Source organism: Pagrus major, chromosome 7 (assembly GCF_040436345.1).
Source record: "Pagrus major chromosome 7, Pma_NU_1.0".
NCBI lineage: Eukaryota > Metazoa > Chordata > Actinopteri > Spariformes > Sparidae > Pagrus > Pagrus major.
In genome coordinates this window covers 23,005,403-23,074,583 of record NC_133221.1, presented here as the reverse complement: position 1 = coordinate 23,074,583, position 69,181 = coordinate 23,005,403, and the positions used below count along the sequence as shown (strand labels likewise).

General features: G+C 40.9%; 2 protein-coding genes and 1 non-coding gene across 6 annotated transcripts; all 3 read left to right on the top strand.

Moving 5' to 3' along the window:
- The first annotated feature begins 9,599 nt into the window (after positions 1-9,599).
- Positions 9,600-53,554, top strand: prkar2aa (protein kinase, cAMP-dependent, regulatory, type II, alpha A). 2 transcript variants are annotated; one of them, XM_073470972.1, is made up of 11 exons: positions 9,600-10,268; positions 11,174-11,457; positions 38,491-38,526; positions 42,571-42,707; positions 43,812-43,918; positions 46,918-47,059; positions 47,570-47,671; positions 48,677-48,751; positions 48,885-48,950; positions 49,502-49,640; positions 52,116-53,554. In XM_073470972.1, exons 2-11 carry the CDS (start codon positions 11,211-11,213, stop codon positions 52,238-52,240), a joined length of 1,176 nt encoding a protein of 391 aa, XP_073327073.1. In that variant the 5' UTR covers positions 9,600-10,268; positions 11,174-11,210; the 3' UTR covers positions 52,241-53,554. The 2 variants fall into 2 exon arrangements, with proteins under 2 accessions (XP_073327073.1, XP_073327074.1); XM_073470973.1 differs by having other exon boundaries at positions 9,601-10,268; positions 11,178-11,457.
- Positions 53,555-54,265: 711 nt separating this feature from the next.
- On the top strand, positions 54,266-64,756 carry LOC140999195 (hyaluronidase-3-like). Of its 3 annotated transcripts, none has more exons than XM_073469479.1 (7): positions 54,321-54,343; positions 61,939-62,319; positions 62,958-63,393; positions 63,509-63,656; positions 63,776-63,902; positions 64,003-64,092; positions 64,171-64,745. In XM_073469479.1, the coding sequence occupies exons 2-7, from the start codon at positions 61,966-61,968 to the stop codon at positions 64,450-64,452; spliced, it is 1,437 nt and encodes a 478-aa protein (XP_073325580.1). In that variant the 5' UTR covers positions 54,321-54,343; positions 61,939-61,965; the 3' UTR covers positions 64,453-64,745. The 3 variants fall into 3 exon arrangements, with proteins under 3 accessions (XP_073325581.1, XP_073325580.1, XP_073325579.1); XM_073469478.1 differs by lacking the exon at positions 54,321-54,343 and adding an exon at positions 57,133-57,203 and having other exon boundaries at positions 64,171-64,756; XM_073469480.1 differs by lacking the exons at positions 61,939-62,319; positions 62,958-63,393; positions 63,509-63,656; ... (1 more) ...; positions 64,003-64,092; positions 64,171-64,745 and adding an exon at positions 59,091-61,722 and having other exon boundaries at positions 54,266-54,343.
- LOC141000462 (U5 spliceosomal RNA) lies at positions 55,768-55,883 on the top strand. The gene has a single exon (XR_012179536.1). It is a non-coding gene; the product is annotated as a U5 spliceosomal RNA (small nuclear RNA).
- Positions 64,757-69,181: the final 4,425 nt, after the last annotated feature.

The window sequence follows — 69,181 nt, the reverse complement described above, 5'->3', positions numbered from 1 at the left end:
ACTGCTTCACTGCCTTCAGTGGACACAGCGGATACTATACACATTTTCAGTGAGACAGTGTTGTTAGAAGCAGTTTCCATTCCTGGTTTCAGATTTGGTGGCTCAGGAGAAACTGTCATCTTCTCAGAAAGCACCCTCTCCTCAAAATCTCCTCCGCCTCCTCCTACGTTGATGTGACAAATGCAGCTCTCATAGAGTCACTCTGAAACTTCTACTGGAGACACATGTGATTCTGCATATATAAAACAAATACTCTCTTCTCCTGACTTCCTCCAAATGTCCCTTGACTAGTTTCAAGTCTTAATTATATATATATATATATATATATATATATATATATATAAATATATATATATATATATATATATATATATATATATATATATATATATATAATTATATAATTATATTCATCTAGTATCCAACATTTACTGACAGAGAGACCAAACAATACAGTCATTTTCCATTTAAAGTCCTTTGCCTCTTTTATTGAGCCTATCTGAAAAATTAAGCAAATGAAGCTTCTCGCTCTGCCGGTGGGAATTAAGAGGGAAATGTCAAAAGGTCTCTCCTCAGTGTGACCTTTGAGCTTTTGGGTCACAGTTGACTTCACTGTTAGGTCTCTCTCTGGAGCCGTAACTTCATTAAACCTTAGACTGCAGACAGGGGGCCCAGCTGGGGAACGTGAGAGAACACAGCGCTCTGTAACTGTGGACAAAAGAGTAGATCATCTGTTCACATCTGCCATTCAGTGCACACTTTCCACCCAAACACACCTTAAAGTTATATGGCTGCACGTATTTCTAGCATGGGTGGCCACAGCAGGAATCCAAGCCCCTATCTCATAACAATGCCCTAGTCCTGTTTTTTAAACAGGAAGTCCTGTAGAATAGAATCCAGACGAGACAAAGGAGGAAAAGTCCATCCGGAAAAAAAAAAATCCATATGTTGTCATGTTTAGAATCATCATTGTGGAAGTGTTTGCAGCTGTGTTCAGGAGTGTGTGCAGACCAAACTGTAGCAATAACGTCACATCAGCGCATATTCTTGTCAGCGGTTAATTATAAGCTATAGACAGACGCACACTGAGCTCATGCACCTTTTTATATCGTCAGGCGGAATGTAATAAGCAGGTGTCGCCACACGCGTGGAGCTTTTTCCACCTGTTCGTCGAGCATGAGAAAGTTTCAGCAGCGCGAGTTGCACATGTCCGTCCACCCCCGGCATCAATCACATTTCTGATGTTTGTGGCAGTTCAGACATCCAGTTCATGTCTCTGTGTGTTGACTTCAGACAACATTAGTGTCCTGTAGGAAATACATCCAGTGTGCAAAAGACTCCACTGTCACCATGGCAATTTTATTCATTATCACCCAGAGTTCAAAGGGACTCATGCAGAGAGAGTAGGGGAAGCGAGGAACTCATGTGTAACCACGGCAGCAGGCCAGCGGCGCGGCCTGTTTTACATGTGTAGTCACCACAGTGATCACAACGAGACTTGTGGAATGGGATGAATGTGTGGTCTCTCTCTCTAACTTTCTATTTCCTCACTCTCCCTATCTCATCCCGTGTCACCCTGTTTCACCACCTTTTTTTTCGTAGTTGCTGTGGCGACCAGCACTCTTTGTTCTGTCCATCACAGAGCCCCTTGTTCTGTTACAGATTCAAACATCTTGTACTGTCAGCTGCACATACAGTACTGCCCCTAGGGGTCAACTATCAGAACAGCAACAGGCTAAAGTACAGTACATTTGTTAGGATTTATTCTGCCCGTACAGCGGCCTCTTTTTGAGCCACCGACACATCAGTTAACCTGCTGCTGACTCTGCTGAGCATAAATTTGTATCTTAACCACTAAATGGCTTCAAAAAGCTGACATCTCTGAGTCTGTGTGCAAGACTGTGACCTAAAATTGCTCTCTGCTGACAATTTCCAGCTCTCATGTGTTCTGTTTCTATTTTTATCGTCTCTGTTTGCAAACTGTTCCCTGATCTTGGCTCTGAGTGAACCTGCTGGGTTGCAGAGGAAAATGAGATATGAATCAACTGAGATCAACAGGGAAAGTGAAGCAAGTGCAAGATTATTTAGCACATTTCTTCACAAAATCCAATTTAAAATGCTTTGCAAAAAGTGTGTTAAATAAGAAAGAAATCACAAGACATTAAAGACATAGAAACACACTTGAAAACCTGGGGGAATATAAAGAATGGCACTGGATGTAGGATGTAAGCATATCCTCCTCTCTGTTCAGAAGACATTTTGTCAGCCCAAATATCAGGTTACATTGAGATGTAATGTGTTCATCAGTCCCAGTGGGGGTCAGACCCTTAACCTCAACCGGAGCTCCAGGGGTTTATATCACGAGCACTTGAAACACAAAAGACTCCTGATTGGGCTGCAGCAGCCACAGCACACACAAAGGCTGCACAGTCCCAGTTGTATTCAGACTCCTAATAGCACCCCTGCTACCTAACAGTAATATTCAAAAGCTCTACCTGTCAGACTACACAAGTGCATATTACTGCCACCGTTAGCTTACGGAGGTGGAGATGGAGAAGCGAGAGGAAAAGACAGGAGAGAAGCTGTCAGTAACCATGGCAGCACATTTTCAGCCAGTGAAAGTGTGTAATTGTTAATGGTGCGAGATGTGAAGCAGACGTTGCCGCGCTTTCAAAGCTGGTTGTCCATTTTGCTGCTCCGAGGATTCCCTTTTGTGCGAGCGTCGAGATAAGAGAGCAAACAATTACCGTCATCAGTTCACAGTGAATATGAATAATAAGAGCTGCACACACTCACCGAATTCAAATCAGGCTTTGCTGCCGTTTGTACTGACAATGCACACTGTAATTTCTTGGAGATTTTAAGGCCAAAATGTTTCCTTTTTTACCAGGACTGTGCATCCATACCTTGTCTTGATTTTAAAAAAAAGTGGTGGATGAAAGAGTGAAATGAAGGAGTAATCCACCACTTTTTCACTAGATTTCAATCCTACTCACCTGTATTAAAGGTGTGTAATCCCTGACACAATGCTCACATCTTGTAAAGCCAATACAAGCATGAATCGTATGCAGGTTTGCCATACTGAGAGATAGCCATGTGCAGATGCATTGCTCTGTTAATATGTAATAATCCACTCGACTGTTAATATCCTTTTTATTTAGGACAGAAGTTCTAAGTAAGGGAGAGAAAAATATAAGCAAGGCAGGAAACCGCTGAATCTAATTGGGCTGCGGTTTTTCTAACAAAGCGAAATTCAGTTGGCCTAGCGGTTTGTCAATGGGGCCGTTGTTGTTTTTTTTATCTCGACTTTATGACTGTTTCTAAGAAAAGAGCTGTTGTACATGATGGAGGACTAATAGGCACAGGGCCAGTCTTTCTGTAACTTTATGAGATTAAAGTGTGCCGGAGAGATTCAGTACAGAGTTTGCATGAATGAGTCAGTAAAGAACAGCAAAAATTGAAGAGGTTTTCTCCAAAATGCTGCGAATGCATGAAAAAACACATCGTATCTTAGGTTCATCATCATATCTGTAAAATGCAAAAGACGCATTGAGTTGCACACAATCATTTGGTCCGTGAAATGTCAAAAAAAATAAAAAAGAAAGAAAATGCTTTCCAAAGTGACATCTTCTAATTGCTTCTTTTGACCAAAACCCAAATACTCACTTCCCAATTAACTTTCTTTCCATCGACTAATCGATCGATCCGCTTATCATTGCAGCTCTAATGAAAATGTCTCAATGATGTTGCATTTTGGACAAAACCCCGATTCAAATCTTGCTGCTTTTATCAACAATGTTGGTTGATTTATTTCTAATGGCCGTACTGCTTGATAACTGAACATAATTGTAATACACTGTTTAATAGCATAGCATTGCTAACAACACTTGACGAAAAAACACACAAATCAATACTGCGATGTATTTTACATATCTTTTATTTATCTTGTCTAGAGTATTTATAGGAATTAATTTTATGTATAGGCTACTATATATTGATTATACATCATGACAAGGCACTTTTTATACCATAAACCAGCCATATTGTGTCATTTTTACTGTTGATGCTCAGCTACATGAAGCTCCATTACACTTTTTGAGAAGGAAACTGGTCAAGGTTGTTTGTATGTACAGTCAGCAATCCCAAAAACATGTGACAATGTTTCTGATATGGTTTTGCATAGAGAGTATTTTACTACTGTCTGTTTAGTCAGCATTGTGTTGAAGAAGTCTTGTTGCAGTTTGTCACAGAAGTATGAATGTTTAAAACATCTGATATTAAAATGTTTTTTGTGTGGTAACAGGACCTAAACAACCAGGGTGTTATTGCTACAAGTTTGGGAAAATCTTGTACACTTGTGTCCCAAATTTGCTTTTCAGGAACTCATTCCCACTTTAATCATGTCTCTTACTAGCTTCTCTTCTTACAAAATTGTTAAAATTACATGGACATGAGGGAGAGATTTAATGTAGCTCTCTCCAAGACATTTTTTTTCACAGTACATTTGAGGACTAAATTGCAGGTATCAGGTTTTTTAGCATGTTCCTGGGAAAAATACGCCTTGGATTCATTTGACTAAGAATTTTAGAGATTTCTATTGAAAAAAATATATTGTACTTTTATTTTTGGATTGTCTAGTGTTGTTTGTGCCTTATTATTATGACGAATGTGTATCTGAGTGTGTGTGTGTTTTGATATAGATGAAGTGTGCCGAGCTGCAGATCTGTTACTGTGGTTGTCACATCTGTTTCTGGTTCAGTAATTGTGTTTGTCTGCTTGACTTTCTCCAGCCTGTCTCTTTCTATTCATGTCTGTCTGTTCGAGTTTCTGTCCAGTCGAGGGTTAAGCAGACCTGGGTCAAAAACAGTTTTTAAATCTTTAAGTACAGGCTGAGATGTAGCTTAGAAATACCTCCCAGCTTCTTTAAACACATGTTTTGTTTTAGCCTGCCTGAAGACACCCACAGTATCGAGAGACATGATACTTTACATTAAAGATGAGGCTTTTTCCCTGCTCGGAGTGCTATATGGCCTAATAACTGTAACATTTGGAACTTATTTGTTTTCGGCCAAAAACAGAGAGTTCAGTTCATCACACGATAACACAAGGATTTGTAATAGGACAAGAACCAGATGTTCTCCAAGAATGTTCTGTATTGAATGATTTCATTTGTCTTTATTTGTACACGTTGAGATACTGGGGGTCTGTTGTAAAAATTACATTTGAAATTTTGAGTCGATGCAGAAGCATTGAATGAAAATAAACAAGTTGTCTATCAACATGATGATTCTTTGGACCAACCAACAAAAAGCTGTATACGTAGTTTTTCTTTGTTTTTTCTGTTTGAAGTATGAAACTATTCAACTTACATCATTAAACAATGAAGAAGGATTTTGAGTGAGCTGCAGCTGAAAACTCAGCTATCTGATGTAGAAACTAAGATGAAGTGTGAATTGTGAGGAAAAGTCATCCCATCGAGACTTACGGTGTAAGATGGTTAGAAATAACGAAGGTCAGTTGGAGTGTTTATAGGCAGCACCTCATGGACCACATGACTAAGTTGAGGCATCACATTCTTGAGTCTTCCTTGTAAACTAATGTGTTGTTTGTTTCAGCAGTTCACTGTATACTGTCTGGCACTTTAGCTCAATCGCCCTGTGCTGATACTCAACCATCAGGCAACAAAAAGGAGACGTTGAAACCTTAATTTATCCCAAATTTATATATTAAACAGACTTTTCACTGATGCATCGTAGTCAAATCATAGTAAGTTGAGTATCTGCTTTGGACAATTGAATTAAAGTGTGTTTGTGACAAACCATTGTACATAAGATGTATATAAAATGTAATAATGGAATTACTTCTGAATCACTGAAAGTCAAACTACTTGTTACTAGAATGTTCATAATGTCCATAATCTCTTACAGAATAAACTATAAGACTGTTTAACTGCACAGCCTGACTGGAATACTTTCACAGCTCATGAACACACATGAAAACAAGCTCTTTGCAACATCCGGCCTGATATTGTTGTATCCACCTTAATGTTCAGCAAATAATTTAAATCATTAGGCAATGTGAGGGGGAATGAGGATAGATGTGATCCCCCTTGTTGATCGGCCATCCCTCCTCCCAATCCCCACGAAGCAGAGCGAGTGAAGGGGCAGAGGTGTCAATTAGTTGAATATAGTCTGCCTGACTCATTGATGCTTTATTTGCCTGACATTTGTGCAAGTTAGAATCCATCCTAAATCCCTCTAAGTGCTGTATTGTAGGCCACATGGATGTGTTTCAGTTTCTTGAAGACGTTTCACCTCTCATCCAAGAGGCTTTTTCAGTTCTAACTAACTGAAGGGGAGTTGCAGTTGCACTTTTTCCTCTCAGTTCCGCCCTTCTGCCGCTTTCATCTTGGAGTTTGTCCCAATCACTTTTTAGCATAATTTGTTAAAAATGTTTTGAATGATATCTTGCACCAAGAAATTGTGACACATGAAAATGGCTGACTGACATGCACTGGTACTTTCTATGTAATATTGGCATTGTTCTATTGACATGGTGATGGAATTGTGGATCTGATTATTGTTCTTGGTTGTTTAACATTATTGTGTTTTTTTATGTATTTAGTAGGCTATAGGCTGGTGTGCAACTAATTCCCACCTTAATAATCTACTCAAACCTCACACTGACTACTAAACTATATATTGCCTCAAATCGAATATGTTGAAGACCTTATGTCCCCACCACTTTTCAAATAAAGTGACACCCTTGCTATATAGTATTGTATATACAGTATACTTTAAAATTGGGCATGCTTGTGCACTTTGCCAGCCTGGTTTCTGTGGTGTTTTATGCATAAAACTGAAGAATGCAGTTGAGCTGGACAGCACACACCAACCAGTAGGTGGTGTAATTGCATCATAAAATTCCTTCAGGACAGCCTGAATTGTATGAATGTAGTGTTTGTAGATGAGTGCTCACATACGGTGGGCATGAATGAAACAAGGACCCAGCTACTGATTAAAAATGCAGAGATTTCTAGTTCTTCTCACAGGGTTTTTTATTTGGTTTTGGGACTAAGGACGTTAAATAGTTCTGACTTTATTCTTGTCCAAACAGTGAGGTCCAGTTATCAAAATATTACTCTACTCTCTTACCACCAACACATTTTGAGGCCTGGATGTAGTTTTGAAAGCACTGATCTTGTGGTGTTTTCCTCCATCATTGATCTCAGTCTGAACGTCGTTTTTTGATCAAAACTTTCAGTTGTATCTGGAGGAATTAAACAGTTGTATCATTTCAGATGACTTCCTGAGTCATTGCTGTTTTTTGACTGCACAGATGAGGCAGTAACGTTGAAATGCAGCAAGCTTCACAAGCCAGGTGACCCACATCACCGCAAGCATATGTTACAGTATTCATCATCACTCTGTTTTCTCTCAGTAAATCTCTCTTCTCTCATCCTCCTCCTCCTTGTTCATCCTCGTGTCAACACCTGATAACACCTGAAGAGAAAACTGGCTGTGCGACAGAAGTCCAAGACGGAGATGTTTGAGGGTTTTAGATACTAAAACTCACGCAATATACAGTATATAATTATAATGTATTTTCACTCTATCTCTGTCTCCCTCGCTTTCTTTTTTCTCTGCCCCATTTTCTCTCCACTCTCTCTGAAAATGTAGGCTAGCCACTCTCCTTGAGACAATTTTGGAGTTTGCTGGAACCACATTAGCAGCAGCAACTCCCAAAGGATGGCACTTCTAGGAAAGCCAAGACCACAGTCTCAACTGTAAATGTGAATATTCATCTGTCACTTTCAGTCAAGATTGTACTGCCACTTGTTCATGTTTCTGTGGGTCCAGAGGGAAATTATCCTTCCACAGAAAAAAAGCACTCCCACGGGGGGGCCCACACTGACATGAGTGTTATTGCAGGCCAAGTCGCATACATCACATACAGCGGTGATTATTATGAACAGTAAAGTTCACAAGGTAATTGTTATCATATTGTTATGTTTTTTAAAGAGTGTGTTATTTCTAAAGTTTATTCTCCCAGCAGAGGGAGCCTGGAGGCCTGTTTTTCTTCTGTGTTTGTTGGAAACAAAGATCTAAGCCAATCAGTAACCGGTTTGAGGAATTAAATCCGGGCTCCCTGTGGCCATGGCAACGGCTTTACCTCTATGACAGCTGAGGAATGGAAATGCAAGAGAGGAGATGCTACATGGACTGTGCCGGTGCTTAGCAAACCTGTCAGAAAAGGTACCTATAGATGCAACCTTAGTAACCCCTCTTCACTTCGACTGCATCATTTCGGCAGGGGGGAAACTGACTGTGGACCTGGATCCAAACAAAGTTAACAAGAACAGGAAGAGGGGAGGGGAAACAAGAATCATTAGTAGTGATGTGCTGACGCGGTGTGTACAAAAATAGAAAGAAAAACAGACTGTTGAATTCACTCAGATGAAATGTGATTTTAAAGGTTGCATGAAGATTTGATATATAAACTCAAAGGGTAAGAGCAGAGCGTGCTGTCTTGTCTGAACAAAGGGGGGAAAATGTGATGGATGGATGGCAAGTTAGGGCGTGGAGTGAGTGTGTGATGATTGCAAGGAATGGAACTGAGACAGAAAAAAATCTTAGGTGTTTAGTCTTTTTACATTTAAAGTGTAACTCCACCAGTTTTACACAAATGCACTATTGCATACAGCTGCATGGCGGATAATGTAGGCACCTGGTTTTGAAAAGGAAGTAGAATGGGTGGAATAATAGGCCGATATCTCTGGTTCTTCTGTATCAGTTTTGATCATCTGTTCATAAACTGCCCATAACCAGTCCAACAGACATTGTGGGTAATCGCTCCTACATTACCCACAATGCAACTTAGCCAATGAGTAGCATCACTGTAAACAGTTTATGAGATATATATATATACAGCTTCCTCTGGAGCCACAAAAGGCTTTATACTACTTTTTTTCACATATGCAGTAGTACTCCTCAAGACCTGTAAACACACTTTAATGTGTACAATTGGTGGAGTCACCCTTTAATACCATAGAGGTGTTTTCAGCTCCTTGTTCTCATTCTCTTCAAGATGCCTGATCGCTATGTGTTATAAGTCCGTAATTAAGTAAGTATGTAATAAAACAATAACACAACATTGAGGTGAAGTGATGGGCTCCTATGGTTAAAGTGCAAAGTTTATCATTTTCCTTTAACATGTCAGTTATACATGACTGTTTTCTGTATCGCATCACAGGTGCATTTTCGAGGAGAGATCCCACTAATTGAAACACAAATGCAAATACTCTGAACACATTTTAGAAAATATATTAGAAAACACAAACTCTCACAGCTGTTATAGATCAGTGCATGTGTGCATGTCTTTCTTTTTACTGATCCCATGTTTCTAGATATCTCTACCAAGGCCACTTCTGTGGGTGTGGTCCTATTTAGGGTTTGCAAATATGGTTCAGCCTATACTTGCATTGCCAAATCCGATTGGCTGGAGTATTATAAACCTATTTTCTGATTGGCCGTTCTTTCTGTCAATCAATGTCAAACGCGCTCTGCTCACCGACTAACCACGCCTCCTCACGCTTGCTTGATCTAGAGGTCCATTCGTGCGTGTAAAGCTGTGGAGTGCCTCGCCGGGAGGGTGGATGCGTGTCTTCTGTTCATTTTTGCAGGCTTCTCCCGTTGTAATTCGCCATCATACTACAGGAATAGCGTTAAATAAGGGGTTTCCCTCAGTACTTCGAGTTGTACTTAACGGCAGTGTGGCGCAACGCTGTAAGCGCTGAGCTTAGGATCTGTCACCTTGGTTGCAGCAGCTGCATTACTTGTGTCTTGAGGAGAGTGGAGTCGCTAGGCAGTTGCCAAAAGAAACGGGCAGTTGCTAACAAGTAGTTAGCAAGTCAGACAGTTAGCCTGCCAGCTAGCCACCTCTCCCTCCTGCCACAGCAAGTCCCACCCTCAGCAAGTGCGTGGACGTCGTAAGAAGCTGCAGCGGTGAAGTCGAGTGCTTTTCCCTCTCAACTTAGCCAGCATCGCTGTACAGCTGGCTGGCAAGCTAAAATAGCCCTCCAGACGTTAGCTAGGTGACGCCAACGTACGATTGTTGGCTTTAACGGTGGACAAGTGTCTTCTGTGGAGGGATACGGTCGCTACACTGGCAAAGAGACTGGCTAAAAAGAAGAGGCGAAATAAGAGCGAACAAGGAAGACACCGAGAAGGAGGGGACTGGCTAGTATAGCCGGGGAGACTGAATTTCACGTAAGTGACACACAGTTGGTAACATTAAGTTAGCTTACCAAACGGCTTACCGGTCCTGTACAACTTGCTGTGCTTGCATGGCAACGTTTATCCAGACAGCCACTTAGCTTTATCTGTGGCTTAACGCTAGCTCCTACAGCCTGTGCGCCATACTATAGCGTAAGCTAACGGTAAAGGCTTCCTTGAAGGTGGCACACTAGCTAGCAAGAGAGCTAATGCCTGATGGGTTGAAAGTGAGACTGCACTTGAATCGCAGCCTGTGCACGTTTGCTGCACCCAGTCCTTATGAGCTAAGTTAAACAACTTCAGTTAAGTAGTCAGCCCGTCAATTTGTACATTGAACAGTACACGAAACCGGCTGTCATGAGTATTGGCTAATTAGCTGCTTTGCTAGCTAGTTCAAGCCGGCCACCCACCCAAGTTAACAGTTCAGTTTCTGACGATGGCAAGCAGTAGTGTTCCTGAAACCCAGTGAATGTAACTGGTTATCTGTTCCCCCCAAATGTTGGGCTCATATCTGTGTGGTGCAGCTGCGGGAACTGTGTGTTCCCTGGCTCAACCCTAGATTAAGTGGCCTCTCAGTGACAATGTCACAGCAACACTTCATGTACGACATTACACTGCCTTGCTTATAAATGGCAGTGCAGTATCTGTTCAGCTGTCAAACCTGGTGGTAATTTCTTCAGTTAACCTGGCTGTCTCAGTATATTTCAGTTGCCATGCAGAGCTGTCATCAGTCACTTAACATTCTCAGGCTGCACACAGCCTACTGGCATAGTAAAAGTCAAAGTCAGCTGTTCAAAGCAACAATTAGGCAGTCCTTAGCCACATCACTGCCTGGTACTCATACACAAATATGACTCTGTACCCACACGAATTCTGACTTATTTTCTTTCCTTCTGTAGATAGATAGCAAAAGCCGCCACTGAGCCACGCACAGCCATGAGTATTGAGATACCGGTGGGCTTGACAGAACTGCTGCAGGGCTACACTGTGGAGGTGCTGCGACAAAGGCCGTCAGACCTGGTGGATTTTGCAGTACAGTACTTCACCCGTTTGCGGGACACCAGAAGTCAGGATGGAGCTGGTGCCTGTGGCAAGACGGGGAAAGGAGTGATGTTCGATGGGGAGCCGATGCAAACAGAGTCTAATGGAGAGGATGATGAAGATGATGATTCTGACTTTGAGCGTAAGTCCATATTTTATTGTTATGATTGTCAGCCGATGCATTGGACATGTCTGTGTGAGTGAGGATGAAAGAGTGTGTATGTTTGAGGCGGTTGGACGGTGAAAGAGGGAAAGTGAAGGTGAGGATTGGAGCCTTGTCACTGATGTAGTCAGTAGAGACAGATTACAAGTGTGTAAGGCCTGCTATATTTACATACACACATTTGCATCCAGAAAATCCCATTGAGCAGACAGTTCAGCTAGGCAGCCCTCATCTGCCACTCATCTAATCTAGGTCTTCTCCATTCTCATTATCTATCTGGCTGTAAGGATCTAAAATAGTGCTTGAAGTTTCAAGGCCTAAAAGGTGTCATTTTGTTAAATTTAGCTTTCCAATCAAATTGTTTTAGAAACAGTGGAAATATATTCAACCATGAGGTGAAATGACTACGCAGACATTCAGGAAAAGCTTTCCTCTTTGAATAGGAAAACTGAAATAGGATGGCACACACAACTTGACAATCAAAGTAAAATTGGAAAAAAATATCATGATAAAATGTGTATGTCTTAGCAACAGTAGATATACATTTTTAAGTGTAAGAGTTTATGAACTGTATAACCTTTGCTTTCTACCTTTACTTATCATGGTTCTGCAAAAGCGATGCCACGCCGTTTTCAAAGCACTCCCCTGTCTTCAACACGACTGGCAGAAGATGTAAGCTGCTCCATAGCTTTGCTCTGTACTGAGCTGCAGAGAGCAGCGTGGCCTAGATCACATCAGTGTGCTGTGGAGCCAGGGGCTGTTACCTTGTGAATGGGGGTTCTGTGTTTTCTCAATGAGTTTATCCATTGTGATGATCTGCTGTGGATGATCTGTGAAACTATCTTGCGTCCATCTTCTAGAATTAACTGAGCAAGTCTGATTTTTAAAACTAATGATATAATTTCGTAATGCTTTTTGCTTGTGGAAATGTCAAATTAACACAGTCTGATCACAGTATGATTATGGGTCAGACACTTTGTCTGTCCATCAGTATCATTGGCAGATGCTTAAGCGTTGTTGGAGCGTCACATCTAGGTGTGCTTCAGCATTGTGAAATTTGGAATCCATCAGAAATGTTTCCTGCAACTTGGATACAATTTTTATTTAAAAGTTTAGTTCAAGTTTTACTCTGTTCATTTGTAGGTTAACCATATTTATCATGCCCCATATGCACATGCTCATCCCTGCTGAAAGCAATATTGGCCAACCTTGTAGATTGGTACAAGCTGGCTCAGGGTAAAAGAGGGATTACAGTTTCTGTTTCTATGCTCACACAAGTGGGGTTTGGCTGCTGTCAAACAGCTGTGACCTCAGCTGAGAGAGCATTGTGTGTGTGTGCATGCACATGTTGTGTCTGTGAGTGTATGTGTATGTGCACACTTGTGAAGGCAAACAGTGTTATGTCTTGATTTCACGCCCGTTCAAATTCCAGCCTGGTGACGGCATGAAGCGATTCTTCCTAGTACATTCTGATTAGCGATCCGTTGTTGAGCATTTTCCACACCTCATCCAAGGTAGCAATAAAAGACAGGGAACTGAAATTGTTGTGCTCCAGGGAGAAGCTGGCTGTATGCTGTGGGTCACACACATGACTTCCATGAAAGTAGGATAAACAGCCAGGCTTGTGTACGCAGCCTCCAGGGGACATTATTATTGAGGGGAACAAAAAAGGCCTGTATAATGAAAGGCATCATGTGCTCTTGCCTGACCACTGTTGTAGCCTTATAGGTATAAAGAGTACCATAGTGTTACTAGTTCAACAGCACATGCTCCAGAACTGTTTGGTCTTGTGAAGAAAACACCAAAATAACTTTTTAAACTCGGGATTGCAAAACAGGGATGGATATTATTAGTTAGTTCCATAAGTGACGCACACACAGCCTGGTGTTCTTAGTTTCAACCCCTCAGCACTGAAGAGTCCACAGACATTACAGTCACAGTACTTGGACCAAGTTGAACCTCTGTTCAACTGAGCATATCATTCCAGTTTTATGGGGTGTTCTGGTGTCCCAGGGTCTCAAGACACTGACCGTGTTATCACAACTTCCCTGATTTGAGTCCGACTGGGGGCCTGTGTTAGATGTTATCATATCTCTGCTCTCAGCTCTATATTGTTCACAAGCCTGTAAAAAAAAAAAAAAAGTTTTAGTTTGAAATAGAAAATATTGTGTTGTCAAAATTCTTGTGCCAAGATTGGATGAAATAATAATAATAATAATAATGATAATAATAATTCAGCATTCAGCGAAAGTCCCCCCCCCCAGCACAAAGCACATTAAAACATAATATCACGTAGGCCAATGACTCATTTCTGGTTTTGACCCCTTGATTAAGAAATATGATATGGCCATTGTGAATATAATATTGAGCTGAGAGGCTCTGTCTCTGCATGGGAGAAGTCGTTTATTGGACTAATGATCAAGATTGAATATGGTTATATAGTTCGGAGAGCTTCAAGGTGAAATGCCAGTTGTGTAACATGAACATGATCTGTTATATGTATATTATGAGCTGTATCTGTTGTAAATTCCTGACACTCTTGTTATCGTCTTTTATTAGGCTACTTACAGTTAAAGTGATTCACCAGTGTGCTCTTAACCTTTTATTTGTGCTGCAGGAAATGGCTGTGTATGAGTGTTCCGGCTTAACGCCTAAAATGCAAATGAGTTAGATAGCCACCAATGTATTCCCATGGACAAAACAGTGTACTCCTAAAACATGACGTCCTGTTTTACGTGCCTTGTTTTCCAAACTCTTAGTGCCTAAGTCCACAGTAGGATCAGTAGACAGGTCTAAGCTGCTTAACAAAGGGAGATATTGTTTTGAATACAAACTGTTGTACCTCCATTATGTCTAGTGATGTTGGGCCAAAGATTTTTAAGTAACCCTTTGTGTCGAGGCTGAGCTTCAGTTATGAAGTGGTATACATTTGAATCAGAGCTGCTGTATTTTGCATAACAGTTGACTGAGAGGCTGAAGCATAGGCTCTGCTAGAAAGAATAAGTGTAGTTTGACTAAAACTGATTGCTCTGAACATCAGGATCACCTGTGGTCTTTTTTTTTTTCAACACTTCAGTTAGAAAGGGCTGTGGTAGATGAACGAAAGAACAGGCGTTATGCAAAAAAGTTGCAATCCAAATATGTGTCCTAATATGTGCATGCTTATTTCCCTCCTTCAAGCTGGCTGGGCTAGTGTCTGGCTGTTCACACAGAGAAACAGGAGGGGATGAATGGATGCCTCTGTGACTGAAATGAGTGGGGCTTTTCATTAAAAGATGGATGGAGGCACAGATGAGTTCCAGGGATGATAATAGAAGTGAATTTAAATGTGTTTTTATAGGGAAGACAGCAGGGATAACGCAGAGGCTATATGAAAAAGTGATTGAGGGAGGAGAAAGGATGAGAGTCTTTCAGAAAAAAAATCTGCTCTCGCTAACTCGGAACAGAACATAACAAAGCTTGGTAGCTAGATGACGAGTCACCTGGATACATAACAGACTTTAAGCTCAGCTCTTATTCATCCCTGACAGTGCGGTTTTTACCGCAGGTGAATGGGAAATTTCTGCTAACTTTCAAAGATTTACCTCCAAAATGATGTAATCTGTTTGGGGGAATATTTCTCCTTCCTGAAAAGCAACCAACTAGTATTTTCAAAATCCTACCTATGTGTGTTGTGTTGATCATTTATAAGCACTGGTATTTTGAAAGCAGAGGTCTCGGGAAGACACATAACACCAACAGAAGCCTGCAAAGTGTTTCCTTTTCATTGCAGCAGCACTCTTGGAGCAGCAAGTGCAAATTTTCCGAGATCTGTGTTCATTTTGGAGTGTAGTTCAACTGTTGGTTTTTAAACATTCATGTAAATTATGACAGATGGCCCATTGCTTGGTGAACTGTAACCTTGAAAATGATGGTCATGATACAAGGAAAACTTACTACGCAGAGTGTCTGTCTGCAAGTTATGGAGAAGATTGAAGGCCTTGCATAGTCTGAAATACAGTACGATAAAGGGTTCTACACTTTAAATTCAGTTTATGTCTATCTTCTGTTGAGAAATCAAATGTGCATCAGTTTTCATTCATCTTTTCAGTGCCCTTCTTTCAAGTAAATTGAAGAAAATGTTTTGTGTACCCTTGGTCTTAACTGTCTCTGTATGTGGGTTTACATACTAAAGAAGACATACAGGAAACATGTATTTCTATTTCCATAACGCTTTACTGAAATATTTATGTGACCAAATCGGCAGTGGTGACATTAACATCAAATCCATCCACCGTGTGTGTTGATCGACGGTGTGAACACGTCCATGTATATAGACCACAGTGTGTCTGTGGAGCAGATAAATATTCTTGTACGTTTGGTTGTTGTTAAGCCAGGGGTCAGTGTGGCTCGGGGCATGATCACACACAATGTGGTGAAATCCTGCCTGTCTGATATCCCTCACTCTATAATCTCCTCGTTGTCACCCTGACTCCCTCTCTCTGCCCCTCCCTTCACCCCCTGCTGTTCTGCCGCTCTCTCTCTGTTGTAGTTAATGATTAGGCTGTGTGTTTTGTAGATAAAGTAACTCTTGACTGTCATAACATACATTAGGGTTGCTGTGGTAATAACATTTTCCCACTGGCTAATAAACTCGTGACAACAAAAGTGTTACCATTACACTGGTTTTTTTTTTCTTCTTTTTTTTTTTTACAAGAAAGATGCTCACCATCTGTAAAAATGTACCACTAATGCAAACAGAACATTTACTACTGCTGCAGTTTCACATTGCGACAGGCTTTACACCTCCAACTTCTCAGTGAGATAACCAACTACTTTTCTCTCATTAACGTTTCAGGTTCCCTATTAGTATTGGGTTAAATAAAGAAACCAAAACATTGCCAAATAGGTGCTTTTGTTTGTCACTTTGACAAGAAATACTCCACCATCATGTCAGTTACCTCTCCTTACACTCGTTACCTGGAAAGTGACTCCTGCTACTCTGTGCTGCCACTATCCTGCTGGTTCTCCTACATGGAGCAGACGCATGCAGTTTATTATTGTAGTGTCCATCATCCAACTTAGTATTGATCGAACACCATTTAACAGCAGTAATGCTAACTACCATGTCAAGCCTAACATACATAGAAAGGCTTTGCTGTGTACTATTCTCTTTCCTGATCTGTTCTCATTGTATCCTATTTTCGTCTGATTCACACATATGTTCTTTGGCTTCTACTTTGGACAGTTTTTAACTAATCTTGCTTTGTGACATTTTCCTTTCAGTTGTGTGTGTGATAAATAGACATTACACTGAGCTCCTATAGGTGCTCGTAATTAGTGCAATAAGCAATGTCCGTGTTCATTATCCTGCAGGGTGTTGGCGTGTTTGTGTGTGTTTGTGTGTGTTCACGGTTGAGCGATTAAAAGGGAGAGAGAGAGAGAGTGCATGCGTGCACAGATGCCCCCTGACTGAGTGTGTACATTTGTATATCTGTATATATGTGTGTGTGTGTGTGTGTGTGTGTGTGTGCGCGCGCGCATGCGCGCGCATGTGGCAGGTCTCAGCGCAGTGTTGTGCAACAGGTGACCTGATTAGCAGGCTGCAGTGTGTGTCCAGTGTGCTTTTAGCCTGCAGGCAAATCTAATGCAGCCTAGCATCCCAACAGAGACCTGCTGCACTGGCTGACTGACAGCGTTAAGTGGAAAAGCCCTCAGATGGCTCATGCTACTCAGTCTGGCTTTCTGACTGTTTTTTAATACGGTACCTGTCTGTCTCCCTGACTTATCCCTTCAGGTCTTGTCTTTCTTTCTCTCTGTGTGTATTTATTTTTTGTAAACACTCATTTTGGCTCTTTGCCCAGTTAACTGTCTTACATGTGTGCCTGTTTGCTGAACATACTCGGTCTTGCTCTGTGTGTGTTTCTTTTCCTTACATTTTTCCCTCCATTTCATGTACCTGTATGTCTGTTTTTATCTACCTGTTGATCACCCTTTCTATTTAATTGTCTTATTTTTCTGTCCGTTTTTGCGTCATTCCTTTGAAAGCCAGTCTGCTGGTTTGTCAACTTCCCTGCCTACCTGCTGTCATCCTACATTGCCTTTCTTATCTTGTTGAGTCTCTTTCTTCGAAATTCTCTGTAGCTGTATCTCTCTGCCTCTCTGTGTACCTCTTTCTCCACCTCCCTTTTGGTCTTGTTCTGTATTTTTATACATCTCCTTCTTTCTGTCAGCATATTTTGGTACATGACTCTTTGGATTTTTTTTGGTATCCCTTTCTGTGTCTTTATTAGTTTATTATGATAGGGAGCATGTTAGAAAACATTAACAGTAATTGTTGCAGACACACTATGTTGTGCAGCCTAGATACTGGAGATGAGGCAAAAACAACCTAAAACAGTGCAGTGTCAATCAATTCTTTATCAATTCTTAGGCCACAGTTCACGTCACAGAGAAACACTTTCAAATTAGGAGGAAATAAAGCATTGAAAGTCTGTGTCAACTTGTAGCTGTCATTATCTAATCTCCATGTAAGGCGACGTGTCTGCGCATCCACTAAGACATTTTTGTGGTTGACAAAAGGACATAAACAGGGCAGTGTATTTGTTCGTTCTATTAGAATGCAATAGTGGCAATCTGGTCTTCTTTTGCAAGAGCATAGAGAGACCAAACTGGAAGAATGGAAAAACAAAAATATGCACAGATATGTGAGCCAATGAAAGAATAAAAAAGGATAAATCCTGTGACTGTGGTACAACCTGGACTGCTTGCATTTACCATTACACATAATTTAAACTTTGGTACCTCCTAATTCTCTGTTCACAAGCCATCTTTTGTAGCACTGCAGAAAAATGAGGAAATAGAGGGGGTTGGCAGGCCTTTAGCCTGTGGCTGTACATCCTCATCCGCTGCCCCTGCTTAGAGTTCACATGGCCCTCTTCCTCCAACACACACTGTCTCTATAAAACGTCATGTTTTGCCCCACTGACCCATCCAGTCCACCTAAAGCCTTAGCTGATGTACCACATATTGAACTAGATGGAGGTCTGAATGAAGTAAACATAACCCACAATGTTTATGTAAATGTGTTAACCTCCTTCTCCGAGTCATCTAGATTAGCAAGGGTGTGTTGCGCGTCCTTTCTCACTTTTTGTTATTGTGTATTTACAAGCCATTACAAGTACCTCTCACCTCAGACTGCATTGCTAGTTGGAAACAACAGCGACACGGGATAAAAGCCACATGTCCCATTGATGGAGGCAAAATAATAAATCCGATGAATAAAGCATTACCGGTCATATGTGGGAGTGAAATTGTTTTGAGAAAAATGTGAGGGATAATAGTGTGAAAGATCTGAGGAGAACCCTACCTTAGACTACATTAAGATGGAAAACTTTAACGTGTGTGTGTGTGTGTGTGTGTGTGTGTGTGTGTGTGTGTGTGTGTGTGTGTGTGTGTGTGCGCGCGCGCGCGCGTGTGTGCGCACGCGTGTTAGAACAAGAGGCAGCAAAGCGATTCGCATCAAAGCCCTGTACAAGTGGGTGATGTTTGAAGAGAAACACTCAGTGGCCATGGACCTAAACTGACCCGAGATCCACTATGTACAGAGAGAGGAGGGAGTGAAAGTAAGAGAGGGGCATTTATGGGTGGGGGTTGGGGGTAGGAGGGTGTAGGAATGGTCACAGTGGAAGTTGTTCTTTTAGAGAGAGAGGGTGTTAAAACATTTTTTAATCAATCTTAAAATCCAGTATTTTAAACTGGATTTCAACATATCAGTCATTACCCATTTGAACTTTTGTTGGAGTCTTAGTATAAATTCAGATACAACAAAGACTTTTGTCAGTTTTTCAGTATTTTCACTCCGTTGCCAATTTAATTACTGCATTACGTACAGGAGATAAGATTACAAAGATGCAAATTCCTTCAGTTGGCCAGATAGCAGCTGTAAAACTAACATTGGGCTGAAATAGTACTGTTGCAACACTGCTACTGGAAGTAATGCCCATGTATTGATGCTTCTCTCAGGAGAGAAGTGGGAGTACAGAGGGGGTGAAGAGAAGGGCATGGGATAGAAACAAAGTTAGGGAGGGCGATGAAGAGAGAACAAATGAGAAGAAACTCAAAACAGAACAAGACTGAGGAGGAGGAGGAGGAGGAGGATAAACTGGGCTGAGAGTGGTCAAATTACAGAGGATGTGGGAATCGGGCCTCCAGCGATCAATGTTGTGACTGGCTCCGCATTCGGCTTCGAGATTTTAGGATCTTCAGTTATTCCTGAGAATTAAACAGATTCCTATTTTTTGTGGCATTCTATATATTGTAAGTAATTTATGTTGTGTTTTCATAGTCTCAACAGTATTCCAGTATTAACCCAGTTAGGATGCTGCTTTAGCCCAAGTAAGGAAATATTCTGCGTTTGAGGTTTCACAACATTTAGTCACACATTCGGCAGTCTGTTTTACAATGTATGCCAAAGATGTACCCTTGCGAAAGAACACATCACTCTATACAGTATATCTTCCATTGTTTTGTCATTTACAAGCGTGTGTTGCCACTATCTCATTCTTGGCAAACATGCTTCCTGTGTGGCCGTTTTCCAAGTGCTGTGTCTTTCCTCCGGGCAACCATCTTTGAGCTCCATCTCCCAGTTGAATTTACTCTTGTATATATGTGTTTACAAAGGAGGCTTGGAGCTGTGTTTTTGAATAATGTGAATGGAGTATAGAAAGGATAGTAGAAAAATGATGGCAGCACAGGGGTAAAAATACTGGAGGGAAACTGAGATGTTGTAATGTGGAGATGGTGGCCTTATTTATCACGCTATGCTCAGGAGCATGAAAATGAATGGGATAGTTCTATAAGAAAAACATGTACACAGCGTACAAATAAGCCTATTTAGGATAAGATAAATGGTTGCATCATTGCAGTTATGCAAATATAGTCAGTGATTTGATTCAAACATTTATCAGCACTATATCAGGCCACCAGATCTTTTTAAATTAAACAATGCTTGGTTACTCAACATGGTAGCTGTAAGTAGATAAACTTGCCACCTGCAGATCTTGTTTGTCAGTGTTTCCTAACCTAGCAATGTGAGATAAGAGTGAATTGGCTACGGTTTTAGGACTACTAGGTTACCTAGCATTGCTTTTTTATCATTTTCTACACTTGCACAAGAAAAGCTTGTGAAAACAGGTTCAATTTGTCCTCTGCTGTGGAGTTGGCTGCAACAGTCTTAATCATGGTCAGACTGACAGAATGAGAAAACACATGCCATGAATTTATCTCTGTCACACTCCTGGTTGCTTTTTTTTTTCCAAATTCAGCGTTTAGATCTCTACCGCTCTGAAGCACCGTCCACCACATCTTTGTGTCTAATCCATCGGTCTGTCGTTATATGTCAGCCATCACTCGCTCATCCTGTTTGCTCTGAACCTACTCTCTTGTCCTCTCAATCCCCCTGTCTCTCTCGCTCTGCATGTGTTGGTCTCGTTGTACAGGCACAATCTCATTAGACAAGATGGCTTAGAGAGAGAAAGGGTTATAAGGGCGGTTTAGCTGAACCGTATTTGGCACAGTAAGAAAGAGAGAATTAACAGGGGGGACAAGTGTAGAGAAAGACGGAGAACATGAATGAGACGAGACTGAATGAGAGGGCAAGTAGCAGGTTAGAGCCAGCATTAAAATGCCAGCCAAATACAGTTAATTTCTGACTTGGACTGCCTGGTTTGTCTACCCTTTTTAGCCACCTTGGCAGACAGGATGTAGATATCACTAAGAGGTACCCCAGAAAATACGTTTGTCTTGTTACTGTGAAAAGTGGCTGTTTTTGGAATCCTTCTTACCTGCCTCGATACCAGCCAGTCACTCCAGCCAACTGGACTTAACCATGTCCTTAAGTGTCTGTAGAGCAAAACATGACCATGCATTGGATTTCTGTGCGAAAAGAAATGTGATTTATCAATTCCAATTTAGCGCTGTAGTTTCTAGAAATGCAGCCTTGTGAAGCAGATTGAATCACAGCTCTTCAGATTATGAGTCAGGATGGAGAGACGGATTGCATCAAGGTGACAATGGCCTAGTTCTGGTGTAGTACATAATGATTTACCTTTTAAAAAGAGGTGTTTCAAATTTGTCAGATCATCTGCGCAGATGTTTGTCTTGGGGTTATAATAAGGGCATTTTATTATATGGACTCCATTAAAAGAAGGTACAAAAATGTTCAATTTAGTGTCAGTTATTGCCCTTACAATATGTGGAAATGTGTGTCTCCTAATATATTACATGGGCAATGGTGATTTATTTTTTGCACTCTTTTGTCACCTGTTCAGAGTAACCTTAGACCAGGGTTATGAATGTACTTTGACTGTGCTAGGTGAACAAAAGTGTTCCCTAGCCTCCAGCTCGTGCGAGTTTTAGAAAAGGGATGATGGTTTGGTTTTCTGCCAAATTGGCTGTTAGAGCAGACAGCTGAACAGACAAAGAGCAGCGTGTCGCTCACACCCTGCCTCAGATATCATTCTGACTTGTCAACTGAACAGTCGAGCACACATGTGAAAATGGGGTATGTTTTATAAATTCTGCACCGATGCTGTAAGTTCTTTGTTGCGTTTACACAACACCAAACTAGTATACATGGTTAAGGCCACATGGAAGATCGAATATGGCCTATTTATTTTCATCAAAAGTTGTTGAAATTTGTTCCAAAGTTTTTCAGATATCTTGTTAATACACACAGACGTAACATAATTGGAAATGTGACCTCCTTGTTGGAGGAAATGAGAGGTTCCACTCCTTCTCCTATGTTATATAATGTGGACCCTCACTGGGCTAGAGATGGCACGTAAAATGGTCTTGTCTTCCAGTAGCAGTTTTTGATGAATCCCAACACCCCCCCAAAACAAAACAAAAAAGATGTATTTACAATACTGTGTAGATTCTGGGTTTAACATGGTGGTACTAAAGTGGCACAGCCATGGTCACTATAGAAACCACTGACATTGAAACTGCTCTCAGCCAATCTCAGCTGGAAGTGACTGATGGGCAGTGGCCTCGCTTCATCATGATTCAGATAAAGAAACTTGGGAGGTCACCAGTAGTTCACAGTCCTCAGTTCTTTAACTAGTACCTTTTATCAGTGTATTTGCATAGCCTTGATATGACAGACTTTTATACCGCTGTCTTTGTGTTGCAGTTCTGATAATGTGTGTTTGTGTAACCCTCTTATTATTTATCTTCTAAGGGCAGCTGCACTGTCAGTGAGGGATAAAGTTGTCATTGAAAGCGAGAGAGGGATAAAAAAATAGCAAGAGAGACAGAGCACAAACTGTTACTCTTTGCCCCAGCTGTTTAGGTTGTTTATGTATAATTGTATATTTTATAAACCACATTTCTTCCTGTGCTAGCCTGTGTTACTAAAGACCTAATTGGCATGACATTGCATGACAAGTTTGGCCTGCTCACCAGACTCAAGTACCTGGTCAAATGTTACTGTTTTGTCTTTTTTATGGCTGCAGTCTGATTTAAGGTAAGCATACAAGTGTGCATTCGTAGTTTCCATGGCACGGGAAGTAGTACCCATGTAGATCTAAGTCAAATTGTATTGCATTGAATGACCTAACTCTAAACATAGGCTTGAGAATGTGGAGGTTTGGAGCTCTTTTGTGACTGTAAATGGTCACGTAATGGGAGACCAGATTGTCCTTGTTTACGTTACACCCCAGTGGTTTGATGAGAGTATGTTGCGCTCTCCTACCCGCAGGCTGGCCACTAATGTTATTCTGCAGTTTGACATTTTACAACCGCACAGGACCTCTGGCTGATATTGTACTGTACTTGTGTGTTAATGCCATTCAGTTTCTAACCCGCGCGTTAGTAAACTTTTTAACCCAGGGAGCCAAAATGAATAAATTGAGTGTCATCCTCAGGATATGAAAACATGTCACTGTTCTTGTCATGTGGAGACTTGATGCTTTAAACCCAGATGTTGTTGCCTGAGTTGTTGTAATTGTAAATGTCTTAGAGCTTGCCTTCCCAGGCTGCTGGCCTACTACTGGTCCATGTAATGTCTCCAGGATCTCATCTCTTAAACTGTGTGTCAAGACGCCAAATAATTACAGCCCATCTCTTGTGGGTTCTCCTTATGGCAAAAGAGGCAATATGTTTTCATGAGAAAAGCTCCAAGGGGTATAGTGAAATTATTTGTTGGGGTTGACACTGTAAATGTTGCAGAAAACCTGCAGCATCTAGTTTCGTAAAGTCATTGTCAGATATGGTCAGAAAACAGATTCCTTTCTCCCACATTCTGCAATGTCACATTCTACAGGTCACAGGTAACACTCCTCAGGTTCTGCAGGTTTACGATTATGCAGGCTGTTACTGATAACGTGGTGGACTTTGTGAGCAGAAGTTGAGTAAAAATGTGCTTGCAACACATGCCAACCTCATGTAGTAATGCTTTAATGCATTCAGAGTATTTTTTTAAGTTTTTAAACTGTATCTTAATATTATATTATTATATTATATTACATTATATTACATTAATATTTTCATTCATATTCCTAAGCAGTGGCACAAGTTCACATTACACTGCACTATTTTGATATAAGCACAAAGCAAAAATCATTAATGACCAGTTCCTGCTAGTTCTCTGAACAACTGTCTCTTCCAATCTGCTCACTGGTTCCCCTTGAGAAAAGAAGTCTGGGAAAGGCAACCCATAAACAATCTACAGTCAGTTATTTAGGTTGGTCTCTTCAAAAGTCTTAGGTCATCGCTGCTACTGTTGCACGTTGCATCAGTTTTAAACAAATTACTTGTTGCATTTACCGGAGTTTTCTGAGAGCTGGTATACAGTTTTACAGTTTTCCTCCTTATCAACACCAAAGTCATACTTACATGTTAGCTGTCGTAAATGATGGGCGATTTTATTTTATTTCATTTATTTTCTCACATTATTGAATATCAAGCACAGGAAACAGTCTGAAATTCTACATTGCTTCAGTATTACGTCATATGGCTGTGTTATCATTGGATGAGAAAATGCCCTAGTCTCTCAATAAGCTTCTGAACCAATGAATTGTGACCTTACTTGGGTCAGTCTCAGAGCAGCATGTCCCCTTTAGGAAAGTGGAACGGTCAGCTCAGGAATTAACAGGCTAAGTAACCACTAGTGAATTAAGTTGACATTGAAAGCTTTTTTGTGTCGCTTTCATGCAGCATAGCTTGTCTCTATACCCTCTCTTATATGTTTGGTGTGTCCAGTAATTGAAAAATATCACACTCATACTATTTATAAAACAGTCATTTCTGCTTTTTTCACTGCAACTTCTGCTGGCCTGTGTGGGGAATGCATAGTATTAACACTACCAGGGTCATGGGGGGATTTCCATGGACACTAAATAAGTACTTTCTCATGGCGCACTAAGATACTTTGACAAAGCCTGTGCTTAATGGCGTACATGTGCGTGTGTGTAGTTCCATTACTGCTGCTATCAAAGCATAAAACAGTAGCTGCTGGGCTGATAATGTGTGGGCTGTACAACCTGTGGAATTTCTGTTTGGAAATTGTTATAACGTAACTTTTTTTACTTTTATTAATCCTGCTTGGTCAGATTTGTTTGTGTTAGTATACTATTATTATTATTGTGTGTTTGGGACACACAGACCATGTACTAAGCAGTGTGTTAAGAAAGGTATGGCCACAAACAAACGTAAGCAGCACAGGCATTCTGTAAATTAATCAGTTGATGATACCAGAAAAGTTGATTGTGGTTTCTTTCCTTAGTTAAGTAAATAGCCATTAAGCTACTGCAACATCCTCTTTTCATTGAGCCTCAGTTAAATTCTGTTTTTTTATTGTAAAATAAAACAAAACAAAACACTGTTTTGTACAGGGGTTGCCAGTACTGCTAGTACCACTGGGAATCAACACCTGAATCAACAGCTCTATGCAGCTGACGCACTTAAAAAAATGTTGTTCTGTGTAACTAAATAGCAAGTTATTAACACATTATCCAGAGCAAATTAATAAGTTTAATTTTTCAGTCATCTGCTACCTAGCAACTTATGTATTTATTGATGGGTTACAGGGGGAGTTTGGTTACTTCAGATGCTTTGATCATAGTATTACTTATACGTGATAATTGGCACATAGTCTCTGCTGAGGCTGTCACCCTCAGCTTGTGACATGCTAAAGATTAGACCTTGATAAACCAAGGAAAGGTCATCAGGTCAAGTCAGGCTTAATGGGGTTAAGAGGCATCAACCAACCTGGAGCTGCTGGGAAAGGGTTAACAGCAATGCAGCTATGAGCAGGACATGGCTACTTCCTTTTAAGGGCTTAAGTCCTCTGAAGTGAGCAATAGACTGAGAGAGAGAGAGAGAGAGAGAGAGGAAAGAGAGGGGGAGATACTGGGAAAGGGACAGACTCGGATATGGGGCAAGGGAAGACAGAGAATGTGAGAGAGATGGAGACCAAGAGGGAAATGGATAGAGTTGGATAATAGAAAAGGTAAAGAGAGTGAGAAGGGAGCTGCATGATGGGAAACAGGGAAGAGCGTGAGAATAATGGTGGAAGCTTGATGACTTAGGAAGCGAGCGGTAAAGGCTGTGAGAGAGGAGCAAGAATGAAACGGAAAAGCTTACAACAAACAAGAAAGCAAACACAACAGTTAAAAAAAAAAAAATAGAGGAAAGGGAGAAATGTGAAAAGTGAGCTGCTGCAAGAGAATGAGTGAGAGAAAAATTTACAACTGTTTTTGTGTTGGAAAAACTTTGTTTGACAGGGAAATGCAGCATGGTGAAAAGGAGAGAAAGAAAAGACAAAAAATTGTTCGGGTGAAAAATTTGACAAAAAAGTGCTCTATTAGAGAGAAGACGTATTTAAGTAATCAAATGGACCCCTGCTCTATATCTGTTACAGAGGAAACCCCAAGCGTGTATTTTTTGTGATTGAGGTATATGTGAAGTGCAGATATTATTTGTGTGTAAATATTTGTATATTTATATATCCTCTTCTCCGGTGTTGCTGATATCTTGTAACCTCGTATCTTTGTTTGTTTTTAACTTCTGTGTAGTAAATTCAACATTCAAACAAGTTCTCTCAGCCATAAATCACAGAGCTGAGAAACCGTAAATTGGTACAAGCTTGCAAATGTATAACTCATGTATGCTCTCAGCATGTTTATGCGCCAAATATCATGCTTGGATTCTGCTTACGGGTTCAGCCATACATGTTTACGTTTGTGTGTCACAGAAAGAGTGAAAGAACTTCTATTAATTTAAGTGATAAAATATGACCGGGAATGTAAGGTCCACACTAACTTAATAACATGTTAACCTGTTTTACTACTTGACGCTATCAGTTCACCCTGTTAACCGTCAATAAACCAGAAAAAGGTGTTCCTATGGGAGATGTACTGTAATAAACTGTGAAATATCTGCATGTGTCAGAAAGCATCTTTGCTGATAACACAGCCTAATCAGATTGTCCCAAGGCCATACAGTCCACCAAAAGCCAAATGTTAAAACTGAGTTCATTCACAAGGGCTGAAGTCCTGGCCTCTAGAATTTCTCTTAATGGATGCGTAACTGACGGCTTTCTAAATCAGTTGCTTTTCCCAATCATTGCCCTTCACAGTAAAACACAGGACACATCCGTCCTGTCTGTTTTCACTGCAACTCTGCATCAGGATATAAGAATTATTACTTCAAAAGAAGCATTAAAACTATATTTGACTTAATGATGGTTACAAGTGTGCCGAACCGTGCTACGAATCACAGAACAACTACGTTATGCAAGAGAGCATGAGCACAAATACAGTCCCACAAGTTTCCTTTCCCATTTGCAGGTAAAGTTTCGAAGCCCCAAAAATGGTATTAGGTACAGTCCTAACCTCGACTCACTCAGTACTTTATTGCCTCTACTTTAACCAGAATTCTCATACTCATTTTAGCCTCTTGGTTCTTGAAATGTTGTTTCTTTAAATCCATCAAATTTCCAAACAGTCCAGATTTCTGATTTATGGGTCTTTTTATGAGTCATTCGTCACCGTACATACAGAACCTTTTGCTCATTTTACTTGTCATCCTCCAGCTACAGAACAACACAGGTTTCAAACCTACAGTATTTGGAAAATTAGTTGCTGATCAGCTTTACAACATTTGATATGAACTTGTAAACCAACTTAGTCAGTATAACCACACAGGAGCTCCACTGAACTTGGTGCCTTGCTTTTAAGCAGTCTCAAAGGTAGTTGCCATAATGTTTCATAATGGTAAGAATAATGTCAGAAACTCGCTCTCTGTAACCTCTATTCTACCGCCAGACACATTAAAATGTATTATTTCTCAACAGTCGACTCCATTCATGTCATCTATTTTTCCAGCTGACTCTCATGTGATACAAACAGCCACCGGCGTGAAAACAGCCAGTACTGATGACACACATTAACTCCATGTTTGTATGACAAAGGAGAATTCCACTGTAAAATATGATCCTATTGGTGTTATCCAAAATACAGTTTTAATATTCAGTATTTTGAATTTATGCTCAATCCATTTTGTAAGGCCCCAGTTTGCTGGAGGCAATAATTGATGTGTTTTTTCACACTTATAATTTGCCTCTGGTGTGACGCACCACAGCTGGCAGACATGACACATCAGCAGTCCTGATACCTGCATTGCACTACATATTTTACCTGAAATGACACAAAGGATGTCATTATTATGTTAATGTTTATTATCAACTGTCTGCTCCCTCTCTTTGGACACCAGCTACATCAGAGCGGTCAAAGTATGTCTCTGACTTGACATTTGTGCAGTAGTTAAATTGTCAGCAGATCCTGAAACCATAGGAAGACGTTTACGTGATGGCTCCAGAACTTAACTGTCGGGTTGATTTGCAATTCTATGTGTTGCTTATTGTACACTTCATTAATGGGAGCTATTTAAGACACTGGCAGATTAAATCTAAATGACACCCAAACTAATTTTCATTCTGGACATCAAATCTAAGTGAAAATCAGTTTAAGTTAAAAATCATGTATATTTCAGTGATAATTAGCTTATACTAAACACAATGACCCATATAACAGTGTAGTCTCTAACAGTAACTTTTAGAGGTACACTTTGAATGTTTCTGCTAAATTGCTTCACTTGTGGTGGGCTGCCACGCCTACATTTTCATTCCAAAACATAGATCAAATACATGTCAAATACATAAATACAATATATGTCAATATAATAATACTAATTTTGTCCATATTGCCCACACCCTAAATCATTTGAAATACATTTAAAATCTGTTTTGCGCTTGACAGCCGTTTTAAAGAAAGCAGTAATAGATTGTAGTGGTATTGTGTGTGTCTGTGAATCAGGCTGTGTGTGTATTAGTGTACCTCCTCTGCTGTCTGTGCCTCTGCTTTTTATTATGCGGCTCACCACATACACTGCAAGTTTGCAGCCTGCATGCATAATTGTGCAATTGTGTGCAAATTTGTATAACTTGTAATGTATTGCAGACATTATGTGCTTTTTGATTAGATTCCCACATTAGCCTGGTATTGTAGTGCAAGCTGTAGAGCCTGCAGTCAGTGCTGCTGAGCTCAGCACTTCAGCAGGCATCGACTGCTGACATATAGAGGCAGACTACATATATCTACTCTGCGGAGGAGGACGCGCAGGGATAGGATTTATGTTTGTTCCTCTCTGCACAGGTCTTGGGGAAAAATGAAATGGGGCTGGAGGCAAAAATAAGGAGAGAGACTTGGAAAGACCAGAGATATATTGATAACAGATCATGATGACTCAAAGTTGGGTGAAGATGAGATGGTGACCAGGTTGTTGGCAATACAAGCTCCTGAAGAGGATTAGCCACAGTTTCATCAATCATATCTCAGCTGTTTTCAAGGGAAATTATCAATAATGTGTTTTTTGTTCATAATGTTTATTTCACAGTCAGCCACTGTTTATTATAGTATAGGAAATGTTGCCCCGCTGCTCTGTATGAAGAAGCTGCACGTGTGCGTTTTGAAGGCATGATTCTGGAGGGATTTCTGGGTATACGTGGGTGTGCAGTAGGAGATTGGAGCTGATGTGCTTTATTGAGTCTGCTTTCAGCTTGCCAATTGTTGCACGTCTTCCACCTCCTGTGTATGTGTGTGTCTGTATGAGTTTGCACATGTACACATGTACTGTATGTATGTGTTCGGCTCTGCCTGCATTACGGTGCGCCAAAGTGCGTGATTAAGTCCCCCCTGTGAGTGCATGCCAGCAGAGGCTGACAATGACGTCTGAGGCTGCTGGTTCTGGAGGAGAGGCAACACGTGAGGGAAGCTCCCTGCTCCACATCTGACCCTGCTGTTATCAATCAGACCTTGAGAGGAGGAGAAATGGGGTGTGGGGGGGGTGATAAGCAGAGAGGAGAGAGGCAGAGAGGAAACAAAAAAAGAAAAAGAAATGGAGAGACAGAGTGGGAGGATAGAAGAGGAGGACCAGATGGCTGGGTCGTTGTTGAGGAAGAGGAATGTGGGGGAAAATAGGGAGATACTGTAGGTCAGAAGAGAAAAAGGGTAATGGGTGGAGGAAAGGTGAGAGATAATTGTATGACTGTGTTAATGTAACTTGATTAATTATTTAGTATAAAAAATGTATTCTGTGTTAATATTTTGTATAAGTACCAATAGTCATTTTTTTACGGTATTGTCACAATATTGATATGGAAGTATTTGGTAAAAAATAAAGTAGTATTATTGATATTTCATTTTGTTGTCCAGTCCTGGCATTTATGACATGCTTTTGAAGAGATTTCAAAATATCAATATATATTTTGTATCGCCATATAGCCTAAAATATATATATTTTAAGGCATAGGTATAAAATCAGAATCTTAACATTGTGCTTACTTGCGTGCTCAAACTTTAAAGTTTCTCAGTAAATAACAGCTGCCACTGTGCCCTCGACTTTGTCTGACAATCAGAGAAACATGGAAGAACAATAAATGACTGGAAAACTTGTCAGCCCTCTGTGCCTGAAATGGGCACAAATTGGCCATTTAGGTGACAAACATGTCACTGAGTCAGCCACTGAAGCATTAGGAGAGTGCCTCCACTCCTCACAGGCTTCTGGTTTAGGATATTTGCCATCTAAAATGAATTAATCTCACAAGAGTGTCGGTGTGTGTATTGAAACTTGAGAAATAGGAAGTCAAACAGCTTGATCTTCTCCATTTAATGCAACGAATGAATAGGCAGGCACCATTCATAGTCTACATGACTATTTTCAGTGATGGGCTGAAAGACCGCCAACAGCACACCCATCCTCAAACACGATCCAGCTCCTGTCACTAGTTTATTCTGCCAAATTCATCCGGTCCAATAGATTAAAGGCTCCAAATGGTGGTTGACTCACAGCCAAAGTGGCTAATGTAATGGACAGACTTGTCCTTTTTAAAGCACACATTTTCCCTGTGTTTTTGCTGTTTCTATTCAAGGAAACAGTGGTAAGAGGGAAACCAGGAGGTGTGAACAGCAACAGGTGGGCGGACAAATAACAGACCTGTCCAAACTTAGTTTACGTCACCAATTTTCCTTTAACTCCCCCAGTTAAAAGCCAGCTGTTACTTCCACAGTTTAGGTTAGGGTTCATTTAATCCTTACCAACTGTGTCGCGGGATCTGTCTTTTTTTCATTTATTTGTCTTCATCTGTTCCCCTCTGTCTCATCCATCTTATCAGTCGAACTTCTCTGGAGCCGTTTAGGGACAAAAGATTAGCAAAATGTGAAATATTGAAATTTAAAGTGAATGAGGCGGAGTGGCCACATTGAAGTTCTGCCCTCCAGCTAACTGGCTGATGTATTGACGGACCATGCAGACAGACAGTCACACATTGAGAATGGCTGTAAGGAAAATCAATGGAAAACACCAGGCAAGGACAGACATATTGCTCCCTTTTTCCCTTCTTCATTTATTCACTCAGTGGGCTCTGTCTCAATGATTATCTATCCTTCTCTTCTTTTGTAATTGTTTCTCTACAAGGTTTTCCGAATCACCAGTCATCACATGCTATAATCATCCTCTTATCCTCTTATCCTTTTTATCCGCCTCTTTCAGTATTTATACACATAACAAATCTGTAGCTAGTTTGCTGTCTGTCCATCTTTCTTTCCCCTTTTTCTTTATATCTCTCTTTTCTCTTTGTGTATCCACAGGCATGTAAACTACCTTACTACTCATCACTGCCATCATATTGGCATGTCTTTTTTTCTCCTCTATTTTTCTCACTGTTTCCTTTTTATTCCTTTAATCACACCACACAATAAATTTCTCCACGTCACCCCTTCTGGTCTGTCATTTTGTATATCCCCCTCTGGTTCTCCCTCTGTCCTCCCCTCTCTCTTTTTCTCTCCCCCTCTATCTCTCTCTTCTCTCCATCTGTTAATGTTGTTATGGCAGTGAGTGGGAGTATAGGGAGGGATGGAGAGAGATAGAAAGAGAACGTGAGAGGAGGTGGTGGTGGGGGGGGGGGGGGGGAATCTACCACTTGGATAGAGGAGAAGGGGGGTGGATGGAGGAGGGAGGGGGAAGGGGGTAGAGTTGTTATGGTGATGAGATCTTCTTTGTGTTAGGTTGCTAAGGCAACTTCAGGCGTACACTTGATACAGCCACCATCACCATCACCACCACCCCCAATCCCCCCTAGCCACATGACTGTAGGGAGAGCACTTCACACATTGCACACTCAGACTAGCACACCCACACATTGAAACACACAAATGCACGTGCACGCACACACACTTTTTTTTATTATGTCCACCTGCTCTTGACAGACAAAACTGCATTTTATGTGACTGTTGGAGACAATGTATGATTCATTTTCAAATCAACCGAACCACCGATACTGAACACGTGTTGATCAACCTTCTGCTTTTGGTTTAAAATGGACAAGAACAACAAACTCGCTAGTGTTCATCCTATTCTCCTGACTTTTTTGACACCCCACAAACTTCAGGCTTATGTGTTCAGTTGATTTACTAGTTGTATAATATTTGCTTAGGTAGAGTTTGAGAGCTCACAAACTGTAAGGTAACCTGAGTCTTGAGTCCAAACAGTAAATGTTGAACCAAAGCAAGAATATCCACACGTATAAACAAAGAGGAGCGACACGACAAATAAGTGTTCCCTTGCATGACCTGCTTTGTTTGCGTCTATTGGTAGCTCTTCAATTGTGTGTGTGTGCGCTTTCATTGGTCTTTGTACCTCTTTACTGCAGTACCTGCAGCGATCTGACCTGTTCACGAGTTTGATTTGGATCAAAACAAATCATTTGAAGCAGTTTGGAATGTGTCCTCCTGGTAGGTGGTACTGTTGCAGATGACAGAGTTTCGGAGTGAAGGGGGTTGTGCTCAAGAAAACAAAAGTAAAGGAGGGTAAAAATGAGGTCACTGAAATGATGATTCTCATTTTTTTCAGGTGGTGCTATCATAATTTCTGTGAATAGACCTTTTTAAAGGATGCTTTTGGTGGGGCATGTTTCATTCCATTAATCACAAATTGTGTATACTTTAAAAAGACTTCACTAGTGAAGGAGGAGGGTTTATGTCTAAATTCGGTCCATGGGGAATCGGCATCAGGGAGTAGATTATTGATGATCAATGAGTCAAGTGATGTTAAAGGATGTTGCTGTATGTTTTAGGACAAATGACTCATTCATTTTTCTATGTTAATATCAGCTGTTTCCATATATATCTGAATGCCTTAATTGTGCTGAACTTGAATCAAACAAGAGATAATTAGCTGCTTGCTAAAGCTAAAGCCTACCACCTTTTTTATTATTTTTTCTATCCATACTCAATGGACTGTACTTATTTTTGTAGTTATGTGTGCCAGGGACAGGGAGGTCAGAGGTCAAGGTCCAGAGTTGTTATTTAGTTATTTAGTTGTGGCACCACATAGCTCAGATGGGCATTAGGTCATGGGAGCGAAGCTGTATCAAAATAGCATATTTGATTGTTGTTTGGGAAGAAGCCTGAGATCAGTTAAAGACATAAACTGTCATTACAAATAAAAGCAGAGGTGTTTCTGTAATAACTGCTCTTGTCATTTCTTTTGTAATTGTTGTTGTTCATTCATATTGACATTACATATTCATTACATCCTGAAATAAGTAAACAACACAACGTCACCCTAGAAAATACAGTTTGAGTAGCATCTTGCAGCTGAGCATGATGGCCTGCAGTGTAAACATGATGGTAATGTACTGTGTTAAGAGTTAACATCCTAACTGCACCAGGATTGAACAAGAGGCTGGTATCTGTTAAATACTGCTATCGGAGCGTCAACTCTCATCTTGGTCATAAACTGATGAAGACAAAAAAATATATCAGGAAATACACCACAGTCTCTATTTTGTTATTTTGTTACAGTCCCCAACAGCAACTATAAAAGACTGATCTATCTCTTGAGGTTAAGGAGATAAAGTAAGAAAAAAGACTGAGATGCAAAAGAGAAGATGACGGGAGGGAGAGGAGTCATGAAGCTCTGGGAGCAATACGGGGGAGGAAGGTCTGTTCCTTTGAGACAACTGAGGGGGCGACGTATACAATAAATGACAGAGAGGAGGGAGCTAGAGAAACTGAGAATAGTGTGGAACTCATGGGAGTGCATTACTATGACTGTATTCCTTTTGTAGGAAGAAGAATTCACGATGACGAAGAATTAAATCTAAACATGTTTGATGTTAAGTGGCTTGTGACGTTATTCAAGGCATCTGTTTATTACTGTCCTCACTATGAATAATTTTTCAACGTTTTTTTTGTTATTTTTAAGAACAGTCACATTGTGATTGTAATAGCCTGAAGGATTTCTGGTACCACTGTCACAGGGTTTGGTATACCCTGCAGGTACTTGGATGGGGATTAAGTAAATGAAGAGACAAAGACTCGCAGGTCAAAGAGTTGACTCGGTTGCTACTCGTTTCCTACACCACTTTGGCTGTGGATGGTAGGTTTGTCTGCCAGTCTTGTTGGCAGGCATTCAAACATGGTTCCGAGATTGTTTCCATCCTGAAAAAAAGTCCAAGAGTCGAAAAGTAAGGATCTCAAAGATCTGCCCTGAGACATATGAATAAAAATGTTACGGCTGCATATATGGATCTTTTAAGACGATACCTGTAACGATAAGTACCTGCCTTTCATGTCTGATATCGATAAGATAACTGATAATTTAACATTTTTGTAGTGTTTATTGGTAGATCACAAACCAACTTTTAAGGTACAAACAGCCACCTACTGTATCTGAGTTTATAAATGTGCTTATTAAGTCAGTGAAAGTAATTTGGCTTCATGTTATTGGCTCTATTTATCAGCTACAATTTCACAGATACCTATAAATACCTGATAATATGAATTTCTCAGTATCAGGCTGATAATTTATTGATCTGATATATATCGTGCATCCCTAGAAAATATTTAGCGAGCGAGCAGAGCCTTTGTGAGTAGAGACGAGAGTTAAGCAAAGTGAAGGAGAAACTAATATGTAAGCAATATACTTTTTGGATTAATTGAAGTGTCTCTTGTAGCTGCACACGTAACACATTTGTCTTTGTCTCAAATATTGGTCTTGTGTCAGTCTCATATAGACTGCAATTCACTATGTACTTCCAGCACATCCGGCACCCAGTGTGGACAGGATTAGAATGGATCCTCTTCCTGTTTCCTGTTTCAACTAATGTTCATTAACGTTACCAATCCAGTCTTCTAAGACACAGAGAGATGACATGCCACTGCTGTGTAGAGCCATTCCAACACACTGACATTTATGAGCTTGTTTAACTGAGCCATGGTTTTACTTTGTTTTGATTGGTTGATGGTCAGAATGTGCTGTGGCTGGCAAGGAAATCTCTATCTGCCCAGAGTCCATTTAGCTGGTGTTTGATACTTCTTGCGTTATAACTCACTGTGACTCTGTGTTTAAACAACATTAAAGCCTCAGATGCAGGCACAATGAGAATTCACATAGGTAAAGCAGATGCCAAACGAGTCTAAATGTCCAGCATGTATGTGAGAGTTAACACATGCGTACAAATGGACTAGAAATGCAGAAGTCACTCTTACTGCATTTTTTCTTTGTGCTGTAAAAAACAAACAACAAGTTACGACACTGATGTAGATAATTTCCTAAAAAGAGACAAACTTTGTATGTAAAAATTTCCCTTGCAAATGCTATAAATGTCAGTACGGCAGTGGCTGAGACCATGCTTGATCTGTGTTGAGTGATGGTAAGAGTGATCTCCACGGAGAGTAGAGTGTTAAACTCTGTCCATCTCCCCAGGTGACCGGGGGGAAAGTGGTGTGTGTGTGTGAGTTTCCCCCAGGCTCCCGTCTTCACAGTCTAGATCTAATGGGCTCTGACAGGATGGTAATAAGGTAGCAATGGACACACACTGTGCGTCTGTGTATATGTGTGTGGCAGCAGTGAGCTGTGTCCATGCCAGCTAGTAACAGCCCAGCCTTAGAAAGCAGGTGTTTAGGACTCTGACCTCACCCTCTGTGTGCGTAATTTATAACACCCTGTTACACACATTCACAAGGTCAAGGTGCCCCTATACATGCACACAAATGCTGCGCAAGGCCAAATTGCAGACATGCACTGTGTCGACTATGCAGCCACACATAATGTGCACACACATACACAGCCCTTTTGTTTCTCCCTCATGCACACAGTTCGTACTCTCTTGACTTGCCACTTTATTAGTCCTGATGCATATTCATATCCAGCAGTGTCTTTCCAGGCTCCCACTACTCTGATGAATACTGTCTAGTGTCAAGTACACAGCGCTGAAATCATGACCAGAAATTAAACTCGATTACGGCTGCTGTTTAGACATTTCCAGGAAACATCCTCTGCCTTGCACAGGATGTTTTTCCTGTGTTTGGCTTTGATGTTGTTAGAAACATAGGTTGTAGCCAGGCTGTGCCATCATCATAATCTAGGAAATGTGGCTTAAAGATAATGCTTTATTACAGAATGAGACTCCCACCATTTTTAAAAAAAAAAAAAAAAAAAAGGCTGAAACCATGAAATGAATAAACTATTTACAGGGTCTGCTTTTAGATACATACGACCTACCACCCTCAGTATTTCACTAGCAAACTAAATCAGGTGAGGCAGAACCCCCCTTGGGTCTCCCCGGCCTCTGCGTGTAGCAGGCAACAGGCTGGTGTCTTGGCCTATAGTCCTGGGGCAAAGCTGCTGCCAGGGAAAGGAAGTGGGTTTACTCTGCATTTGTCTGGCTAAGCAGAAGAAAAATGAGTGAAAGGAATTTTTAACAGCAAAGGACTGGTTACCCACTAACCTTGAGAATAAAAATGCAATGCATGCGCAAGAAACATTTGCATTGGGTGGTGTTAATTTTACCTTTTTAATACTTAGATTTGGGTTAGGCTGTTAATCGGCTTAATATCCTGCTTGCAAACATCCCCGTATACATGGAATATTCTGTAAATTTCCATAGAACCATTACTGTCATAACAGGATGATACATTTAGCGTCTCTCACCTGTTGTATGTATGTCACATAATCTCACTCTTCTGGCCTAGTGTAAGAGGCACTTGGCATTCTCATGGGCCAACACTTAGAGAGTATTATCTCGAACAAATGTGAGTATTAATGTGATAAATACGCACACACACGTTTGCATTCAGAACAAGCTGAACAGTGTGATTAGCAATGGTCTTTTGTTAGGAAATATTACATTTTTCAATTACAGGTTCTGACCTAGATGCAAGGGCACACAGCAGGCCTCAGTAATGACAGGCTTTTAACGAAGAGGCATCATACATTCAACAGTATTTTACTTTATTTTTATATATTTGTAATAATATTAATCTCTCTGGCCAGAGATCTCCAAGGGGGTCAGAGATCAGGGTCGCCACTCAATAGCGGTAAGCCTCATGTTTTTCTTTAGGAAACACGCAGGTGCCTATTGTTGAGAGTCTTTGAATGCTCAATCTTAAAGCTGAAAGACATCAGATGTGCCATCCTGGTGGCACAGGAACGTAAACAGTGTCCCAACAGCATCTGTGCATCCAAAAAGTGCTTTGTAGCAGCTGGCTACGCTTGCACAGACAAGTCTGCTTGTTGAGTTTAAACGTAAACAACCTCTTTGTCATTTGTAATGAACAAAGAAACACAGTTATCACAAATACTGATAGGGTTACTGTCAATATTTGGGGAAAGAAACGTGTTGCTGGTTCAGACAGCCTAATTGATTATATGTAATGGGAGCTGTTGGAACATAACTGTCATTACCCTTTCAACCTTTCTGTTTCCGAATACATTATTCCATATAAATATTTTACTTGTAAACATGTAACTACGAGGGCTTTTATTAAGGTATTTGTTAATCCTCTCATATCTGTCTGGCTTCAGGCAGTCACTGTGCCGCTATTGCTGCTCAGTTTGATCACGTTTTGTTTTATTAGATTTAAATTGGAAGTCATGAAAAAATTATACTGCCATTTGTTCAGGGGAAAGTGTGTGTGTGTGTGTGTGTGAGAGAGAGACTGATGTCAATGCCTGAGGCTGTAACTGCTCACAAAAGCATTCATGTGTATAAAGAAAATATAAACTTACAATACTGAAAATACCTTTTTTTCCCTTTCTCAATTCATCTCCTCTCTCACATCTTCTCTCCCGGTTACGCTCTATCTCTCTCTATGTTTTTCTTCACGTCCGCCTGTATCTGTGAGCGTGTCCTACTTTCTATCTCTTCACCTCTTGTTGCCTTTATCTGTTTGACTGTCTGTGTCTTTCTTTATTTCTCCAATGCTGACTGTCAGTCTGACTCACTGTCTGCCTTTTCCTTTTCTAAACCCCCTTCTTTCACTTCAGTTATTGTTATGAAGAGCCTGTTTAGAGCAGATAATGTAAATTAGGTTTTGAAAGCAATCATAAAATCATATTAAATGTCATTATGAAAAAACAATGATGTTAATTTCACCTCTCTTTTTCTCTCTCTCTCTCTCTCCACAGCTCCACCACCCAGCAGATTCAACAGGAGAGTGTCAGGTAAGATGTGTGTGTGCATGTTTGTGTGTGTTTGACGTCATGTCCCTTAAGTGTAAACCACACCAGGGACAACATTGCATACATCACCGTCTAAGTGGCCCACCAGCAGCTTGTGTGTGCGTTATTGTGTGTGTCATGTGCGCTGAGGCTAAGTGGTCGACTGAGTTGTGTCTGTCTCTGTCACTGATGTCAAACACTGTTCAGGCAGTGTTTTCATAATGAGAGCATTTGCGTATGTCAAGCATGTAAAACAGTGTTAGAAGCATCACTGCGGTGTGTTTTGGGTTTTGTGTGTGTTGCTGTCTGTGGTTTGTGTATATGGTGCTCTTGTTTTCTCACGCTTGCTCTTACCCGTCTAGTGTTTACATATGAGTAATTGAATGTCGTCAGCCGTTACAGAGCACTGCACTTTGATTAGGTTCAGGGCGTGTCTGCTGATGTTTATCTTTACTGCTGTCCTACTGTCACTGTTGACCCTGCTGTCTATACCGCAGCGCCATAAAGATTTATTGTGGAGGATGTTCATTTGTGCAAGTCGTCAACTTTGTTGTACTTGTTGTTTTATAGCTGTAACATGTAGTTGTGTAGAGTTGTTATGATGTGGTTAACAAAGTAGTTTGAAGTTTCTTGTTAACAAAATGTTGTGTGATACAAGTAGGCCCTCTTTGTAGTGGTAATGTTGTAAGACATAATGATCCTTTTTGAGCCCTGAAGAGAAAGTGTGTTAATACGACAACAGAGATGGAGCGTCACTGTGATCCTCATCATGTTTCCCAAAGATCTTCCGACAAAAAGCCTGTTTCAGTTATTTTGAAAAAGATTCCCATTTGTAGTGTGTGAGTTGTACAAAGTTGTTTTCTTTTGCAGGTGTTTTGTATGTGTGGTGTTTTCTCAGAAAGAGACACTTGAACTTCTACCAGGAAAGGAAGGCTCATTAGATCCACCTCTTTATCACCATAATATTCTATTAACAAAAGAGTGGAAAATGCTTTGTGTGGTGTCCCATTTAGTTTGGTGTGTTTTAGATTTCTAAAGATTATTGGTTAAATGTGCAGGACAAGGTGTCACATTAGCCAGGTTTTCATCCAAATATGGTACAAATATTAAACGAATCTAGAAAAAATCGTCAAAAGAACATGCAAATTAATATGTTTCTATGCGCTACCATTATGTGATTATTAGGGATCGATTAATGAAAATGAACAGTTAGATAGAAATCCAACCAATGACACACTTTCAATGCAGTTACCCTTAAACATTGTAATGTCAGCCGACAAGTTCTATAATTTATATTGTCTTTTGAGAGACTTATCATTTTTAATTTTTGTGACACTAAGAGTAGTGTTCATTCAACTTTATGCTTATCCATATCCGTTTGTACATGAGGTTGCAGATATTATTAACACATTTCAATGTACCATACAATACACAGACACAGACAGCCAATTAAATGGTATTCTCAACCAAAAGCAGTACTAAAGCAGTACTTTTAAAGAGAGGCTGAGAAGTTTTATTGGCCACTCTGGATTAAAGTTTTACGCCCGTTTCACCTTTGACCACTGCACCACTGATGGGTGTGGTTGGTTGTCGTCACAAGTGTGCTTTGTTGCACAGTGATGTCACAGGGTCAAAGAGTACACCTGTACATCACTGTGGCAGGATGAGAGGTGACGCATCTGGTGGTCAGCAAAAAACAAGATCTTTTATGGTGTGTCAAGTTTATCTTTGTTTACGTAATGCAGGGCTATAATGAATTACATAAGATTGTCCAGGTGTTTCTGTTTCCTGTTCACGGTATCTATAATAGAGTGTGACGAGGGAACTATTTGCATGTTGTACAGCCTTCAGTGACCATTAAAACCAACACCAACGGTGTCATAGAAAAAATTGTCTCTTATATTGCATGAAGTTATTCAAGGTAGAGAAATCTGTGTATCCACAGAATATCAAAAATCAGACCAACTTTACTCCTGGAACGTACACACATACTTTGTTCACAGCTAATAGAATATATTTGTACTAAAAAGGACTAACTGGATTTATAGGTTAAGGGAAAGTGTTTGTTCCCAAAAAAGCAGCTGCAAATAATAACTGCAAATTGCTCCTGGAAATCATTCAAATTTGCATGATATCTTAAAACATCAGCTTATTTTTAGGAGCATCTTTTTCACTGCTCTTGTGGTGTTGTGACCCAGTAGCACAGCTGAAATCACTACGCCTTAAAGTGTTGCCAACATTACACAGGATGGTGGTTTAAACATTTCCATGTCCTGTCCAGGTCCTATCTTAAGGTTGTGTTAAGCTAAACTTGAGATGTTTCTTGAGAAGGTAATGCAGGACTGATTAATCATTGATGGACACACGTAGAGGAAAAATCTGTTTTACAATCCTTATCTTGAGACATGCACACTACATTCAGGCAGTAAGATATCATCAGTGTTACTGGGAATCAGTGTTTTCTCACATGTGAAACATGAGCCCACAATCACAACTCTTTTTTTTTTTTTTTTTTTTTGTGGCTGAAAGCAGTGTGGAAATGATGACTTAATTATATTTGCATTAGATTTGACCACACTGCCCTGTTACAAGTGAACTCAGGCTTGTAAACAAAAACATGCTTTTGGCTGCTGTTTTGATATCCTGTCATCCCGCCAGGGAGAGATAGATATTTTGGCAGCGCGGAGGAAGCAAATCTGATTCCTGTAACTTAAGCTAAGCATGATGGACCTGCCTCTCTGCCTTATCTGATTTTCAATTCACACCAGTGAAGAGCTAAATATTTACACTAACATCTGTGTTTTCATACTTTTTAAACCCTTGTGTGGGTTTTGGGGTCGTATCTTGTTGTTGGTTGAGATTATGTTCTTACTCCTAATTAACAGCATCACATTCTGCTTGGCAGAGCACTGACGCCAACATTAACTGCTTTTTACTCTGTTCATTGTATTTACCTGCCCGATCGAGCTGAAACTAAAGCAGTAAACACGTTGACACTCCACAGGTCACACGGCTCCAAACATGATTGGTATGAATGCTGAGAGATAAGACGTTACACTCATGACAGCGCACGCACACATGCGCGCACACACACACTTAGAAACCACCATGCGTTTTGTGATAAATGTCATGTGAGAAGTGGAGTGTGTCTCTGCAGAGTTGGAAGAAACACAGATACATAGTGACAATTTAAAAATGACCTTGTCAGTGTTTGTCATCCAGTGTGGGGAAACATGTTGCTGTGCATGTGTCATTTCCTCACTTCTGGGCTCCTTCAGTGGCCTGCAGTAATGATGTCCTCTCTTCCCTTCTACTGCAGGCTATCGTTTTGTGTTATACAATATCTCCCTCTCTGCTTGTGTGTGTTTGTGTAACGTCTCACCTTTCCCTGTACGCTGTGTGTGAGTGTGTGTAGAAATATTTGACCAAGATGAAGTGAATACAGTGTCTGTGTTAGCGTCTTTGTGGTTTTCTGTCCTGCTTGTGTTTGTGTTGAAATCATAACATGAGTCTCCTTTTACATCTTGTGTCCAGATGAGTCAAGATGTTATTTAACTGTCACATCTCAACATACCTTTAGGTTGTTCGCCACTATGATGGATATGTGTTGTGTAGAATCTGCAGAAATGTGATTATTTACAAAACAATAACAAAATATAATCTTGATTGTAAAATCATTACCGACTGTGATCCCACAGCCATGCCTGCATATTTTGCAAGTTACAGGGGGACAAAAAAACCTTAGTCATACAGTGACATGGAAATGAATGTCAGTCTGTCCTTCAAGAAGAACAATGAACATTTTATATTACTTGTTCCCTATCCACAAGTAAAGTGGCAGTATGTACGGAGCTGCCTGCAACCTGTTGGCTGGCTTATTTTATTCTTTTTAAAGGTTATTTGTAGTTATTGGTAGACATTACACTTTCTGAACCTGTCTATAGAATACTTTCTTACTTGATTATTTGCTCTGTTAATAATAACAGTGTAATCACACCATACATGTTAACACAGTATGTAAAATGAGTTTACATGTCTTCCCTCCAGTGTGTGCGGAGGCGTTCAACCCAGACGAGGATGACGAGGACACGGAGCCCAGAGTGGTTCACCCAAAAACAGATGAACAGCGTTGCAGACTGCAGGAGGCCTGCAGAGACATCCTACTCTTTAAAACACTAGACCAGGTAAATGAAACATAGAGGAGGAGATGTGTACACAAAACAATCAGAGAGCTAGGGTTAGAGAATCATAATGTTGATTTCAATTACTTTTTGGTTAATTTCCCAGCCCTATCATGCAATATGCATTACATGCTTTGAGGGTTCCTTTAGAGCAGCCGTTTAATGCACTACATTATACAGAAGGTGCTTCTAATTAGAGGCTGACCGATTAGTCGGTTTGAATGATTAATTGGTATGGCCCATTAACGTTTTTCAGTGTAGACTAAAAGACTAATGTTACATCAGAGGTATTTTTTCCATGAAGTAATTCTCCACTCCGAGAAAAAACTTCCATGCATTACACTGGAGATTAAAAAAAAAAAAAAAATAAGCAACTGGTCCTGGGGCAGGTCAGATGATCAATTTGTAAAAAAGGAAAGAAAAAAAACAGCTGAAGAACTGTCCACGAACATGAAGTCCAGAGAAAATGGACAAAGAAGTACTTGTTAAACATCTTTGCATGTCTGCTTTGTATCATTAATCAATACAATCTATTCTCTGCTCAGTCATAAATGTTACAGTGGTTTGAGTATGTGTTTTTGTTGCCGTATTAAAACTTCTCAGCTTAAACCCTCCTATATTTGGGCATAAGTAGATTGCCTCACCTGTTTTTTTTTCCTCCAAAAAAATCGCATGTCTGTGTGATGTCACTATAGCTGATTTATCCAAGTTTGTTTTGGCTGGGAAGATGCCTTTCAAATCAATTTGTTATTTTTTCATTGTAAACCATGCAGCACTTGGCATCTGCTATGATAAATCTATGAGATTATGATGAACTCAAACCCCAGAGACAACAGTATTGTCCTGGAATTGCATATCCTGATAAAACATGGAGAAATTGTCATGATATGAAACAAAATGTCCTCTGTTCTTTCTGCTGAGCACTTTCTCACAGTGCCCCCACTGGGATAATTCAATTTAATCTCATCTCCCTTCTGGAGCAGCTCTCACATGAGCTAGATGCCATTTTGGGCAGCTGGTTTAACTCCATAGCAAGTTTTCACTGTTGCTCCATGTTTCTTCACCTCATCTGTGTCTGACGTCCTTCTTCTAATCCCCCCCATCCAGGAGCAGTTCTCAGAGGTGCTGGACGCCATGTTTGAGTTAAGGGTTCAGCCCCAGGAGCACGTCATCGACCAGGGAGACGATGGAGACAACTTCTACGTCATAGAGAGGTAGGGACATGTAGTAATTCACTTTATACAATCATGTGTTTGACAAAGTGGTGGACATCGTTCCATCATTGCTTGTGAACAGCTGAGCTTTTCCAGGATGCCCTTTCCAAACCCCTTCATGACACGATCACCTGTTACCAATGAACCTGTTTACCTGTAGAATGATCCAAACAAGAGTTTTTGGAGCACCCAATGTGTTTGAAACATGTTGCTTGCATCAAACAGATATTTGCAAAAAACAATTAATTTAGGATGAGGTAAAACATTAAATATATTGTTTTTGTACTGTTTTCAATTGAGTATATGACAAAAAGGAATAGCAAATTATCACACTGATTTATTTATGTATTACACAGCGTCCCAACTTTTTTTGGAATCGTTGGGCTCGCAGGGTTGTTCAAAACATTTGTTTTGTCATTGTGAGGAATAGATATAAATGGAGAGAAATAAACATTCAGCAAACAATTACAGCCTCAAAAACACAATGTCGAGAACAATTCCAAAGCATATGTTTCTTAATGAAAGGACTGTTTAAATGCAATAAATAACAATGGTGTAAACGACAAAAAATCTCAAAGATTTACAACAGTGCGGCCATTTTGCTGGTCTTTCCAGTTGTGTTTAAGTTGTTTATGATTATGGTGGTTCATATGTGTGTGTCCATGTATACAGTACCTGTGAAGGCTGTGTGTAATTTTCCTACCATGTTGCTGATGTAAACTGCTGCTGTGTACACTAGCCTTCACAGGACAGCCTTTGTTGCCCAGGCTGGAATACAGCATTCGGTTGTAGGAACATTTATATGTTTCTCCTCATTATACTTGTGATGAATATGTGGTGAATAACACTTTTTGACTGCAAAACTATGATTATGCATCAAGCTGCAGGCGGTTTTCTTAATTGCTGTAATAATGTTCCCAGGTTCTTGTCATGTAAAGAGGTGAAATGAAAACATTGTAGGTTGAATTGATTGTTTTTTTCAATCATGGAGGCTACTTTGATCATCCATGAAACTGCACTGCACTATCATTTCACAGTCACTTGACTAACCTAAGTGATTACTTAGCATAGGTTTTTAACCTCTGCCACCAGTGAGAGAACAGACCTGCCAGTGTTTGGCTGGAGGCTGCTCATTGTTTATCCCACCCTGGGCTCTATTCATTCTTGGCATGGCACATATCAGTTCAGCACAGCGGTTTGGTTCCACTTGTTGTGTGCTATCTTTCTATCTGCATACACACTTTCTAACACAGCATGCTGCCTGTACAAGAGACATGCGATGACCTTTCAGAGCAGCACGCCTGCCTGGTCATATACTATCCCGGGGTTTTCCCTGGCCTGTAAAAGGCGTAGGTGGGAGCTAATGTCACCAGCAGGGTGTGGTGTGAGCATGGACACACACAGAGATGGAGGGATAAACACAAACCAAAAAACAAAAGCAGGAAAGAAAACAGGCCAGAGTAACACATTAAACTACATGTATACATCTCCACTGCCCCCCTGTTGGCATATCATAATGTTAGCTATTAACTTAAACAGACTTGGTTGTCAAAAATGCCACATCTTGACGATTTTATGTGGCGCGTGAAAGCACTGCCGCCCTGGCCTGTGTTGTGCTAAAACCTAAACAATCCAGTTCTGAAATCTTGAAGACAGGAAGTAACTGGAAAATACTCAGAAGCCCTTAGGGACGAGGAGTTAGTATTTGTTAGGAGGGATGACGTGTTTGATGTGAGAGGAAGTTAATTTGTTTATACATTAATGTTCCATCAAAGTCATCATCGTCATCTAATCATAATAAAGGATGAATGACCTAGTCGTAATTCTCTATATTAGTTTTGAAAATAATAAGCAGCTCAGTCTTGCATTTGTCATTTTATCTTTAGTCCCTACATCTTTCCAATAGCACTAAAACATCCCAGTTGTTTACAAATTTGATACTGAGTTGTTGTGTCTTCTATCTATAAGTTTTTAAGAGGCCTGAGGCTAAAGTGTACAACTCACTTTCTAATCGTTAACCAGCAAGTCAATTTTGGAACAAAACCTCAAAATTCTGGCAACTTAAACAAAAAACTTCTTCAGGGTATTCATCGATCATGGCTGAGTCGCCTGTTTTCCAAGAAGTAAAAATGGTTATTAAAAGAGTCTTGGCTCTTTCTTCTACAGCTGTCTTCTTGGCTCAAGCAGATTTGTGAAATGTATCAATGATCACAGCTTTCACACCTGCTTGGTTTCTTTATTAAAGCGCTAGCCGCACAGTATTTAAAACAGTGCCTCTCTCAGCTGTGCTCACAAAGGTAGGCGACGACACAAGTGATCATCGTCCCCATCGTCATGGTAATCCAAATGAAGTTAATACTCCAGCAGCGACAAGGGTTTTAGCCCCACTACACAGCCAATGGGAGGACAGGCTACCTTTATGAAATGACTGGTTAATCCTGCAGAGCAACAACGCTGCAAATTACCTACGCCGGGTTTAATCCTCATACAGAGAGAGTAGAGGGAGGGAGGGAGGGAGGGAGGGAGGGAGGGGGAGATGGAGCTGCTCTGCTGAAGTATTACTATCTGCCAGAAACCTAAAAACCATGACCAAACATTTTATGATACTGTACATGAAGATATACAACAGTATTCACAGAGATGCAAAATATCTTTCACCATTACATATTGTCACAATTTAGCACTTTTCAGTCAACTTGGAGCACAACTGTACACACTAGTGCACCCACACAAACGCAGTTAATGGTTTGACCCTGGACCCTCCTAGTTGGCTACTCCATATCTTTGTGCGAAGCCCTTGCTACAGAAAATCTGAGATTAGATGTTTAGTTAAACCAGTCAGTAGGTCAGTAAACAAGACTCTGCCCCCCTCTAAAGTTTGTCTCAACTAAATCAGTCATTCTAGAATATGGATTTATGTGATTTTTCTCTCTCAACGTTTGCCTTTTTTTTCTCTTTCCATAACTCTCTGTCCCTCTCTTCTCTCTCTCTCTCTGCAGGGGTGTGTTTGACATAGTGGTAAAGGGAACATGCGTGGGTCAGTATAACAATAAGGGCAGCTTCGGGGAGCTGGCACTCATGTACAACACACCACGCGCCGCCACCATCGTCGCCACCCAGGAGGGGGCATTATGGGGACTGGTAAGAACATACAAATAGACAAACACACCAGGGTCATATGTAGATTTTAAAATCATCATGAGTTAAATATAAGATCAGTTTTCTGTCAAAGTAAACGATTGCTTAATTATCTGGAGTTTGTCCTCAATTATCTAATTTGTCAAAGAGGTGTATTCACTCGCATTTCTATCAGTATCACATGTTTTCAGTGTTGCTCTGTCAGTCAGATTCTAACTGCAAAAGCTGCTTAAAAGCTCAGTTATAAACTCCGCTCCCCTGTCAGGATTGTTCTGTGAGCAGGTTAGGTCCAGTTTCTGTTACCAAATACAGTACATTGAGCTATGATGCTCAGCCATGTTAAGAATGAAGCTATGTTATCTATGAATGGAGTTGGTGCTGTGCTCTCAGGGTTTGTGCTGCTGCAGCTCCTCCCTGTGGTTGAACAGAGGAGGACCAGCAGCAGTCTGTCAGTCTGAGAGAATGTGCCCTCAGGAGGTGTTTCTTTTCTCACGTTTTTTTTTTTCTCTCCAGGACCGTGCCACCTTCCGTAGACTCATTGTGAAGAACAATGCCAAGAAGAGGAGGATGTATGAGTGTTTCATCGAGTCTGTGCCCTTACTCAAGTCACTGGAGGTGAGTTCAGTGGTTGTAGGCCTTTCTAGAAAGTCCTCTAACTGTCTGCAGCAGAGACAGTGTACAGTGTACGTTCCACTACCCGGCCAGTTAATGATGGGAAATTTGTTTATGATGGAAAAAAAAAGGTTTGTCCCACACTCACCAACAAACAGTATATTTAAATCAGCTGATGGATAAAACACATTTTCCTAGATCTACGGTTGTACTTCACTTTTGAAAGATGGTTATGAACTTTGAAAATTCTTGTGCCAGAGAATGTTCAAAAATACAAAAACACAATAGATTGATAATAAAAGAAAGTGTAAAAGGAGTAAATGCTGACATCCCCGGCTAATAGAATAACAGTAAAAATGAAATCAGATAAATTTAGTAAAGAAGTCAACTACAAGAAAAACTAAATAAAAAGGTAGTATGAACAATGATATTGATAAAATATGTAGTAGTAATAAAAAATTGAACAGTGAAAAAGTAATATTTCACACGTTATTCAGTAGTATTTTATATAATATGTTTTTTGTTAATTGAGTTTTATCATTTTTATAAAAAAACATAAAAAATACAATTACATAAACTACAGAAAAAAACAATAAACACAATATGGGGGCGCACCACCTTCAGAAATCATGATATAGTGGGCCAGATTTCCATTTTTGTCCTACGAAATCAAAGGAAGGTAGCATCCTCTTCCAATGTCCATTTCTCCCAATGTTTGGAGAAGGTCACTCCTCTAGTTCTCAGAGAGATTTCTTTGACTGTCCATCCACTGTTTGAGCCAATGAGTCTCAGCTTTGTACCAATTCTTTGTAAATGCTTTTCCCCCACCAATCACACACCCTTTTTTTGCACCACCAAGCTTTAAATGTCCAAAACACAGAAGTGTGGTTATTAGTATCGCCAAGCAAGAGCACAGTGAAAGAGTTGATTGGATCTTACATGATTTTCTCTACTCCCCCATTTTCTCTCATTATTTCTCATGACCTCTCTTGATTTTTTTCTTTCCAGGCAACAGAAAGGATGAAGATTGTGGATGTATTAGGAGCGAAGCAGTTCTCAGATGGCGAGCGCATCATCACACAGGTAAGAACTTGTAGATGATGTGGTTTCAAACAATGGAAGTGTGACTCTAGCATTAGAATGTTGAGTATTTTATCATACACATAACCACCTTTTTAAAATGCATTTTTAAATCATCTGTTCTCTTCCTCCTCAGGGTGACAAGGCCGAGTGCTTCTATATTGTAGAATCTGGGGAGGTCAAGATCATGATGAAGAGTAAAGTAAGATACTCCCCCTCACCTTCTTCATTTCTCTGTTTTATCACTGAAGGATTTTTACTCTGAGGTCGACTTTATTTCACCTTGTATCCCTCAGAGACACGTGTAGGTGGATACATTAACTCCCCTACGGTTTCTACTTGACAAGTTTTCCAGCAGTCACTTTTGTATCAGTTCATCTGTAATGTAAAAAGGCTTGATCATGTAAATGTAAGGCAGAAAATGCAGCTGCTCTCAGAGGCTGAGATCTCAGATCATTATTCAAAAAAATATTTCAATGGTAGGAATATGCACCAATATTAAAGCCCACTCGATTCTTCTACTAGGTACTTTCTATGTAGAACATTTAGACGGTGACAACCCACACTCTCCAGTAAAGACCACCAGAGTGTTTCCTGGTTTTGCCTAGCAACAGTGGAAATCACACTTGTCTGCTCAGCCACTGAGTGCTCCTCGCTGGGGGGAGGAAAAAAAACGAGGCACTCAACGGTTCCTAACCTTTAATCCTCTTCTCTCCTCTGTTTCCCCTCTGTCCTCTTCTTTCCTCCCTGCAGACGAAAGCGGACCATGCAGACAATGCGGAGGTGGAGATAACGCGCTGTAGCAGGGGTCATTACTTTGGGGAGCTGGCCTTGGTCACCAACAAGCCCCGGGCCGCCTCAGCCTACGCAGTGAGCGATGTCAAGTGTTTGGGTGAGACGGAATGCACTCGGACACACTCGTTAAACGCATTTGTCAGCATCGATGCTCAGAAGAGAAACAGTAATGAAGTCAGACGTGTACATAAAGTAGCTTTGATTCATCATCAGAGTTCCACAATGTGATACCTGCATCCAAAGCCTCTACGGTTGCGGTCAAAAGTTGACATACACCTGTAAAGAAAATGTATATCATGGCGGTCTCACTTCCAATGATTTCTACAGCTGTCATTTTTCTGTGATGGAATGAGTGGAACACATACTACTAGTACACATACATGACGTTTGCTTCAAATCTGATTGGATCTTCTGAAAAAGGGGCCAAATCTGCTGGCTCAAAAATATACATACAGTAACTAGAACGATCAATTTTGGTGATTATAGAAAGTTGTGTGAATCTTTGTAGCATGGCCTCTTAACTTCTTCTGAGTGGTTGTGATTGAAAATGGCTAGTGACTTTTCTGTGCCCATTTTAATAGGGCTTGTTTGATACACCCACTAGACTCGGCCACAAACACTACAGTGTGAAAGTCTGAAGAGCTCAGCATTGATTTGAAAGAGCCAATTATTGATTTGAACAAACCAGTAAAGTCATTTGGAGCATTTCAAAGCAGTTACAGGTCCAAATATCAACTGCTTTTTTTGTGACAAAGTAGTTTGTGTTCCTCTCATTCAATCACAAAATGATGAGCTGTAGAAATCATTGGAACTGAAAACTGCCATCATATACACGTTCTTTACAAGTGTATGTAAACTTTTGACCACGACTGTACCTGAACATTGATATGGGATAATTGTCATTTTTTCAAATTGTATGTGTTGTTTCAGCCGCTTCACACCAAGTGCAAAACCAAGCTCTCTATGAACATTATTATGTAAAAGATTGCAAAAATCCTGGTATATAGTTAAAGTTAATAAGCAATGTTTAAACCACTCAACCTCACAACAACGTCTGTGCCATTCATTCATTTTCCAGTAATTGTACTGTTACAAGCAGCTTGTCATGAGATATCAAGTGGCATTTGAGTTTTGTTTAATTCACGATCTGCATTCGGCTCATATCTCGTCTGTCATCACCTTGAATTTCTGTTAATTTGAAGGCCATTTAGTAATTATTTTTGCTTTTAAAGTGGGTGTACTAATTCAGCCTCGACTGTGACATGAGCAGCTCTTCACTTTGGAAAATATCACAGGATTTTCAACAGCTGCTCGTGTTTTTTGTAATTTCTCTTGATTCTGTTGTGAAATCTGCTTCCGCTTTTTTTTATAGCTCTCATTGCACAGCTTTTATTTGTTTATCCACACAAGTTATTTTTTCCATAGTAGATGTAGTGTCAGTCACTCTCACTCTTCGTACTCCCCTATGTTCTCCCCTTCAATCCTAACCACGCACACTCTGTCAGTATACTCGCTCACCTGTCTGTCTGGTCTTTCTGTTTACTGTACTCACAGTACAGCAGCCTGCCTCGAACAGCTGATCCGCTTTGAAGCAGAGAGAAATGTCAGTCAGCCGCACTGCAGCAACAGATGCTGTCTCTTCTACTCTCGTCATTCTCCTTTTTCTATAACAGCTGTAAAAGATGAGCAGGACTTGGGACAGGAATGCCTCTGCCTTTATCTAAAACCACTTTTACACCAAAATTAGTATGTAAATGTGTTTTGTTTTTTCAATGCATGTACACCCGCTAAAAACATATGATTGACTCCTCCCATTGCAAGGAGACTCGTTTGCCTTTCTGTTATTTTTTCCCTTGTTTATCACCTTCTTCATCACGAATTTGACGGAAAAACAAAGTAGCAGATCAGACTACATATAGAGTACGGTAAAACTTGTTTCATAAAGTCTTAATCAGTAGCATTCTGATTTAGTTGTGTTGTTCTTTCCAGAGCTGATAAAAGAGGTTGTTGTGGAGTGAGACATCTCTCTTCTATCTCATCTCTGTAGAAAGCTGCACTTGTGCAGCACACATCAGGCAGCTGGCAAGTCACTGACAATGTAACAGTGGTTACTTTTTCGAAAAATATCTTCAACTACAGTCTCTCTTTCAAACTCAGCGCCAACGTGATACAGTAGCATCGTGCCTGAAGAGGGGCGACAATAAGTGTGTCCAGCCCGGTGTTTCCATCACAGATGATCAGAGGTGGAGCCAAAAAACACCTGTGACTAGTGCGGAGTCATTTGACCCTGGAGTTAATGCTGATCGTACAACTTCACACTGACGACAAAAGCCAGATGTTAGCAGGAGTTCGTGAAGTTTTTGTCAGTGTGAACGGGGTGGCCTCGGTTCTGATGCTCAAAGAGGAAAACCTGAATAATTATTCTGACAGCTGACGACATGATTATGTGTTCTTGTCATGTTTCTTGTAACATTTTTAAAACCAAGAACAGTTAGCCCAGTGGATTATTTGACCAAGATGATGACACCTAACATATCTGGCTCTTTCTCTCCCCCTCCCTCTCTCCCTACAGTAATAGACATACAGGCATTTGAGCGCCTCCTGGGCTCCTGTAAGGAGATCATGAAGAGGAACATCGCCCACTATGAGGAGCAGCTGGTGGCCCTGTTCGGCTCCAGCATGGACCTGAGAGACTGAGCCTCCCACACCACCCTCCGTGCCTTCTACTACACACACACACACACACACACACACACACACACACACACACACACACACATATATATATATACAAACACACATGCACAGACATATGTCCTCTATCATGCAGTGGCTATACAGACTCGTAGTAAGCTTTACACAGGCCGTGAAATATATGAGAAATTGGCTCACCTGCAAGTACATAAATGCCCACACATTCTGAACACACATACATGTACACTGACACCTATGTAGGCACAGATAGATGCTCACTTCACTTAGCCTGCTCATCCTCGTGCACATACTAGCTCAACACACTCCTTTATGAGATCAATTTGTAGATGCACGCACACACACACACATACACACACACACACAGAGCTAGCTAAAAGCCACGCACCTTGTTGATTGAGCCAGCTTCAACCTCTCAGTATGAATGTCTTCGCTGCAATGACCTTGATGCAGGTAACGCAGTGTAAGGACATAAAACACACACATTCGCACACACTCCATACACATGTTAAAAAACACATCATCATGCTTCATTTGTGCAGGCTTTGCATTCACATTGAGTACTTAAACAACTTAAAGTTGTTCGAACGAGCCTCAGTAAAGGACACATCGACATACAAACACACACACACAAACACACACACACACACACACAGGGGTACAGATACTCAAAAGTTCATAGGTTACCACATTTGCAAAAACGGACACATTGTGGTAAAATGGAGACGAAAAACTTTAAAAATCTCTGAAAAGGAAAATGAATCAAAAATGCAAAAAAAGAGAAAAGTTTAAAGACAGATAAGTTTTAGAAACGTTTTATGAAGATAAAAAAAAACAGAAGCTTTGATAAAATATTATTTAAATAAAAAAAAGTGTTTCCTCTTTGGGAGGCCGGGGTGCAGAACTTTGTGGGCGTGCTCCATTTCTTCCTCTACTGTTGTTGATTGAGTTGAGTTGAGTTAGTGCTGGTGATTATTGCAGTACCACAGAAGAAGCAGCGAAAACGATAACAACCCTACGTTTTCTGGGACATTGTTATTCTGTCATTGACGCCACACGTCATTGTATTGAATTAATTATTAATGTATTGTTATTATATATTCATTTATTATTTTTTTGTTTTACTTTGACCAATTCTGATAAAATTCACCATCCATCTGACAAAATGATAAAAACAGAAAAAAAAATTCTAATAAAAACAGTAGTGCTTATTTCTCCTTGATTATCCTTGAATGAGTTGTCCTGGATTACAAAAAAAGGAAAAAAAACTGAAAAAATAAAGCAAACATTTTGTTAAAACTCTTGTCTTTTTGTTGAATTTCTACTCACACTCCACACCTTCATTGCCTTGTGTGTATAATTCATAAAACTGTTATTTTGATGACTCAGCCATGCTCTGTATACTCATACACAAGGGAACCTTGCAGGTTGTCACATTCAGTATGTGCTGACTGTGAGGTAAAGATTGAACTCAGTGGTCGTGCGGGATACAACAATTTGCAGTTCTATGAAGCATATACCCTGTTAAATGTGTTTCAGTATTTGTGATATCAGACAACTTCACTGCTCTGTTGATGCAGTTTTGCTTTGTCTGCAACTGCCAGACCTCTGGTTCATGCAGTCATTACTGCAGATTACTGTCATAAAGCTACACAGGTCAGTCATATTTAGTTAAATACCAGCTGAGTCGTATGTTTCAGCTTTAACAAAAGGTTGATGATTATCATGTTTTTGTAAATACATAACACTTCACCTCATTATGATATATATTTACTGCCAGGCTGCTGTTATTGTACAGTACCAACAGGTAGGTAGCTTGATCTGATGTATGTGGTGTAATAACACTCCCAGCCGCAGGGTGGCAGACACGACCGCTTAGATTAGTGACCAGACGAGCATCAACATTTCCTCATGTTACAGACGAGGTAGTGTTCATACCTATAAACTGATCTGGGAGCAGATTTCATTGACGGTCACCAGCTGTTTCTCCGCGTTCTAAGATCTAAACCCGACCACAGATCAGCTGCGAGTCCAACACGAGCTGTCTGAGGAGAACCAGCACCGGCGACGAACCGCGAGAGTAAAAATGTAGGTATCGTCACAGTGTGGTGAGAAAATAATGCAGAGTTGTATTCGCTAATGAACATTAAACCTGTGGTTCTTTCTAATATCTAATAAATGTAACTGTACTGCATGCGCGTCCAAAGCTAAAAGTAAGCGCATGAGCTAGCTAGCATGCAGGAGTGACTCCTAACTGACAGATTTGTAGTCTTACCTTACATGGAAGCTGAGAAGGGAGGAGAGCAAGTAGTTCACAGAGTGGTCGAGCTGCCTGTTGTGAGCGGGGAGACAAAACATTGCTTTTTCTTTGTAAAGGAGCCCAACGTGTCTACTGAGGAGTATCAAACTGAAGAAGACTACAGTCACAGCCACTGTGATGCGTTTATCTTTACTACTGCTGCAACCAGCTGGGGGAAAATATTATTCTTGACAGGATAGTAACAAACTAAGTTACCATTTGCTTTATACTATATATGTATTCACTGTCCACCCATCTAGTGTGCTAGCTTACTGTAAAAGTTATTGTAAAACTGACCCGGGGAAGCATGCATATAAACGAAGATGCTCTCAAGCTTACAGAAGGTAAGAGTTGGGAAGAGTCTGCAAAGATTTGACGGATAAAGAGCAAAACTGCTAGGTGATATAAATTCATTAGAAATGTCTGCACACAAATTAAGGCCATATAAAATAATACCACACAGATGGAACATGGAGCAGAAATGTTTATGTTGGGGTACACAGCCCAAAATAATACATATTTAATCGCATATTGCCGGCTAGTAACTAGTAACTTCCGTGATTGTCACACTACGCATGTGCGAAAATGCTCTGATTTAAAAAAACAACACATATTTCAATGTGTGAAATGTGTTACTTTCAGAACATGCAGTCACTTTGTCGATAGAAGAGGACACAACACTCTCGGGGAACAACTATGACTATAATTAAATATACTGGCTTGATACAGATTTTCGCCATGGCGAAATTGAAGGCGATTACTCTCCATGCCAGTTATCTTCGGACTGTTAAACGCGCATGCGTACAATTTAGCGCACGAGTGGGGAAAAAACATGAATTAGTAGCGCCTTTCTGAAGTCTGGTGGAAATACTTCATATCATCGCGTAGTTCAAACGTCACAGCATCATCACACGTTCATCGATACAAAAAAGCATTTAGGTTTTAACAGAATATAGCATGTTCAAGAAGAAGGGGCGTGGCCATGTCAGTAGGAGTCCCAGAATGCACAGCGTGCGTGTAGTACAACGCTAAATTATTTGTACTTACATTACATTCAAAACATTAGTAGTGCGGTTTATAGTCATTGTTAACATTGTGTGTGTCTGAATGACACAAATGATCCGTGTGCACTTTAAAGCGCGTAATGTGTAACCCTAACAGAGGGAGGTATGGCGGAGAATGACTACCGGCACTTAGCCTCTCAGTCTTCAGTACACTCTTGTTTCTCTTCAGATCGTATAAATCTTTCGCCTTTTACTAAAGATTTCCGTGGAGAGGAACAATAAGAGTTTCAACTAATTTTTTGATGCCCTGCTTCATTGCGGGGCTTCCTAACTTTGTCAAAAGAAAAAAACAGAACCGTACTTACAGTTCGACGGGAAGTAAAATAATGCAACAAACTTCACCAGCTGCTCGTCTGTGCAGCCTCACCTTTTCCTCTGAGGCAATATCCCTGTGGGCGCTGTTTTTGCACCATGGATGATGTAAATATACATAAATCTTACATTTCTTTAATGATCTTGTCACTTACCCAGTTGCACATGTATCACTGTTTTCAAACACTGAAATAATGAATGAATGATTGAATGAATGCAAATTGATTTCGGACATGTGAAAACAAAACAAAACGAAAAGTTAAATTAGTTCAACAAATAAACATAATAAAATGAAATGCATGGTACAAAGTATATTCCATTAACAAGCTTTGACAAGCCTGAAAAAACGTGGAGGGATATACGTATTAAATCCTTTTTTTTAATCTACATTATTCTAACATTATCTATCAAACATCTACATACAGTATAGTAAAAATAATTTAGGGCTATGATAAAAACAAAATAAATAAAAAGCATTAAAGCCATAAAAATATTTTTTTTCAATCAGAAAATCTTAAAAATAACTTATGTTTCATTGAAATACTACTGTGGCTAAACCGCAGCAATCCTGCTAAAGGCAACTGTGGAGCTAAATGTTGGCAACACAAGGTCAAAGTATCTCCACACAGCTGTAGCAGCATTGAAGACAGCAGGAATAATTGGCAAACGTTAAATACAAAAACAGAACAAAAATTCAAATTGATGTCCGTAAGCAAATTATTTTCCTGCAGGTCTCACAAGAATGTGAGGGAGTCGGTGCCTTGCTCAAGAGCCCTTCAATGCGATGGATGAATGATAAAATGAATGATGGCTGGATTCCATTTAGCTGCTGACTTCCTGTGACACAGAACAGAGCCATTAATGTTAGTCATTAGTTACACCTGTGCTTATGAGTCAAAATGTCTGTTGTGAAGACGGCCCATCACATCCCTGTCAAGTGTCACGAATTAATGTCACTCTTAACAAATGTAGAGAATGTGGATGTCTAATTATTGTTATTATTTACCCTGAACAGCATATTAATGAGGAAAAATAAGTGTTATTTCCTGCTTTTACTGCCGATGTCACGAGTGTATCTGTGGTGTCATGTTGTCATTTTCTTTTATCTCTGTGTTCTTATCAGTCGAGGGCCAGTTTCCTGTTGCGTCTCTGTAACATCCCTTTTTTACGTGCATGTGTTTAAATTGCGTTAAGTAGACAGCACATTACTACAGAGCACAGCAGGTTGCAGCTGTTTGACAGTCAGACGTCTGGCTTCAGCTTCTCTCCGTTGGTGAGTTAGTACTTTTTCAGTCATTTGTTTTCCAAATTCTGCAATGAATCCCAGACTATTTGGGCCACGGCATTTAAAAAAAACAAACATTTTACATCTGCGTTTTTTCTTCAAGATGAACTCTGCTGATGTGTGATCCACCACATGTTGGCTCACTTTGTGCTACAAAATACCAACTTGTAGTGGACATTGTGGTCTAATAGCATGATATGATACGAGAATATGAGGCTGAAGTATAACTTCATCAGAGTTGACACAACTGAACAATGTTTTTATGTACTAACAGAGAAATGATGCGATAATAGAAGGCTAAAACACCAAATGCAACAGAAACGTCATACTATGAGTTGAGTTAAGATGTGGTAGATAAGAGTCGACTTCCCCATTCATGATGACAGCATTAGATTGTTAAATAAGGTGACAGTAAATGCACACAGAGCTCTGTAGATGTGTTAACTTAAATAATGTCATTATTTGAGTAACAGCTCTTTAATTGTGACTCCTGTAAACACAGTTTGAGTCGAGTGAATAAATCATATCGACTCTATTTATGGTTTCATCAGTTCAGTTAATAGTTTAACTCTATACGGTTCTTGTATTACAGAGGTTTACAGAGTTTCATCCTTGTCTTCATACCAGACACCAGCTTTCCATCTAAAGTTACATCCAGTTGGTTCCTGCCAGAGCTAACATGATGCTGCTGTGGTCTATCATAGAATTACAGAGGGGGAAAATACAGAACGTTAGAGTTTTTGTGACTACATCGAGCGCCTCTATTCCTTAAGCACTCTGCATCCTCCTGTTGCAGTTACATTTACCCATTTTTTTGCTTAATTAGCTCTGGTTCTTGAACCTTCTGTTCAGGATTTTTGGATCCTTGGCTAACCAGCCTGTGTTTCCACCAGTTTTGAGCAGAACTGTGCAATCAAGGTTTCATCAGCGACGTTGGTTGGAAACGGGAGTAAACAGTAGCAGCGACATGGCAGATCACACCGATTACCTGCAAGCTTTTGTTGTGTTATTACATATATTTGTTTTTATCCATACAACAAGCATGGACCGACTATTAATGAAAGAAGACGTAGAAGACTATCAGGTGTAAGACCAACAGCCTTCTCCACCTGTGGAATATGACACTGATGTCATCACTTCAGGTCGAGGACAAAACTGCTGCTCTTTAGTTCCAGTTGGAAACCTGCCTTTCAGGCTCCAAATTAATGTATTTTTGGTCGATTTGCTCCAAATGTTTCAAAATTCGGTGCACAAACTGGACCAGAACCTGTGTAAAGGTGGTAACTGTGGATGTAAAGCTGTAGCTGTGTAACCAGCACCTCAGGACAACTTATCTGTGATCGTCAGTGCGATCAGTCATCAGTATGCACGTTCTATAAAGGCCAAAGGCAGAAGTCACACTGGTAAAACATGCAGCGTGAGAAACGTTTTTTCTGTGGTGAGGCTTTTCATTTGGACAGTGTTCCTAAAAACAACCGTGGTTAACAGTAAAGGGTGAACATAGCTCTGTATCCACCAGTAAAGTGCTCATGAGCAAGGCACACCTCATCACAGAAACCCGAGAGGTGGACAGTAAAGGTTGCAGTGGAAACACAGATTAGAAGGAGAGCGACAGTCTAGTTTTATCCTCCTGCGAGCGTCTCCTCTTACAGCAGCTCTGTGTCAGGATCCTGACGACAGGTCTGATCCGTGCGAGCTGCTTTCATGATGATGAAAGTCTCGTCTATCTGTGAGACTCAGACTGCTCAGACTGTGCTGTGATCAGACTAACCCGCAAAATTGAGAAACTGCATGTTGAAAACGTTTTCTAACATTTGACACGTAGCAGCAGGAGTTGTGTGAAGACTGACTTTAGTTGAACCCTGATCACCACAGGTCCGAACCTCTAACGGCGAGGAATTCCACACCGAAGAGTGGAGGTGAGCTGAACTCCATCTCAACTTCAGACAGTCCGACACAGTGTGCTGAGAAAGACTCTGAACACCCCGAGAAGATCCGTGCGGTTCCCATCCACCGGCGTCCGGACCTGCTGGTACCCTGCGCCGACCTGGTCAACTCCGAGTGGCAGAGGAGCCAGGCCGCCCGGGTCCACTCCCTCCAGAAGTCCTGTCCAGAGTTCCCCGTCTGTCTGGTCCTCCTGCAGGGCCACAGAGACACAGAACGGCTGCTTGGCCACGCCCGGCTGTCCCGGGTCGTAGGTCACGGCAGCAGCCTGTTCGTGGAGTCGGTGGTCGTCTCCAAGGCGGAGCGAGGGAAGGGCTACGGCCGGACTCTGATGGAGGAGACTGAGCGCTACGCCAGAAGCCGAGGGTTCAAGCGCATGTGTCTGACCACCCACGACAAGCAGCACTTCTACGCCCACCTGGGCTACGTGCTGTCGACGCCGGTGCAGAACGCAGGCGCCATGACGGCGTTTGTTCCCATGGAGATGCTTCTGAAGCTCTCCAGAATGCCGAGCGAAGAAACACGGACAAATATTGATGTACCACCAGGGAACAGAAACTCAGGGAGCGCTTGTGACGTAGGGTCACCTTCACCTCCTAGTTTACCTCCTCCTCCTCTTCTGCCTCCTCCACCTCCTCCTTCCATCCCTCCTCCACTACCTCCTCCCGCCATCCCTCCACCTCCTCCTCCTTCCATCCCTCCTCCACCACCTCCTCCCTCCATTCCTCCCCCATCTTTCCCTCCTCTTTCCATCCCTCCTCCACCACCTGCTTCTCCTCAGTCAGCAGGGCAGCTTGTAGTTCAGACTCTGACTGAAACTCCCTACAGAGACGCCAAAGGAGTTCCCATCTACTGGATGCACAAAGACATTTGACGAACACACAATCAGAAACACTTGGGAATGTATTCGCCCACATTAATTAATGTTCTTTCAACGCACAGAAAATAGTAATGGAGGAGATCTGGTAAACCAAAGAAATACGTAAAAGCACTCATGTACACATTTATTCACTGCCAGTACACATTTGGACACACCCGGTCTCTCTCAAGCACGGTCGGGAATCTTTGGGCGGACACTCAGACAACAGCACAAATGTAGAACCAGAGATGTGTTGATGTGCTGTAAGCTTTAAAACAAAAACATCACTTAATACTGAAGTGAAATCTTTTATTTTCATGGTGTGGGTCATCATTCTTATTGGATATCTTTTAAAGTGAAGAAGATGAAGGTGCTACTGCTGGCAGCTTGAAGCGATCAACCCTAGTTTGACTTCCACATACCTGGTTTAGATAATTACATACAACTGTGTCAAACTGAACTGAACCTCAGCGGAGTGAGTCTGTGTCTATCCCTGTGTATCTGCTTCAAAGCTGTGAGTAAAAAAGAAATGGTGGCGAACACTGTGAATAAAAGACCCAGGCTGTAAAGTGGATACATGATATTGAAGAATGTGTTATGCTTATTATATCTTTACTTGGATTGTCTGAGCTTCACTGTGCAGAACGATCCGTGTAAAGGTCCAGTGTGTACGGTTTAGGGCAGAAATGGAATTTAATATTCATAATTATGTTTCCATGAGTGTAAAACTACCTGAAACTAAGAATCGTGTTTTTGTTACTGCAGAATGAGCCCTTTATATCTACAGAGGGTCACTTTGCACCGCCGTGTTCGTAGTCGGACTTATTGGCTACAAAAATGCAGATGAAGAGTTTAGATATTAATTCAAATGATAAGTAACAGTAGAGTAAATTAAATGGTGTGATGCACAAGTACAAGTAAAATTAGACTTGAAGAAATACAAGTACCCAAAAAACCTTTTTTTTTTCCAGTAATTAGAGTAAAGAGTAGCTGTAATTAGTTACTTCCACCTGTGTTAAATTGGTTGCAGTGTTCCACCTGTACCGCTAGATGCCACTAAATCCTACACGCTGGACCTTTAAATTCCTTTACTAAAGGGGGAAAGTTTCTCTGTGCCCACCTTTAATCTGAGTTTAGGATTTAAGATTTTGTGACATCACAACTAGTTCAGAAGCCAGTCACAGTCCACTATCCAACAGACACAAGTGTGATGTGGAAGCTTGCAGCCTGGGCGTCAGGACCACTGAGAATGGACTGTTCAGAGACATAAAACGTTTGAAATTGAAATAATTCACATTTTTATAGAGTTTGGATTTTTAATCAGGGACAAGAAGCAGATACAATTTAGAGAACATTTAACTATTAACTGACTATCACACGTTATTGTTCAATGTCGAGTGTTATTATATGTGTTAAATGATGTCTGGGGGGATCTTTGAAGAGGTGAAGGGGTTGTGACAAGGATGGCATTTGACTGTGACTATGACTATCTTCCCTCATCAAACAGCCAGTTAAATTACTTTTGCCTTCTGAGCAGCTCTGTTCCTCCAATCCAGTCTGTATCTGCTGCTGTTAAATTATGTGACGCGTTAATGTTGAACTCGAGGTTTGAATGTGCCTTGTTGAGAGCCGAAGCCTTATTGTAGACTTGTTAAAGTGATGGAAGTGATGCGTCTTATTACATCTGATGTTTCAATCATGAAAAATGATGTTAATAAAGAGAATTTAATGACATATTTCTTTGACTTTTTTTAAATTTTTAAAATTTTATTAGCTTACATTTAATGAGTAAAATTTCTGGCAGCTAAGTTCAAACAACCAATTAATGGCAAGTTTAATTCTTGACAGCGGTCTTTATCCCAGTGCAGAAAAGTTCCTCATCAATCAAAATCTTACTGGTCCATTTCTCTCTCCTGTCAGGAAGGACACATCAGTCTCTGAGCGGCCATGGTGCTGTCTCACCTCTCAATTCTCCTCCTCCTCCTCTCCTTCATCCCCTGCACTTCTGTGTCACAAACCTCCACCCGTGGAGATGCCCTCCCCCATAGTCCCACCCGTGGAGACGTCCTCACCCATAAGCCACTGCCCACTGCAAGCAGTGGACAAAGCTCCACCCATGGAGTTGCTCTCCCCACCACCCCACTGCCCGTTGTGGCCGCAGCAGCACCGATCCTGCAGGGCCGGCCCTTCGTCGTGGTGTGGAACATGCCCACTGCACAGTGTCAGAAACGTTACAAGATCCGCCTAGAACTGAGAGACTTCGACATCGTGGAGAACAGGCAGCAGCGCTTCCAGGGACAGGTGATTGATCTCAGACTGTGTTTTAGATATGGGTTATGTATGAACACAATAGACAAGATAATAATTTGACTGGTGTCAGAATCTGACACTGCTTTTTGCATCTGTCCCAACCCTCCTACAGGACTGCTTTCATTCATTTCTGGCCAGTTTGAGGCAGGAGAAGGACAGACAGCCTAGAATGTTTCCCACCTTATACATGGCTAATGTGTCAGCGAAGGATTGCCTTTTATACATATTCCAACTAAAACAACATTAGCATTCATTTGGAGTCGTGCCTCTGTCTGTCCTATATTCCATTTTTCATTTTCCTTTAATCTTTGGTTTGGTTTCCACTAACTCACTGAGAAAAATGTCTGGCTTTTTAACCGCTAGATATTATGCTACATTCATTAGCTAGTCGCTAACATTGTCTGTCTGCTGTTTGATCCTGGGCAAGTAGTGTACAGTGGGTTTATCAGATCCTGTCTGCTGAATAAAGTTGCCTGCTGCTGTTAGAAACAAAGTTGATGAAGATGCTAAGACTCAATCAAACAGTAAGTGTGCCATGAAACAAAAACAAGCTAAAAGAGGCTAAAAGGCATTGTAGAGCAACAGAGCTCTGTTATAATCTTATACGTGCTAATGCTTACATTTTCCAGAAAATGACCATCTTCTATCGTGACCGCCTGGGGAAATATCCGTACCTCTCCCGAGACGGCAGGAAGGTGAACGGAGGCATACCGCAGCTTGGCGACCTCTCAGCTCACCTCACTAGCACAGTGACGCAGGTCACCAGCATGCTGCAGCCAGACTTCAGTGGTTTAGCCGTTATCGACTGGGAAGAGTGGCGGCCATTGTGGGGGGGGAACTTCGGCGCCAAGATGGAGTACCGGAGGCTGTCCAAGCTGCTGGTGAGAGAGGAGAGACCGGATCTATCGGAGGGGGACATAATATCACTTGCAAGGGAATGGTTTGAGGAGAGCGCTCGGAGGTTCATGGAGGAGACGCTGCGGTCGGTGGTCAGAGATCGTCCAAACGGACTCTGGGGGTTTTATGGTTTTCCTGCATGCTTGAATAAGAATAAGAGAAAGACAGGTAGGACAAAGACTAAGTTAAGTACTGTTTGGTTGTTGATTATGATCTTGTTTAAGACAACACTGAGGATACAAAAACTGACCTGTGTCTCTTCTTGTTTTCTGTCTGTGATCAGATAAAAACTACACCGGACGCTGCCACAGGGGAACCAAAAGGCAAAATGACCGGCTGTGCTGGCTCTGGTGTCAGTCCACCGCTCTCTATCCCAGCATCTACCTGCCACAAAGGCTGGCAGGATCCAAGGATGCAGCTCTGATGGTCAGGTACAGAGAACTCAGAAACAGAAACACCAGATCTCTGTGAAACCGAGGATGGAAATGACTGTTTTTGAAGTTGAGTTTTGAATGACTTTTTGATGAACATTTCTGACTTCTCCACTCAGACACAGACTGCTGGAGGCCTTGAGGGTGGCGTCAGATTTGCGCCATAACAACACTACCCATGTTGCCAAACCAGTCCTTCCCTACGCAAGGCTGGCATTCACACACACCCTCACCTTTCTTAATAAGGTGGGGTTTGTTCCTACTCATGCATGCACAAACCAGTTTATTGGCAACAAGATAAATCTCTCATTCAAACTAGTTATTGTGAGTGTGTTTGTGTGTGCAGACGGACCTGAGGCACACGCTGGGCGAGAGTGCGGCGCTGGGAGCTGCTGGAGTGGTGCTGTGGGGAGAGCTGAAGTTTGCCAAATCCAAGGTATGTAATGTTTGTGAGAGAGTTATTTATGTGTGTGTGTTTCTGTGTGTAACCCTCTTCCCTCATCCCACTCCTCAGCATCAGTGCATCCTTCTCAGAAACTACATACGCACCGTCCTGGGTCCATTCGTGCGGAAGCTGAGGTCTGACACTAACAGCTGCAGCCTCCAGCTTTGCCACGGCAATGGGCGCTGCGCCAGGCGACGCCCCAGCTCGGGTCTCATGCTCTCCTCAGCTCCAGCTATGACCTCTGACCACTTCCTGTGTCAGTGCTACCCAGGCTGGACCGGGAAGGAGTGTCGAGTGAAGAAGAGCGGAAACGGACCGCCCAAGCAATCCAAACCAAGGACATTTTCGTAGTTTAGTTAGTTTAGTTGAGGCCTCCACATTATTACAATTAATGAATTGACAGCCCCTTGTAGTACTGTAAAAAAAAAAATTTTTAATTGAATGTGAATTTATCAGCATGTTTTCTAAAGGTCACAAGAAAACATGAAGACGTGCCTCCTAGGCAAAAGTGCCCTTTTGATTATGTTTGCCCCCGCCCCTCACACTGCTTGAGTCCACCACTGTTGTAAGCTGTGCTCATCACAAGTTGATCTTGCAGTACACTGTATCTCTTTGCTGCAGAAAACACAATAAAATTGAATTGCCTGTCCAACACAAAACCTTGTTGTTGTTTTTTTTTGTAATAAAAAAAGAACAATGTCGATAATACAGCAGCTCCATCCAGCTAGATCTTTTCTAAGGAGCTGGAGTCCAAAATAAAAGAAGGGATCTATACAGTGTTGCAATGCTTTCGGTCTATTAGACCTTTATTAGAACAAACAAGATTCAATAATAGACAAAACAAAGAGGTTAACAGATATATACTTGGAAAACACTATTTATCACATTTATTGATTTGTTCTTGCGATCAAAGGCGGTTCTACATTTCGTCAGTCCACCATATTTTTACTGTTGCTGTCCCACATGTACCCACACAACATGACTCAGCTGAGCTGGAGGCTTTTAAAAGTCAGTTACAGTAAATACACTTGGTGTGGGACAATGGCAACAGTTTAAAGACACTCATTATTTTGAGCAATAATACTGAACGTGATTTGCTAAAGACATCCAAGGTGTGTCATGCTATGTAATGATATGACATACTGTCTCCATTCATTTAATCTGATCTTTTATGCTGCTTTAATGACAGCGCCATCACCGAACAAAAAGTGTCTGAGTTCATTCAAAAGTCCTTTTCATACAGTGGCCGGGCAGGAGTGAGTGGAAACCTCCAATCTCTTAATAAAATGCTTCCATTAGATACATTTAATTAAAAAAAAAGAAAAGTTTCCTCTTCAAGGTAAATCCACTGTAAAACACAGTTTTACTGCACTTGAAGGCATCCGATGTCCTTTATTCAAAACGGCGTGTATACATGAGCATGTTTATTTTTGTAAACATATCCTCATGTTCCTCTGATGGCTGTCAGGTTGTGTCTCAGTGCCTGCAGTTCTTGGATCAGCAGTGACAGCTCTGTAGCTGCGGCCTCTTTCTCCCTCAGAGCCTCAGTCAGCATCCGAACTGCGCCGCCCTGCTGGACTGGAGGAGAAACCAACAAAATCATACTATCAGTTTGAGAAATCTTGGGCTACACTATGCAAAATTCTCAAAAAAATTGTTAGATTTACAGAGATGTTTGAAAAATGTTAAAAATGATTGCATGGCGTAGCCCGAAGTAAAGATTTTAAGTTAAAAATGTGAAGACCTCCAGGACAAGAAACTGGATGAAGTGTAATTCATAGATCGAGGACATACAAATATCAAGTGAAACAAATGAAAAACAGTGAATGTGATATCTTACCCAAAAAGTAGAAGATGAGTAACACGGTTAGCAGTAGCAAAGAGATAATAGCACAGCCCATGGCATAGGCACGTGATGAACTGGGTGTCAGCATATCCTGTAGACGGCTCTGCCATTTGCTGCCGACTGGGTGGCGTCTTTGATTGACAGCTGTCGCGTCAAATGTGTAGAGATTCCCATTCTGTGAGGGTGCGTAAGCAGGACGAGGAGGCCTTAGCACTGAAACCATAGAGAGTACAGCCCATCAGTGTCAATGTGTGTGTACATTTTGTGGCTGGTTCAAGACGTGTGTGTGTGTGTGTGTACCTTTGTGGCTGTGATCATGGTGTGTCCGGTGGAGGTCGTTGATGGAGTCCACAGAATGGAGCTCGATCTCTGTGAGATCTCTCTCGCTGACCCTCTGGAACTGAGGGGTGTTCTGGGAGGAAGGAGGCCTCGACATCTCTCCTCCGCTTGAGGGGCTAACAGATAATCAGATAGTTCAAACACTTCACGAGTTAACACCTTCTATCCAGTGAGTACATCCACAGTGTACCTTTCTAAATACCAGGAGAGTCAACTTTTACACAAATCTCTGAAGCTTGTGTCAGTAAACAGCACATAGCAGGACAGTGTTTACCAAGGGTTGCAAAGCAAAGCGAAGCTTTGAGTGATTTGATTTATTAAGAGCTGGCAGCTTTCTATGATGTGTTGATAATCCACAGACAGACGGGTGAAACACACTTTATGTCTGTCTCACTTGCTTCATAGGAGACACAGTGGCAGCTACTGCAGATGCTGTTTGTCTGCGCTCTGGTGACACTTGCCTTTCATTAGTAAATGGAGTTTTGGTTCTATTTGGGAAAATATGTTATACAAATATGAAGTTGGAAATTAGAAGAGGGTCGGCATGTATCATGTGAGAGGGCAGGAAAACAGGTCATCCTGGTTTCTATTTGAAGACAAAACAAACAGGTCATATGAATAGCTGATTTATCAGAGCTATTAATAGAGCTGGTTGTTGAATCCATAAAGGCACAACGTTGCTGGAGTATGAATCAAGGACCAAAGTACAGGACAGGCTCCTATATAATGACTAACTGAATAAATGGATGGATGATTAACTGGATTACAGCCTGACTATATGATTGTACTCAGACTAGATCGGTTTAATTGGATAACATAGATCAATAAATACTGTTCTCCTCTTCCCACTTACCCTCTGTCGCCTCGTATGGCTACTTGTTCTTGACTATCTGCTGCTCTTCTCCTTCACCCTCACACTCAGACTCTCGATTGTGTCTGCACCCACATGAGCAGCGACAAGTTACATTAAATATCCACACAGGTCATCCAGAAGTAATCCAACTGAACTCAGATTAAATCCCAACAATGAAAATGTAAATTCCAGTAAAATCCCGGATGTATGAAAATAGGGAACCTCCTGGTTTTGCCTCGGGGTCCGACTCCTCTTTGTGAGTGTGTGTGTGTGTGTCACTGAGCAACTGCAGGACGCCCCAGTGCCAACCCCTCATGCTAACTATGTTTGTGCGCGTCCATATTCCCATTTAGCCCACCCTAACTGCCCTGTGAGAGAGGTAGAGAGAGGTAGAGACATGGAGAGAGAGAGAGGGGGGGGAAGTCTTCTCAGCCCCCTCCAAACATGCTCACACACACACCCAACCCTGCAGGCCCTCAAGGCCTAAAATAGCAGCGGAGACATGGGGGTATTATTAGTTTCTCAGGCCAAAGGATGACTAAATAATCTGGGTGGAGGGCATGATGGGATGAACACACACACAAATACTCACATGGACAAATGTCATGGGGCACACAGTTGTGTGGGCGACTGTATCTGACCAAAAACACCTGTTTAGTTTCAGGAACTCAAGAATCGAGTCTGTTTTCTGAATAATGGAAAGATGAGGTGTCAGTGTCTTGATTTAGTGGGACGTAAACTCTTAAACAAGTTCCATTTTAGTAATTGTGAATTAACAATTAGCAGTCAGACTCATTAATACTCAAGCTTCCACATCACACTGCTGAATATTGGACCGGGATTAACTTCTGAACTGTTTGTGATGTCACAAATCATGCTCGTAGCCCCGCCTCTTTGAATCAGATTTTGAATGAGCGCAGAGAAAACACACACTTTGAACAATGAATGTGAAAACAGCCTTCTCGTGTCAAACTCTGCACCTACATCACTCTGCACAGTGGAGCTCAAACATTCAAGAAGAGAACACGATTTTGACCGGAGAAGGACTTTAAAACTAATTATAATGCATCAATTACTGCTTCCATTCAAAGCCCACGGTCCAGCCGTCTGCACAGCTCCGCCATATTTCAGTTATAATGTTTCTTTTTTGGTTTAATTCCAAGGTTGTGATCTTGTTGAACCAGCTACACTGTATTGTCTTGCCTTGTCTTGCATGCCTCAGTCCTTTTCATATCAGCTTTAGTTTGCCACCATCCTTTAGAAACGTACATTAGGACGGACTTGGTGTTGCTTTTAAATAAAACATTTTTTCTCTTCTTCTAAATGTTGTAAGCCACATGACTGTCCTTAAAATGTCCCTCTTTACTACACTATCAGTACCAAACCAACACATAAAGCAAAAAGTTTGAAACTCTCTATTTCATGATTCTTGGGTACACATTAAAACAGTTGAGCTTCCTGAACAAATACCATAATATAGATAATATAATATGGTATTTGTTACTGATTCTGCATGATAAGGCTCGCAGAATCTGTCTCAATCAGAACCTTATTTTAAATCACTTCTTAAAATCCAATTTTATAGACTTGTTTTTGTGTGAGGGCACCCTTTTTAACTGAATTTTCATCTTTCCATCTTTCACTCCTTTTACATAGTCTATGTATCTGTTTTTAATTCCTCTCTTGTAATGTCTTAACCCTTTTCTCATATTTTCTTACCTTCCTTTACTGCTTTTATTTGTTATTTTTTATCTATTTATTGTCATTACATTTTGTTTCTTGTCTCTCTTTTCTTTTTTCTGTTTTATCACTTTAACTTACCATTGACTTTTTTGTGTTTTTACATTTTCTGCTCTGCCTTCTTGTTTTAACTCACCTTAGACGAGGCTTCCTTGTGTTTGGCTCGACTGTGGAGTGCTTATTCTGTAATATTGTCTTCCTGAGTTTCCTGCTTTTGCTTGATTGTCAAAGCACTTTAAACTCTGTTTCTAAAGGTGCTATATAAATAAAGCTTATTATTACCACTATTATTATTATTATTA

Bases quoted from the DNA above. Each gene is read 5' to 3' on its own strand.
- prkar2aa (XM_073470972.1), top strand. From the start codon at position 11,211: ATGAGTATTGAGATACCGGTGGGCTTGACAGAACTGCTGCAGGGCTAC. The intron at 47,060-47,569 runs GTAAGAACATAC...TTTTCTCTCCAG, and splicing joins AGGGGGCATTATGGGGACTG to GACCGTGCCACCTTCCGTAG. The intron at 48,752-48,884 runs GTAAGAACTTGT...CTTCCTCCTCAG, and splicing joins GCGAGCGCATCATCACACAG to GGTGACAAGGCCGAGTGCTT.
- LOC140999195 (XM_073469478.1), top strand. From the start codon at position 61,966: ATGGTGCTGTCTCACCTCTCAATTCTCCTCCTCCTCCTCTCCTTCATC. The intron at 63,394-63,508 runs GTAGGACAAAGA...GTCTGTGATCAG, and splicing joins TAAGAATAAGAGAAAGACAG to ATAAAAACTACACCGGACGC. The intron at 63,903-64,002 runs GTGGGGTTTGTT...TTGTGTGTGCAG, and splicing joins CCCTCACCTTTCTTAATAAG to ACGGACCTGAGGCACACGCT.